At 41.7% G+C, this 72,089-nt stretch overlaps 2 protein-coding genes across 4 annotated transcripts; both read left to right on the forward strand.

Annotated features, from left to right (window-relative positions):
• Positions 1–835: 835 nt before the first annotated feature.
• On the forward strand, positions 836–54,623 carry LOC109874483 (phosphatidylinositol 3-kinase regulatory subunit gamma). 2 transcript variants are annotated; one of them, XM_020466387.2, is made up of 16 exons: positions 836–1,069; positions 8,645–9,406; positions 33,981–34,073; positions 35,985–36,062; positions 36,441–36,572; positions 36,936–37,143; positions 37,890–37,975; positions 38,302–38,401; positions 40,904–41,002; positions 41,304–41,484; positions 41,865–41,990; positions 42,442–42,584; positions 42,782–42,958; positions 43,275–43,346; positions 46,198–46,371; positions 46,737–54,623. In XM_020466387.2, the coding sequence occupies exons 2-16, from the start codon at positions 9,100–9,102 to the stop codon at positions 46,936–46,938; spliced, it is 2,178 nt and encodes a 725-aa protein (XP_020321976.1). In that variant the 5' UTR covers positions 836–1,069; positions 8,645–9,099; the 3' UTR covers positions 46,939–54,623. The 2 variants fall into 2 exon arrangements, with proteins under 2 accessions (XP_020321976.1, XP_020321977.1); XM_020466388.2 differs by lacking the exon at positions 836–1,069 and adding an exon at positions 4,500–4,748.
• Positions 54,624–61,182: 6,559 nt separating this feature from the next.
• Positions 61,183–68,599, forward strand: mpv17l2 (MPV17 mitochondrial inner membrane protein like 2). 2 transcript variants are annotated; one of them, XM_020467369.2, is made up of 10 exons: positions 61,183–61,401; positions 61,805–61,993; positions 62,145–62,219; positions 62,527–62,616; positions 62,943–63,095; positions 63,231–63,299; positions 63,714–66,642; positions 66,808–66,884; positions 67,017–67,143; positions 67,247–68,013. In XM_020467369.2, the coding sequence occupies exons 1-7, from the start codon at positions 61,285–61,287 to the stop codon at positions 63,780–63,782; spliced, it is 762 nt and encodes a 253-aa protein (XP_020322958.1). In that variant the 5' UTR covers positions 61,183–61,284; the 3' UTR covers positions 63,783–66,642; positions 66,808–66,884; positions 67,017–67,143; positions 67,247–68,013. The 2 variants fall into 2 exon arrangements, with proteins under 2 accessions (XP_020322958.1, XP_020323266.1); XM_020467677.2 differs by lacking the exons at positions 61,183–61,401; positions 61,805–61,993; positions 62,145–62,219; ... (1 more) ...; positions 62,943–63,095; positions 63,231–63,299 and having other exon boundaries at positions 65,711–66,163; positions 66,481–66,642; positions 67,247–68,599.
• Positions 68,600–72,089: the final 3,490 nt, after the last annotated feature.

The following is a 72,089-nucleotide window of genomic DNA, read 5'->3' on the forward strand; positions in this document are numbered from 1 at the left end:
ACACTCATTAAAAACCCACTAACCTGTTACACTACTTTAATCCCATCTGCTCCTGCACCATGCCAATGCCCTGAGATTACAGGACACCATTGCTATGAACGCTAAGAAGCCAACCTTACTGAAGCATACATTATACAAGTATCACTCATTGACCTCAGTGTTCTCAGAATCCCTCACCCATCCTCCTCTACTTTCTTCACTGTCTCAGCTTCTGCATTACTACTCCTCATCCTCCTCAGCTTCTGCACTACTCTGGCCACCTCAACCTGCCTCTCTCGCACCGGACACTTCCGATCCCCAACAACATGGGACAATCCATGTACCAAGGCTTAAAAATAACCTGTCTCCTCCCCATCATCTAAACTGATTGAAGTGGATTTAACAGGTGACATCAATAACGGATCATAGCTTTCACCTGGTCAGTCTGTCATAGAAAGAGGTGTTCCTAATGTTTTGTACACAGTGTATTTTACAATTATTATAAAACACAGTTGTGAACAAGCATGATCAGGCTGTACTGTCAAGATGCATTTTTAGGATAACTGTAATTCCTCAATTCAGGAGAGGTGAACTATTTGGGACTCCCTAAAAAACGCCACCAAGATACAAGTGACTTTGTAACAGGTAAGGAGGGCATTTTTGCTAATACTAACCCTTTTCCTAACATTGACCTAATTCTCCTAACCTGCTACGAAAAAAATCGTGGTCTGTATCGGAGGGGCGTGATTTTAGGAATCTCGAAATATGTATAATGAGCATATACGTCTTGTCCTGCAGGGATTCGTGCTTTTCCGTCTGGGTTCGTTTATTTTCGAGCTGCTCATATTAGTTCCCACGCATTCTCCTGTTTCATGCGCGGTGCTGTGCTGGAAATGGCTGTGTAGGGAGCTGAGAGTTATGTGCGGCAAAAGAAAGAAAGAAAGCGGATCAGGAGTGAACCGGGCAAGTGGAAGACTTTAAAGCATTGAGGGAAAGAAACGGTGAAAGATAAGGAAATTAGCTGTCTACATTTCGACGTGTTGAACAGTTAAAGTGCCGCAACAGCGAGATTTGGAAGAAATATCTGCGGGTGAGTTTTTCCAAGTTCTTGCACATTTCCAGTGCTGGCCACTGAACAGGAAAATGGTGGAAGAGCGTGAAGTGCACTACGCACACAACGCAGTACGAACTTACACATGTTTATAAACTTGTCAAAGAACACCGCAACAAGTCGTTTTCTGTATTTTATAGCACGCTAAATGTTAAAATAATAGCCTCTATTGACATCTCTATTGGCATCTAGTGTGCCTCTATTGACATCTCAATCTAGCAAGTCGAGCTACTGTAACCATATTTTCCAGAGTTCCCATAGGGTGCATGAATGTTGCTTTATTTTGTTGGCTACATTCTTTTTTAATGCAGTTTCGAAACATGGCTACAGCTGCAAATTTCTCGAACACGACAGCTATCGCTGGAAGCTGAAGTGTTTCATGTGCTAGTTTTACTTGCTACGTTGTTGCGAGAAAAAATATCTACTCTAGCTGACAGCACCCTATATTTTGGACCGTTCTATTATTTGTTAATTCACATAGTTGTTGTTTTGTTATTTTAAAAGTGTAGTTTGTTTTACACATTTGTGTTGTTTTTAGGTCTCTATGCCAAATCATCACCAGATTTCTCTTGGATTCATTCCAGAATTTGCAGGATCAGCCATGTCTGTGGCAACGATGCCTATTCAGTTTTGGACAAATGTCTGTCAAACTTTACATTAAAGTGACCGTATTACTGTATAATTGATAGTTGCTAAAATACAGTGTAATGTAAGTTTTGTATTAACTCATTGCTACACTGTACTTGGGGCAAGGTAAAGGTTACTAATGTACAGTAACAATGGGTAACTATTACACTTACAAATAAAGAAATAACTAGCCTACATATAACGACATATTTTGAATAGTTCCAGTTAGGACATCCTCTAACGTCTCTCGTTTTTAAAGAAAATATAGGAACCCCTTGAGGTGTTATGGCATGTCCATGTTTATTCAGCTTAATGGAGCTACTTACACTCATTATCGAAAAGTCCCTGAAGCCCCAAGTCGCTTTTGAATTTTGACTGGAAAAACTGGTCAAAACAATCGTCAGCTTCCTCCATTACAGCAAGTTGATGGCATTCCAGTTATGCAAATATTTCCCCCCCCTTTTTTTGTTATACATTATATAATGTGCCCTGATAGGGACAAGCCCTTTCTCAACCAGGGTATTAAAAAAGCACCCAAAATGCTGCTGCTCATGCCAATTTTGTATTTTACCTACAAACAGTTACAGATCTGGGTTAGGTAAGCTGATCCCTGATGTGCACCTAAGGGCAACTGTCTCTTAGCAAGCACCGCTGCTCTATGTGCAGATCTTTTGTTGCTGCATTTAGCTATAGAGGCGGGTTTTCTGCAATCGTCTTATGCAACATATAGGCCTAGTGCTGTTCCTTATGTTGCTACAATATAACATGGATTAGATTTCAGATATGCTTATATGATATTACTAGGCTATATCATGTTGTAGACTGTTGGCATTCACAACTAGCATATGGTGTCCACCGGCGGACAGATGGCCACAAGGTTAATGTATGTCAATTCTAGTTTGGGCCTACATACTAGCTGCATTTTGGGGCTCAGATGTGCATTTACATATTAGTTGCAGCATTGGCTGACATTTTAAAATACTTACACTGAAATGGCTGTCTCCAGAAATGATCATTTTCACTCAAAGAATTGGGTGAATGTCCATTATGAAAATCAATAATAAATCAATGATGAACAAACAGAACTTCTCTCCTGCACTGATAGTTGGTTCAGGCTTTGACGTGTACATTTTAGGAAAGTATTACTGCAGTTTGTCTGTGTCGTCGTCATCCCCATGCAAAGATTAATGTGTCTGACTGTATTGCAGTATTAGTGCATTTCCATCTACACTGAGTGTACAGAACATTAGGACCACCAACTCTTTCCATGAAATAGACTGACCAGGTGGAAGCTATGATCCCCTATTGATGTCACCTGTTAAATTCTCTTCAATCAGTGTAGATAAAGGGGAGGAGACGGGTTAAAGAAGGATTTTTAAGTCTCGAGACAATTGAGACATGGATTGTGTATGTGTGCCATTCAGAGGATGAATGGGCAAGACAAAAAAATCTAAGTGCCTTTGAATGGGGTATGGTAGTAGGTGCCAGGAAGTTTACGTGTGTCAAGAACTGCAACGCTGCTGGGTTTATCACTCAACTGTTTCCCGTGTGTATCAGACATCCAGCCAACTTGACAAAAACTGTGGGAAGCATTGGCTTCATCATGAGCCAGCGTCCCTGTGGAATGCTTTCGACACCTTTTGGAGTCCATGCCCCGACAAATTTGAGGCTGTTCTCAGGGCAAAAAGGGGTGCAACTCAATATTAGGAAGTGTTCCTAATGTTTTGTACACTGTGTATGAAATTAATTGTCACACTCTATATCAGAAATTAAAACATCACACCACTGAGATGTGTATTTTTCTTTTATGAAATATGAAGCATGTTAATGTTAAGTAGGCCTATTTGTAATTTCCCCTTGTCTGTATTGTTTTACAGTAAAAACACATTAAGGGAATAAACATAGCTACAAAGAGATTTTGCTTTATGAAATGTAATTATAAAATATTATGCAAGATGTTGCACCCATTTGTTACTGATGTTTATGTCAATAACATTTTTAATACATCATAGCTTAATATTATGTCATGGCCCTGTGATAGATAAGGGTATTGTCTCAATTTTCACCCCCAGTAACGGTCCTGTACAGCAGCCTGAGTGGGGACTGGGAGGTAGCATTGAGGTTAAGCTGAGTACTAACGGGAAATGTAAACAGTCAGCTGGAGCCAAAGCAACCCGTATTTGATCAGTTCAGGACCACTTTACATATGGGATGGGCACGATTATTAGAATATCCGAACGGATGTTAGTATTCAATTATTGAGAGAGAAATTATAGGTCTAATTTTAACAGTGAAAGGGGGGCTTTTTCTAAATTGAATTAAAATATCCATGTGACATTGTTACATATAAGGATACACCATGACACTTCAAATAAATAATTCATTTAAAAAAATGTTACCTTTGAATATAAGTTTTTCTGACGTGCGCCTCATGAAGCCTGTTAGCCTTTACACGTGTAGCTTGTTGTTTTTGTTGGCCAACCAAAGCGGCACTACAGTCAAACCGGTTCCATGTGTAGCAGTAAAGTGAGAGTTCACTAATGCAAAATGGAATTAAAAGGTAAATAAATGAAAAAGACTAGGCTATTACACGCAACCAACTAAACTAACGTAGCAGGCATAAAAGAAACGCCTGAGCGGGATGCCCCACATTCTGGTCATGACAAGAGAAAATAATTGTCATGAGGTTCTCTTCTACACTGTTCAACCAATCAAGTAAATTTGGAGGAGGAGTTAAGATGAAGTGTCGACTTTGTTTATATTCCGGATGGAAACCATTTCAGAGCAAGCTAGCACGTGCTGTAGCTAGCTGCTAGACAGATATTAGATAGCGACAAAAGTTGTCACCAACAAAATTGGTATGTGGTGTCTGTCGACTTTGTCAAGCACTTCATCTGGAAGAAAGACTGGCACTAGGTATGTGCTTTGTGTTTCACCGGGGACTGTAAACAGCGAGGCGCACGACCAAAAGCAGAGGTCACGTCACAAGCTTCTCTTCCTTTTCCCCTAAAAGGGAAGAGCGCCACTGAAGGTAGGCTGTTTAATCTGAATGTTGCTGGGAGACGTCCCGACCTCATTTGAAGTTGACATTTTAAATTGTTAAGCTAAGGGTTAAAGCTACAATATGTAACTTTTTGGACAAGCTGACCAAATGCTCATGTAAATGTGAGTTATCGATTTGTCATTGTCATTCAAAGTCTAAGGGGTAGATCTGTTCTATTTCTTTGCTTCCCGTTCTTACATTTAGTTTTTGTCTTACTTTTGGTTTTGTACACCAGTTGAAAATCCTATATTTTTGGTTATGGAAAATATATTATACAGCAGTTTAGATGGTTCAATGATTATCTATGCAATGACTGCTTGCATTGTCACAAACTGAAATTAGGTGAATTATTCAAATTTTAGCAATCAGGAAATGGCAGAGCGATTTCAGCATATTGCAGTTTTAAGGTTTAGGTTAGGGATGACCCAAGGATCCCAGATAGCGTTGACCATCCTCGATTAGCCTAGCTAGATAGAGATAGCTAGCTTCTCTAGGCTACTCCAGTCAAGACAGGCACTGTTATATGAGATGATAAATTACACTGTGGCTGCTACTAGTTAACTAGTCTTTGCTGTAGCAAAGTTTAATATATATATATATTACAAATATACATTTACAAGCAAATAAATCAACAACAAAAAACTGATGTTCGAATAGTGAATTATTTCAAACGCCCATCCATACTTTACGGTGGTATTATGTTTGACTATTTTCTTATTTTGGGAAAAAAGCTGTTTCAAAATTGCTCAGAAGTAGCAATGAATATGTACCAAAATATATTGGCTTGCAGCTCCTCTGATGCTCCAGAGCTTTTGTTTCATTTAAGCCAGTAGTTTTGAAAGTAGTGCCAAAATGGGTCCCCGAAAATTGTGCACATCCATTTCGTATGCTATGTTACATCCTGCAAACATTTTGCAATTCTTATTGGTGTTGCACGGTATACCAAAACTTCTGTACTTTTTCGATACTAGAACATGAAAAACGGTTCAGTACTACAATTTTTTTTAAAGGGTCATGCCATCTACTGATTTGAGAGAGGATCAAGTCTGTCTGTCAGCGTAGCCGATGTCCCCTTATAGCGTGAGAGCACTGTGCCTGCTCCACTTACCCATTGCTAGCTTTAGCCCGCCTTGAGGAACCATTGAACTCACTGGGAGTGTGGGCTGCATCACCACTTATGCTGCACAGAAGTTAACACACTTGAACAATGCAACACGGCATGTAGCAATGTTGAGACGGCTAATTACTGCTCCCAAAAACATGTCCAGTGCAGACTAGAGCACTACAATGCAAGTCCGGTAGCTTTCAGCTTTGTAGGCTGACTTTCCTTGCTAGCTTACAGCTGAAGCCAGCATCAATTCACGACACTAGTACCTTGTTTGTGATAATATGCTAACATAATGCAAAATATTGCTGATTTATAAAGCTGATTGCATTCAAAAATGTCCAATGTAATGATATTGAACTCAAAATATCTGTCCGGCTCAAGTGCCATTCTGTGACTAATACGCCTTTTTTTGTGTGCCGTGGAATCATTTTGGCATCAACACTATTTCGAATTAAACACTAATTGTTATGAATCGTTACGAATTCCAAATTGTACAATATGTTACAAATTTGTAAGTGCGAATGGATACTTTGGGAATGAAGCCCTTTATCTACTTCCCCAGAATAACCTGTCTGTTAATTTTGGTGGTCCTTTACTGGTAATGGTAAAATATAGCTTACATTTATATTACAGCACCAGACAACAATTGTCTGTATAATACATTTTGTTCATTAATATATATTTGATCATATTGCATGTATTTTCATCAAATGACCGAGTGTCTTTGAGGATGCAAAAAAAAAGTGCAGTGTAAAAAAGGTGGAGTTGTTTGGGTCAGCAGCTTGATCACTGCCTAGATACATTTTCTAATATTAGAACATTTCCTTGATTTGCCTGAGCTTCTCTGATGACTCCGGAGCACATGGCCAAACAGCAGCCAATGAGAGGCCAGGCTTAGTTTCCCTCTCTCTAGCAACAGTGAGTTTATTGCCTTTTTTTATTCGTTCATTATTTTCTGTGGTCTCCCTCAGCCGTTTGGGCTCTCCTGATAGCAAAGTGTGTCATCTCTTGACTGAATAAAAGTGAGGGGGGGGGGGGGGGTGGATCCAGTGACGACCAGCCTGCCAGCTGCTGCCTTGAAATGTGGGCTGCACTCCATGTCTAGGATTGTAACAGAGATGATTCTCCATTCAACTGGTATTAGTTGCAGCACTTTTTTGTTGTTGCTGTGGAATAAAATGCTGACGTGGACCACCACTGAGTGCGGGATGATTGCAGTTGTCTTCTACAAGATTGTGAATATAAACAAACAAAATGGCAGAGGAATGGAATATTTTGGCAGGGGGGAGGCGCAAGGGGAGGGGGGGAGGCGCAAGGGGAGGAGGATTGCCGGCTGTGGTTGGGTATGCCAGTGCCACTTGTCTACCCTGGCGACTCTTCTTTTTTTTGACACCGGGGATATCAGAGAGCCTTGGTAAGTCTCTCCAGTTTCTCTCTGCCCAAAAGTGGGGTGAGTAGTGTTGCCCAACGGTACATCCTATAATCATGATAACTATTTCATGTTTTATAGCGGTGACATTAGGACTGACTATTACGAGAATGTTTGCTTGCATATCAAATGGGGAGTTTGTCTGAGGGTTGAAGTGCGCATACCCCCAGATATGAAGAGAGCGGTGTACAGTTAGAATTTTTCCTGTTATTTAGGTTTTAGCCGCAACCAATCATATCCACTCAAAACATACTTTACTGCTCTAAACCGGGCTTAAAAAATAGTAGTTTATTTGGACGTTTTCGAGAGATGCCCCAAAAACTCTGGGGGCTGCTGAGCTCTTATTTCCTGAGTCACAAGCCCAACCCCTCCATTACACCCCCTCCTGTCTTTGGATTTTCTTTTTGTCATCAATTCATCCAGGGGGGAAAAAGGAGATTTTAATCTCGCCTCAGACTGAAAGCCGAATGTCTCTCTGAGGCACAGTTGCCGTTTTTGACTTGGTCGCTTTAAAAAAATATCAAATGTAAGATTTTGACACTTAACTAGTCTTGAATAATTTATTAGGCCTAGGTGAGACCTGAAAAACCGTGATGTAATGGTGGGTCTACATAGCCGTTGAGGACCTTATTTACCATATTGACTGGAATGAAGCAAGTATGAATGAATGCATGGGAAAGATGTTTTTCTGCAATGGATTATATCAGATTATAAGAGCAAGGCGCGTCTTGCATCGAAAGGTCTTTCAATCTTGTTGCGTTGAAGGGTTTTGGCACGATTTAGGCAACTTTTCGAGAAGACTGGCAAAATATTTCTTAGGCAGCAGAACAGTCTTAAGTGGGTCATAATAGCCCACTTTCCCCTAACTAAAAACGGTTGCAAGTGAAACTGCTTTCTTTGATTTTGATGCTTTAAAACTGTAAGGCTCGTCATATTTCCTGACTCTAACGTTTGCTATTGCACACGTATTTATCCATATGATCCTCTTCAGAGCATCACCGATTTTATTGAGAGCGCTGCGGTATAGTGATGTGACTTATTTCAAAGTAGTTGTTTCAAATTGAGATTTGAAAATGTGATGCAATCTGATTTGGGGGGTCTGTGGAAAGTTATGACGCAGTAGCATCATCCGATCCTTCCATCCCAAACAGGATTGCACAAACGCGTTGCTTTGTGCTTTGCGGCAGTGACACAGGGATGCTTTGCTTATTGTAGGCTACTGCGTATCTGTAGAATACATACGGTAATGTCTTAAATTTAACGTATGTATTCTTTTTTACATTATCTATGTATTTTCCCCTAGAAGCCCACTTTTTGTATATCATTTTTTTTCTCTGTGCACTGCAGGTTGTCACTGTCCAGAATGTGAGGAGCCTGAGAAAATCAACTGTCCTACTTTGCCTCCACCCCCACAGATGAGGGGTTGACTGAAGAGACCAACACTGGGCCTCAGTTAGGTTTCGAGCTGTCTAGCTCGTTTTTGCTGCTTGAAGGAGCATGTTGCCAACGCTGTCCCTCTGCTCCATCATTTGGTTAAACCGGGGTATCAAGCTGAGGAAAGTGCTCCACTGCGCCAACACCGGCCAGCTCTAAGACAGGAGCACCCTACCTACCTTGCTGTATAGACTCGGCCATTTCAGCAATGCTTCTAAGCTTCAGTTGATTGTTCTTTGGCCCTAAACGACCACTACTCCAAGCAAAATCATCATCATCATCATCATCATCGTTTCCTGGTTGCCGTAGCATTGGGCCGATTTTCGCATCCTCTCGGCGTCTTCGGCAGCTTTTATCGGTTTCTTAAAATGGCGGTCGATGGTTTCCAGTATCGTGCCCTCTACATCTACACCAAGGACTTGGAGGAGGACATTGACCTGCAGCCTGGGGACATTCTGACCGTCAGCAAGGCCTCCCTGGGCTTCAAGGAGTGGGATGAGGAGCGTCCCGAGCTCCTGGGCTGGCTGCTGGGCTTCAACGAACGCACTAAGCAGAGGGGGGACTTCCCGGGGACATATGTCCAGTTTGTGGGCCCTGTGAGGATGGCACCGCCGCCCAGTCAGCCTTGCTCCCAAAGACCCCTCCCAGCAGCACCGGGGCCTGAGCCACAACAAGGTAAAGCCTGAAGCCAACATATTTCACTGGATTTTTCATATTCTGTTTTATTGATTCATTGTTTCTTCAGAGATATGTGACCAGCATTTTAGTTTGTAATATTTTCTGTCCTAAAAAATATTTTTGAGATGTTGATTGATACTCCAATGAGGTTGCCCTTCAACGTCATGGAGAGTTGTGCATTCCTCTCGAAGTCGTTTCAAAAAACAATGCTGGAGATTGTAAGGGAACATAAATCATTGAATGCAAAGCCCATATTTGTTAGAAAATGTTAATATTTGCTACTAATGATATTTGTCTAGAAGGAAGTGTTGGTTTGCCCTGATATTAGCTTATTGTTTTGGGAGTTGTCGAAAGCTTTCACATTTTACTCTGACCGCACACTGACCCTTCTAATCTACCCTAAAGAGCTGTCATAGGCCTTTCCCTCATTCCAAACGCAACTAACAAATTCTCATTTGAACCTAATCCAGTTACTGACCTGACTCTCTTGGTCAAGTTTTCTTCAGACTGTCTTGTATATTTTGCCTTGACCCTCCATTCAACTCTCCTGCGAAGGACAGGATTGAGTTGCAGTCAACCGTGTTGTGACCCAGAGCCCATTACTGACTTTATTTGGATAGTATGATGTCAATGGTCAACATTTTTTAACTAACTATATCCACCAACCCTAGCTCTATGGTGCTACGCAAACTTTTTATATACCCATTACACTGATTTGACTAAACTCCCTATACACATATGAGAGGTTATTAAGTAATTTAGGAACTGTTTGCATTTCTAACGGGCTGCTCCTGAGTAGAGGAATGTTCCAGTTAAATTTATTATGAATAAGCCAAATTGTCAGGGAACATAATATCACATTGTTTCACCAAGCGAAAAACTCTCCGGCCATTTAATCTCTGAACTACTATATTACTGCGTAAATATATGGATGATTTAATATAAATTCATGAAGTATTTTTACTGAGGTGCTGGCCAACTCAAATATACCCTTGGCTTTGGCCCTTCCTCGGCAAGGCCAACTTATGCATTTACTAGTTCTTCTCCACTCCTAGTTTTCTCTCTCACTCCCTCGCATTCATTCTTTATTAGGAATGCCAGCGGTTCATTGGGCCAAAATGAATTAAAAAAAAAAGATATCTGGCCAATTATGTGATTTGTGTCTGGATGAAAATACACATTCCTTCTCTGTCAAAAGTAATATTCCCCAAAGCTCCCTTCTGCCCTTTAGTGAAAGATGCGCTTAGCACCATCTCCCAACACATAATGAACTTTGAATTGCCTGTAGTTTTGGCGATTAGGTTTTCATCACTTAGAATGTACAGTGACTCATTGTAATTCATGTTCACTCATTTGGTAAGCATGCCAGTGCAGGCCTATTTAGCCCGAGTACAGGCCTGTTGCAAACTCATCTGTCTTGCATGACATTTGTTTGTTTTACTCCATGTGTAACTCTGTGTCGTTGTATCTGTCGAACTGCTTTGCTTTATCTTGGCCAGGTCGCAATTGTAAATGAGAACTTGTTCTCGACTTGCCTACCTGGTTAAATAAAGGTAAAATAAAATAAAAACATTTTAACGAATTCTGCAGGCGTTTATTATGCTACCTGGAAAGGAGCATGATGAATGTTTTACCTGGAAAGAAGCAATGGTAGAGCTTGAGGATAAGCTGGAGTGAACTTTAGTGAGGGGTCGGGGGGGGGGGTATAATTTTGGACAATATTATATTGATACTTTGACTCCAAGTATCGATTTGTTATATGTATACAGTACCAGTCAAATGTTTGGACACCTACTCATTCAAGGTTTTTTCTTTATTTTGTCTATGTTCTACATTGTAGAAAAATTGTGAAGGCATCACAACTATGAAATAACACACAAGGAATCATTTAGTTACCCAAAAAAGTGTTAAACAAATCATATATATATATTTGAGATTGTTCAAAGTAGCTACCCTTTGCCTTGACAGCTTTGCACACTTGGCATTCTCTCATCCAGCTTCATCTGGAATGCTTTTCCAACTGTCTTGAAGGATTTCCCACATATGCTGAGCACTTGTTGGCTGCTTTTCCTTCAGTCTGCAGTCCGACTCATCCCAAACCATCTCAATTGGGTTGAGGTCACGTGTTTGTGGAGGCCAGGTCATCTGATGCAGCACTCCATCACTCTCCTTCTTGGTCAAATAGCCCTTACACAGCCTGGAGGTGTGTTGGGTCATTGTCCTGTTGAAAATCAAATTATAGTCCCACTAAGCTCAAACCAGATGGGTTGGCGTACCACAGCATTCTGCTTGTTAAGTGTGCCTTGAATTGTAAATAAATCTGACAGTGTCACCAGCAAAGCACCAACACACCTCCTCCATGCTTCATGGTGGGCACCACACATGCGGAGATCATCCATTCACCTACTCTGTCACAAAGACATGGCGTTGTAGCCAAAAATCTCAAATATGGACTCATCAGACCAAAGGACAGATTTCTACCAGTCTAATGTCCATTGCTCGTGTTTCTTGGCCCAAGCAAGTCTCTTTTTCTTATTGGTGTCCTTTAGTAGTGGTATCTTTGCAGCAATTTGACCACAAAGGCCGGATTCACGCAGTCTCCTCTGAACAGTTGATGTTGAGATGTGTCTGTTACTTGAACTCTGTGAAGCATTTATTTGGGCTGCAATTTCTGAGGCTGGTAAATCTAATGAATATCCTCGGCAGCAGAGGTAACTCTGGGTCTTTCCTGTGGCGGTCCTCATGAGAGCCAGTTTCATCAGAGTGCTTGATGGTTTTTGCGACTGCACTTGAAATCTTCAAAGATCTTGAAATTGGCCTATGCCCACCCATGGCTGTGCCAGTCTTGTGAAATCCATAGATTAGGGCCTAATTTCTTTATTTCAATTGACTGATTTCCTTATATGAACTGTAACTCAGTAAAATTGTTGCGTTTTTTATATTTTTGTTCAGTACATACATTCATACATAATAATAGTAATACTTGTTTTCCTCAAAGTTAGGGGTCAAAATTGTCACTTTTTCTCAAACGCTTTATGAGATTGGAGAACACATATTTAAGAAGGATCAATTCAAACCACAGGTTTTAAATGAGTTTCAAGTCCGGAGACTGCGATTGCTGTATCAAAATGTTAGATTTGTGGTCAATTGAACCATTTCTTTGTGGTTTTTGATGTGTGCATTGTCTTGCTGAAAGATCAGCCAGGTTTCAGCCTCCTGGCAGAGGCAACCAGGTTTTCTGGCCAAAATGTCCTGGTACTTGGTAAAGTACGCTTAACGGCATTGTCACCTGGATTGAAACTGGTGCTATGGTCAGATGACATGAAATTAGAGCTCTAATGCCACGCACCCCATTGGTGTCTTTGGTGTTGGGAAAAAACGGAGGCTTTATGCAGAAAAAGTACCTCATACTTACTGGTGGTGAATCTTTTGTTATGGGGCTATTTTGATTCCACTGGGTCCCCCGGGGCCTTGTTAAAGCCAGCGGCATCATGAACTTCACCAAGTACCTGGACATTTTAGCCAGAAACCTGGTTGCTTCAGCCAGGAGTATGAAACTTGGCTGCACATATTGGAAACAGGGGTGGGAATAATGCACAAATATTTTTTTATTTTGTATTACTCGTTAAACTAAATATAAACTCAGCAAAAAAAGAAACGTCTTCTCACTGTCAACGGCGTTTCTTTTCATCAAACTTAACATGTGTAAATATTTGTATGAACATAAGAATCAACAAATGAGACATAAACTGAACAAGTTCTGCAGACATGTGACTAACAGAAATTGAATAATGTGTCCCTGAACAAAGGGGGAGGGGGGGGTCAAAAACAAAAGTAACAGTCAGTATCTGGTGTGGCCACCAGCTGCATTAAGTACTGCAGTACATCGCCTCCTCATGGACTGCACCAGATTTGCCAGTTCTTGCTGTAAGATGTTACCCCACTCTTCCACCGAGGCACCTGCAAGTTCCCAGATATTTCTGGGGGGAATGGCCCTAGCTCTCACCCTCCAATCCAACAGGTCCCAGATGTGCTCAATGGGATTGAGATCCGGGCTCTTCGCTGGCCATGGCAGAACACTGACATTCCTGTCTTCCAGGAAATCACGCACAGAACGAGCAGTATGGCTGGTGGCATTGTCATGCTGGAGAGTCATGTCAGGATGAGCCTGCAGGAAGGGTACCACATGAGGGAGGAGGATGTCTTTCCTGTAACGCACAGCGTTGAGATTGCCTGCAATGACAACAAGCTCAGTCCAATGATGCTGTGACACACCGCCCCAGACCATGACGGACCCTCCACCTCCAAGTCGATCCCGCTCTAGAGTACAGGCCTTAGTGTAACACTCATTCCTTCGACGATAAATGCAAATCTGACCTTCACCCCAGGTGAGACAACCGCGACTCGTCAGTGAAGAGCACTTTTTGCCAGTCCTGTCTGGTCCAGCGACGGTGGGTTTGTGCCCATAGTCTACGTTGTTGCCGGTGATGTCTGGAGAGGACCTGCCTTACAACAGGCCTACAAGTCCTCGGTGGTGGAGGGATTGTGCGTTCCTGGTGTTACTCAGGCAGTTGTTGTTGCCATCCTGTACCTGTCCCGCAGGTGTGATGTTCGGATGTACCAATCCTGTGCAGGTGTTATACGTGGTCTGCCACTGCGAGGATGATCAGCTGTCCATTCTGTCTCCCTGTAGCGCTGTCTTAGGCGTCTCACCGTATGGACATTGCAATCGATTGCCCTGGCCACATCTGCAGTCCTCATGCCTCCTTGCAGCATGCCTAAGGCATGTTCACGCAGGTGAGCAGGGACCCTGGGCATCTTTCTTTTGGTGTTTGTCAGAGTCAGTAGAAAGGCCTCTTTAGTGTCCTACGTTTTCAGGACTGTGACCTTAATTGCCTACCGTCTGTAAGCAGTTAGTGTCTTAACGACCGTTCCACAGGTGCCTGTTCATTAATCGTTTATGGTTCATTGAACAAGCATGGGAAACAGTGTTTAAACCCTTTATAATGAAGATCTGTGCAGTAATTTGTTAAAAAAAATACAAATAAATCTTTGAAAGACGGTCCTGAAAAAGGGACGTTTCTTTTTTTTGCTGAGTTTATAATTCTCTGAGCAATTGTATTAGTATAATATAATTTGCCTGTTTTTTTTCATAGACTATAGCTTAGTGTGGTTTTTTTTGCTCATCTTTATCAAGGGAGTCAATCATTTTGGATACTTTTTTGTTGTTGCTAGGTGGCGTTAGCTAGGGCTAGTCAGCCATTCTTGTGCCATAAATCCGGTATTTTTTTTCATCCTTAAGCTTATTCTTTATCTTTTTCTAAATGCTGAGCTAATATGTTTTCAGCACTTTTATTTCCATGACTGATCAAAACTAATTTTCTCATGCTCTCTCGTCTCTCTACAGCAGACCGGTCCTGCCCTACCAAGCAAAAAGGCAGTAACTTTTCTCATTTGGTTGAAAAAAAGAGTTAGTCATTTTTGTTACATTTAAATACATGCTTAATCATGTGGACAAGTATCCTGCCTCTATTGTGTTTTGAAGAAAATGGGGGTCATGTTAGCAGTAACTGCATAAAGTTACTGTGAAACCAAGGTAAATAAAACCCATTTTTCTCAGTTCCACTCTATGAGCAGTTACTCCCTTTTTGCTTGGCAGGGCAGCATAGTGTGCCATATGTTTGGAACATCAAATTGCAATAGTCGCAGTATCAAATCACATCGAATATAGAATCGTGGGAATCACAATACATAAGTATCTCGATAATATCGCACTGTGAGATCCCTGGCACTTCCCAATCCTTGTAAACATATAGGCCTAGGCCAGACTGGGTTGTCGGGAGAGGTCCTCCTCAGAGTTGATGATCGGTGAGAGAAACCAGTTGGGCAGCAGAGATTTCTCTGATTTGGGTAGAGCTGGGGAAACATGCCAAAGACAGTGGAGCCAGAAGAGGGGGAGTAGGGCTTGGCACAGCACCAACAATGCAGATTAGGAATGGGTAGGTTCACATTTTTACAGATATAATCTTTTATCTTCCTCAAGAAATGGAGGCCCTAGTTGTTGTGTGAATAGATTGACCGAGTGTAGCCTACTCGTTGTGTACACTTTTTCTTTCTTCTTTCTCATGCGTACAGGGCCTTCAGAATGTATTCATACCCCTTGACTTCACACATGTTTACGAATTTAATTAAAAGTGAAAAGCTGAAATGTCTTGTCAATAAGTGTTAAACACTTTTCTTATGGCAAGCCTAAATTAAATGTGCTTTAAAAAAGTCATAGGTTACATCGACTCACTGTGTTTAAAATAATTTTAAAATGACTACCCCCGTGTGTGTACACACTACTGATCAAATGTTTGGGGTCACCTAGAAATGTCCTTCTTTTTGAAAGACATTTTTTTTCTCCATTCAAATAACATCAAATTGATCAGAAATACAGTGTAGACATTATTATGTCTACACTTATTATTGTTATAATTGACTATTGTGGCTGGGCACGGCAGTTTAAAAAATTTTTTTCATGGAATATCTACATAGGCGTACAGAGGCCCATTTTCAGCAACCATCACTCCTGTGTTCCAATGGCACGGTGTGTTAGCTAATCCAAGTTTATCATTTAAAAGGCTAATTGATCATTAGAAAACCCTTTTGTTAGCACAGCTGAAAACTGTTGTACTAATTAAAGAAGCAATACAACTGGCTTTTAGACTAGTGGAGTATCTGGAACATCAGCATTTGTGGGTTTGATTTAACAGTCTCAAAATGGCCAGAAACAAAACTTTCTTATACAACTCGTCTGCCTATTCTTGTTCTGAGAAATTAAGGCTATTCCATGCGGGAAATTGCCAAGAAACTAAAGATCTCGTACTACTCCTTTCACAGAACAGCACAAGCTGGCTCTAACCAGAATGGAAAGAGTGGGAGGCCCCGGTGCACAACTGAGCAAGAGGACAAGTACATTAGTGTCTAGTTTGAGAAACAGAGACCTCAAGTCCTCAACTGGCAGCTTCATTAAATAGTACCCACAAAACACCAGTCTCAACATAAATGGTGAAGAGGTGACTCTGGGATGCTGGCCTTCTAGGCAGTTCCTCTGTCCAGTGTCTGTGTTCTTTTGCCCATCTTAATCTTTTCTTTTTATTGGCCAGTCTGAGATATGGCTTTTTCTTTGTAACACTGCCTAGAAGGCCAGCATCCCGGAGTCGCCTCTTCACTGTTGACATTGAGACTGGTGTTTTGTGGGAACTATTTAATGAAGCTGATTTCATCATATATGTCGAGCAGTGAGGTTTCAACTATGTCGGTCCGTGGCCTCTATCGTGAGTCATCTTCCTCGGTGCGCACTGTCTGTTTCCGTCTTGTCCAGTTTTCACGTAAACCCTGTTTCTTGTCTGCGTCAAAGTAGCGGCCCTTGTACCTAGCATCGAGCATGGTGGCGACACAGTAAAGAGCCTCAGAGAGAATGTCACCCAGCCTCTAGAGTACTTTTGCAAGTTTTAACCCCACGGTCTGTGTCAGCAGTTTTGTTGAGCAGGCGTTTCAATGCCATGACAGAGTGTATTACGTCTGCTGCAAACGCAGTTGATGAGCTTATTTCTCGAGTCAGTTGTTCGAATGGAGCTAGGAGTGTGTTCATGTTCTCAAATGCCATTGAAATGGCAGCAGCGGTATGAGAACCAGCACATTCTTGAGCATGCAGTACTGCTTTCCTCAGTACAAAATCCTCGTCGACCCACTGTGCAGTCGTGACGCTAACAGCAGTGACGCCCATAGCAAGTAGCTTATGGATGTGCGTTTCAACAATACTGTGTAACTCTGGTAGGGCAACAACTGACAAATAGTGCCTACTTGGTAGTGTGTACAGGGGTTCCAGGTGCTCGACCAGTCGGCGAAAGCCAACATCATCCACGACAGAGAAATGTTTATTGTCAAGGGCAATGCAATTATCTTGGTGTCAATGGATTTCGCCTTTTGAGTTGTCTCGCTGAAATGTTCTTACTCTTTCAAAGGACTACTTGACTTTTTCTGCTTTTTGTTCTAAGTAGTTGCTGAACGTCCGGGGGTGATGCACTTTCAAATGAGTAATTAGGTTTGTGGTATTGAAAAGTTTCACTTTCTCCCCCTCGGGAAATAATGGCAGCACAAACGTTGCATATGGCCTTTCTGTTATCTTCCTTTGAAACTTCAAAATAGATTCACACAGCAGACATTGTGGGCGAGGTTAGGAATACCCTGTTGCATGTGTAGTGCTGTATTTTAACATTTTGTGGTGTCATTACTTCATCTACCTACGTTTATACAGGTATGCACATCAGTTTTTCACATCGGTCGTTAAACTATACATAGAGCCAATGCCGATGTTAGCATTTTTAGCTAATATCGTCTGATTCCGATATTGTGCATCCCTAATTCAGACCCTTTACTCAGTACTTTGTGGAAGCAACTTTGGCAGTGATTACAGCCACTAGTCTTCCTGGGTACAACGCTTCAAGCGTGGCACACCTGCATTTGGGTAGTTTCTTCCATTCTTTTCTGCAGATCCTCTCAAGCTCTGTCAGGTTGGATGGGGAGCATCGCTGCACAGCTATTTTCAAGTCTCTCCAGAGATGTTCAAGTCCAGGCTCTGGCTTGGCCACTCAAGGAGATTCAGAGACTTGTCCCAAAGTCACTCCTGCATTGTCTTGGCTATGTGCTTAGGGTTGTTGTCCTGTTGGAAGGTGAACCTTTGCCCGAGTCTGAGGTCCTGCGCGCTCTGGAGCATGTTTGAATTAAGGATCTCTCAGTACTTTGCTCCATTCATATTTCCCTCGATCCTTACTAGTCTCCCGGTCCCTGCCTCTGAAAAACATCCCCACAGCATGATGCTGCCACCATGCTTCTTCGTAGGGATGGTGCCAGGTTTCCTCCAGACATGACGCTTGGCATTCAGGCCAAATAGTTAAATCTTGGTTTCATCAGACCAGAGAATCTTGTTTAGAGAGTCCTTTAGGTGCCCTTTGGCAAACTCCAAAAGGACTGTCATGTGCTTTTTACTGAGGGGCTTCCATCTGGCCACTACCATAAAGGCCTGATTTGGTGGAGTGCTGCAGAGACAGTTGTCTTTCTGGAAGGTTCGCCCATCTCCACAGAGGTACTCTGGAGCTCTCTGAGTGACCGTCGGGTTCTTGGTCACTTCCCTGACCAAGGCCCTTTTCCCCTGATTTCTCAGTTTGGCCGGGCATTTCTAGGAAGAGTCTTGGTGGTCCCAAACTTCTTCCATCTAAGAATGGAGGCTACGGTGTTCTTGGGGACCTTGAATGCTGTCGAATTATTTTGGTACCCTTCCCCAGATCTGTACCTCGACACAATTCTGTCTCGGAGCACTACTGACAATTCCTTTGACCTCATGGCTTGGTTTTTGCTCTGACATGCACTGTCAACTGTGGGACCTTCTATAGACAGGTGTGTTATTTTCCAAATCATGTCCAATCAATTGAATTTACCAGGTGGACTCCCAAGTTGTAGAAACATCTCAAGGATGTTCAGTGGAAACAGGATGCACCTGAGCTCATTTTCAGTTCTCATAGCAAATGGTCTGAATACTTATGTTTAAGGTATTTCTAAAAACCTGTTTTTGCGTTGTCATTATAGGGTATTGTGTGTAGATTGATGTGGATAATGTTTTATTTAATCCATTTTAGAATAAGGCTGTAATGTAACACAATTTGGAAAAAGAGAAGTGGTCTGAATACTTTCCGAATGCACTGTAAACTCTGAGACAAATTCACCTTTTAGCAGGACTATAACCTAAAACACATGCCTATACATGGAGTTGCTTATCAAGATGACGTTGAATGTTCTTGAATGCCTAGTTACAGTTTTGACTTAAATAATCTTGAAAATCTATAGCAAGACTTAAATGGCTGTCTAGAAATGATCATCAACCAATTTGACAGATTTTAAAGAATTGTAAAAATAATAATGTGCAAATGTTGTACAATCCAGGTGTGGAAAGCTCTTATTGATTTACCCAGAAAGACTCACAGCCAAAGGTGATTCTAACATGTATTGCCTCAGTAGTGTCAATTCTTATATAAATAGATATTTCTGTATTTAATTTTCAATACATTTGCAAACATTTCCAAAAAACGTATTTTCACTTTCTGATTATGGGGTATTTTGTGGAGATGGGTGAGAATCAATTTTGAATTCAGGCTCTAACACAAAAACATGTGGATTAAGTCAAGGGGTACATATACGTTTTTGAAGGCACTGTACCATTTTTTTTAATTTTTTATAGAGATTCAGCATTTAGCCTTGATTGAATGTTTAGTTGCATTGTTTAAAAAAAAAAAAACTTATCTGATGGGCTTATTTTGTCTGGGCTGAATTCTTCATGCATTTCAAGATGACTTGGTTTTGTATTCTAGAATGCACAGTCTAGGCATATGTTACGAAAACACTCTAGTTTCTTCCTCACCTTTCACAGGGAAACGTAACTTTGAATAAAATAGCCAATTGAAAGAATCCCTTGACTCAATGCTTTTCAAATTCGCTCAACTTTGGTCCTGACTGTTTTAAGAAACAAGTATGCCTAGGCCTTTTCTTTGCAGATAGTTTTTACAGATATGTCCATTCACATAAATGTGTGTTATTTGCCAGAGAAACACAGGCATTTTGGGAATTACATCAGATTTGAAATCAAAATCGGACTGAAGGCCCCACTGTTGTCCTTTTTTTTGACATTTTTTTAAATGAATCGTTTCTCGTGTTGCAAAAATAATTCTGCGAACGAGGAGGGTTTTCTCCTCCTTCCTCTCCCTGGCCTCACTTTTTTTTTACTGCCTGCTGAAGTGAACCATGGCTTGGCATTTTTGCAAACTCCTCCTCCTCATCTCCCTGGTTCACATACACGTCTGATACTGTCTCCAGGCAGCTATAAACTATCCACCCGCCCCAGTTCTCAGAAAGGAGAGGCCTTTCTCTACTCTGCTCCATTCTCCTTACCAGGAACCCGCTTTCAAATAACCCAACGAAGGGAAGGGAAGGTGATGCTATGCCAATCCAGTCCTAGGCAGCAGATGTAGGGACCAGCTGGAACTGTGCTCACTTTTATTTGCAAGCTTTATATTGCTTTGTGAATATACACTGAACAAAATATAAACGCAACGTAAAGTGTTGGTCACATGTTTCATGAGCTGAAAGAAAAGATCCCCGAAATGTTCCTTTACACACAAAGCTTATTTCTCTCAAATGTTTTGCACAAATTTGTTTACATTCCTGTTAGTCAGCGTTTTCTCTTTTGCCAAGATAATACATCCACCTGATGTGGCATATCAAGAAGTTGATCATTACACAGGTGCACCTTGTCCTGGAGACTAAAAGGCCACTCAAAATGGTTATTTATTTATTTTACAATACAATGGCCACAGATGTCTCAAGTTGACGGAGCGTGCAACTGGCATGCTGATTGCAGGAATGTCCACCAGAGCTGTTGCCAGGGAATTGACTGTTCATTTCTCTACCATAAGCCTCCTCCAACGTCGTTTTAGAGAAGTTGTCAGTACGTCCAACTGGCCTCACAACCACCTGGATTGTGCAACATTTGCCCAGTATTATTTTCAAAATTATTCAAGCTCTGTCAATTTGGTTGTTGCTAGACAACCATTTTCAGGTCTTGACATATATATAGTTTTTACTTAAATCCGCTTGAAAGTTCTGTCACTCAGGAACATTCACTGTCTTCTTGGTAAGCAACTCCAGTGTATATTTGGCCTTGTTTTAGGTTATTGTCCTGGTGAATTTGTTTCCTAGTGTCTGTTTGAAAGCAAACCTGAACCAAGTTTTCCTCTAGGATTTCTTTTGTTCTATGCTTAGCTCTATACCATTTATTTTTATCAAAAAAACTTCCAATCCTTGCAGATGACAAGCATACCCATAACATGATGCAGATACCACTATGCTTGAAAATATCAAGGATGGTACTCTAACATTTGCCCCAAACATAACGCTTTGTATTCAGGACAAAGTTTATTTCTTTGCCACATTTTTTGCGGTATTACTTTAATGCCTTATTGGAAAACAGGATGCATGTTTTGGAATATTTTTATTCTGTACAATTGGTCTTTTCACTTTTTGGTTAGTATTGTGGAGTAACTACAATGTTGTTGATCCATCCTCAGTTTTCTTCTGTCACAGCCATTAAACTCTGTTTTAAAGTCACCATTATGACATCATTGAGCGGCTTCATTACACACCAGCAACTGAATTATGAAGGTTGCCTGTAGTATCTTAGCAGACCAAACCAAAGTCAACTTAACCTCACCACACTCAAAGGGATATTCAATGTTTGACTCTTTAAATTTGACCCATATAGGCTTGCCATAACAAAGGGGTTGAGTACTTATTTACTGAAGACATTTAATATTTTTCATTTCTAATTCATTTGTAAACATTTCTAAAAAAACAATTCCACTTTGACATTGTGTGTCACACCAATATCCCATAATTTAATTCATTTTAAATTCAGGCTGTAACACAACGAATTGTGTCAAGGGGAAAGAAACTTGTCTTCTGCATTTAACCCAACCCCTCTGAATCAGAGAGGGGTTAACTGCCTTGTTCAGGGGCAGAATGAGAGATTTTTACCTTGTCAGTTCGGGGATTCGATCCAGCAACCGTTTGGTTACTAGTCCAACGCTCTAACCACTAGGCTACCTGCTGCTGGCGTTCTAGCTAGGTAATAAAAGTCAAATATTTTATTTATTTAACTAGGCAAGTCTGTTAAGAACAAATTCTTATTTACAATGACGGCCTACCCCGGACGACACTGGGCCAATTGTGCGCCGCCCTATGGAACTCCCTATCACAGCCGGATGTGATTCAGCCTTGATTTGAACCAGGGACTGTAGTGATGCCTCTTGCACCAAGATGCAGTGCCTTAGACCCCTGCGCCACTCGGGAGCCCAATAGGTTGCCGTCATTCCTAGTATACAGACTAGGACCTGTCCCGACGACAGTGGCCCAGACATAAAGATAATTTGTATAGTAAACTGAAAGACTCAATACTGCTCTGGCCAAGGTAATACATTGCTGTCACAATGACAGAGGTTCATACCAGGCATATTTCATGGCTCCACCTATATAGTGTTCTATCTAGAGCAGGGATGGGGGGCCACAAAAAACATAGAACTCATCATGAGGGGCCATGGTGATCAATGGGCCCCACCCTGGTCTGCTAGACTAATTTAGCAATCTAAACATTTTTAGCTGACATGGGCTTATTGAGTGACTACTGATGCACAACCAAATTTCGAAATTGCACTTTGTGTATTCATTAATCTAACTCTCAACAGTAAGTGGGCCCCGACTTGAGTCCCTAAAAAAAAAAAAAAGTTGTAAATAAAAAATATATTATATTATAAAAAATATATTTTTGTCAAAGGTTTAACCTGACTAATGCAATCTTAAAGCTGGAATCCTTAGCGACGAAACGGCCAAATCCGTTTGGCATATTACAACAACAAAGAAGTTACTGCAAACAAGCACGCGCGATTAGAGCACAATATGTACTGAAATTGTTTGATCATGCTGCACGACAGCCGTCAGATAAACCCCCCAAAAAATGAACGGTGTTGGGGGGCGGCCAGTGGTATCGTTTTCCCCTACTTCGTATTCCATCTTTTTAAGAATTTAATCTCCATTTCTCTGCATGAAATATCCTCGGCTGAATGGCTCTAAAGCCCTCATGAGTAAAGAGAGGGAAACAGAAAGGGAGGGAGGGAATGAATGTGGGAGAACTAGCCATGTCTTACATAACCAGACTGATGGAGGGGATAGCGCAAATATTTTTTGCTTCAAATAGCAAGGCCTTATCCAATCTGCGTCGGCCGTGCCACTGCCTGCTTTCCACAAACCACTGTGAGAAGATGGTAAGCAAATGCAACATTTTTACACTTGATAATCTCGTAGTTAAGTGAACATGGCTGAATGTCAATATGATTTTTATTTGTTGTAGAAGTCTATAAATAGGCGCTAGCCGGAGAGGCTCGGCTGGTGAGCCTGTGAACAGACCTTTTAAACTTCTACACAGCCTACCGATTCCAGCGTGAATAAAGCTGTTGGCAGTCTGCGTGCTGATGATGAGTTCGTGCTCTCACTAAAATCTCAAAGATAAACAGCTGTGGCCCTGGAGTTTATCAAAAAGAAGATAAACATTTTTTTTTTACATATTTTTTTTATTTTTATAAATTTGCACGAAAACCCAAGCGTGAGGGAGAGTTGGAAGAGAGGTATCATTCTGGAGGAGTATATGGTGATTCCTCACAAAACTAAACCAAAAACATTCAATGTAATCCATAGAAAGTCATTTGGAAGAAACTGTATACAGTGCCTTCAGATGCTATTCACACCCCTTGACTTTATCCACATTTTGTTGTTACAAAGTGGGATTCAAATGAATTTCATTTTCTGTCAACGGGCTAAACAAAATACCATTTTAATCTCAGTGGAAAAAATTATAACAAAAAAAAACACATTAAACCAAAATATAAACACAACATGAACAGTGGTCCTATGTTTCATGAGCTGAAATGGGGAAAAAAATCCCAGAAATGTTTCACATTCACAAATTTTGTGCACAAACATATTTACATCCCTGTTAGTGAGCATTTCTCCTTTGCCAAGATAATCCATCCACCTGACAGGTGTGGCATATCAAGAAGTTGATTAAACAGAATGATCATTACACAGGTGCACCTTGTTCTGGGAACAATAAAAGGCCAGATGTGCAGTTTTGTCAGACAACACAATGCCACAGATGTCTCAAGTTTTTTTGAGGGTGCATGCAATTGCCAAGCTAATTAATTGCAGGAATGTCCACCAGAACTGTTTCCAGAGAATTGAATGTTCACTTCTCTACCATAAACTGCCTCCAATGTCGTTTTAGAGAATTTGGTAGTACATCCAACCGCAATTTCAATTGACTGATTTTACGTATATGAACTGTAACTCAGTAAAATCTTTGAAGTTGTTGCATGTTGCGTTTTATATTTTTGGCGTGTGTGTCTTAAATGAGTGAATACATACAACACCTTGGCTGTGTTCGAATACCCATACTAACATACTGTGTACTACATAATGAGTGTACAGTATATACGGCATATTATTAGTTCATTTTAGTATACTGTAAACTAACAGTATCCTTTCAGTTGTGCAGACTAACGCTATGCCTGTCTACCGGAAGTTGATGCTGTTGCAACCTTTCGCTATCTTGTTAACATAACAAATTAACGTAAACTCACTCACTTTTGTACATCGCCTTGGTCCGTACGATTGACCTTTATTTTAGAGCCCCAAAAACGTAATACTTCCAGATCAACTGTAATGTTAATACCATTTGTAAAGCACAATTTCTCCCCTTTCCAACAAAATCAATGACTCCACGCTGCCTGTTTCTGCATGATTCAACAAGGCAATGAGCTCCGTCGGGTCTTTTTAAAAATGACGGGTGGGGAAGCGAAACTAATGCGAAACTAATGCGTGATAGTGAGAAGGACCGATATCCTATCACCTTATCGCCTCTAAAATGTAAATAAAACATAAGAGTTTAATGTGTCATTACAGACCTATTTGAAGGTTTGTGTCGAATTTGAATTGGGTTTTTAGTGCGGTGCTAAAGTGATCTTCAGAAGTAAACAGCGGCTTTGAGAGTCATGATGCTTGCAGTGATGACTCAAAAAAATGACTAGGTATCCCCCCCCTTACCCCCGTCACTGTCCATTTCTTGTTTTTAAATGATGAGAGAAGTGCTACACCTGGTGGAGAGATTGTAAGATGGAAATAGTTGCTTTATGCGTGCTGTACATTAAGGCATGACACGTCATGATGTAACGGAGGGCCCGTTTTTTTCAACTTTTCTCCAATACTATAGTCGTTACCATGACGATCAACGCTTGAATAGAAACGTAGTTCACACCCCCGATTTTGAAGTCAACACAGTCGCTACAGTCCCATTCGTTTTCTTTGCAGCCTCGTTTGAATGTCACGGTTGCGCATATTTGTATGGAGTGAGTTTACGTTACTAGCTAGACATTTTACCACTCTAGCTCTCCAGATTGAATTTACAAACATACCCAGAGTCTGCGCGCTGGACGTTTTGGTAAATTCAGAATGTTGTCCGATTGTCCATTCGGAAATTCTGAGCGTTTCCCTCTTGGAGCGTTAAGAGCACACACTGGATACTCTGGCCGAGGAGTAGGGTTGATCCGAGTGTTCTGACCATCACAACGGCAGTCAAGCACACAAGCTAACTGGATAGCTACTTCCAGACACAAATGAGAGAACGCCTCACTCGGACCATTTTACTCGTCCTAGCAGAGTTGGTTAGGCTGTTCTAATGTTATCCAGTGCATTGGTGAAATTTTTTGTCTCCCCAATTTTGTGGTATTCAGTTGGTAGTTATACAGTCCGGTCCCATCACTGCAACTCCCGTTCGGACTTTGGAGACGCCAAGGTCGAGAGCTGTGCGTCTTCCGAAACACAACCCAGCCAAGCCGCACTGCTTTTTGACACAATGCCCGCTTAACCCAGGAAGCCAGCCGCACCAATGTGTCGGAGGAGACACCGTGCACCTGGCAACCGTGTCAGCGTTGCATTGCACCCGGCCCGCCACAGGAGTTGCTAGTGCGCGATGGGACAAGAACTTCCCTGCCGGCCAAACCCTCCCCTAACCCGGATGACGCTGAACCAATTGTGCGCTTCCCCATGGGTCTCCCGGTCGCAGCCGGCTGCGACAGAGCCTGGACTGGAACAAGGATCTCTAGTGGCACAGCTAGCACTGTGATGCAGTGCCTTAGACCACTGCGCCACTCGGGAGGCCTGGTCAAATTAATTATGCTTTTTGGCCGAGGTTTACTGACACCGGCCATATTCAACAGGTGATGAGTGTTCGTAAATTCATCAGTTATTTTGCGCTCTGGCACACTCAGACGAGAGTGCTCTGAAATCGGAGTAGATAGCTAAGAGTGAATTTATGTCCATTGAGAACGCACAACAAGTATAGCACTTAGCTAAGAATGGCGTGAATAATCAAGTCAAAGGTTGGGTAGTCAGGTATCATATAGTTAATATACTTGGTAAGTTCGATGTATTAGTAGACAACTAACGTTAGGTAGCTAGCTAACATACCGGTACCTACTGCTCTAATGATATGTGGTTTGTAAGGATAGCATAGCCAACAAATTGTCAGCCAACATAATGTGTAGCGTAACTTATTTGAAAAGTCATTACTTTATTACATTGCTGAACACTTTCTTAACATTTGTCATTAATTAGATAAAGCAATGAATTTGTATCCGCTCTCGTCGGACTTCTGCTGCATATTTTCCACCATTTCCCTCTAATTTTATTATGGGCCCTAACTTTAATTTAGGCGAATGTAGTAAGACATCTGTGAACTTTTGGCATATGAACTCTATCCATACTATGACCAATAAGCATACTACATACCAAGTTTACATCACAAATAGTATGGTTAGTGCGGTTAGGATGAGTATTTGAACACAGCTCTGGATTGTACAATATTTGCCCATTTCATCGTTTCAAAATCCTTCAACTGCTGTCAAGTTGGTTGATGACCATTGCTAGGCAGCCATTTTCAAGTTTTGCCATAGATCTAAGCCAATTTTAAGTCAAAACTGTAACTAGGTCACTCAGGAACATTCAATGTCGTCTTGGTAAGCAACTCTAGTGTATATTTGTCTCCCAGTGTCTGTTGGAAAGCAGACTGAACCAGGTTTCCCTCTAGGATTTTGCTTAGCTCTGCCATTTATTTTTTATCTGAAGGGCCTTGATACACTGGCAAAAAATAAATAGGTGAGGGGGCAATATTACTGGCAGCGGGATGTTGCCAGCAACGGGATGAGACACTGGTGCAGTCATCAGTGTTGTCAACTGAAATGGAATCTTGGATGATCTACATTTTAATTTCTGCCAATTGGAGCATAGTCAACCGTAAATTCAGTTGGCAGAGACAGTGAAGATGGATGCTGAAACCCTTTGTGCTTGTTTCAGCTTTCATTTTGCTAAGGTAAATATTATTACTAGTATTACTTCTACTTGCAATTATCTCTACCAATTCATTATCCATGTGACTGATACAATGTTAAAATCATTTTATACATGTTTCCTAGCAAAGACGAGAAAGGGAATGTTGCTGGAAAAATAGAGGACATGGACCAGGTGGTTGTTGCTACAGTGACAGGGGAGGTGCTACAGCCAGCTGCCGAGAGAACTGGATGAAGAGGACTCTCACGCCTATAGAAGCTGGTTGAGGATGGACAAGGATGCCTTCAATTTCCTGTTGAGGATGGTGGAGCCATAGACCAGAGGTAGACGCACAAGTCTGCGAGACTATTCCTGCAGGGGAGTGCCTAACAGTAACCCTGAGATACCTGGCCACTGGGTTTACTTTCTCCGCTTTAGAATAGACCTTCCGTGTGAGTCAACACAGTATTTTAAGTTGTTACTTAGACCTGCAACGCCCTGTGTGAGATCTTCAGGCAGGAATACATGAAAGTGCTGACGACAGTGGAGGAGTGGGAGGCCATTCCAAGGAAGTTTGGGGAAAGCTGGAACTACCCACTGTCTTGGTGCTCTAAACGGCAAACACATCACCACCTAATGCTGGTTCCCATTTATTATAATTACAAAGGGACCCAACTCCAAGCAGATGCCGATCTGCGGTTCATTTATATAGATGTTGGTACCGATGGCAGGGTCGGCGATGTCGGTGTCTGGGCCAGGTGCGGCCTGATCGGCACACTGGAGGAAAATACAGTGCACATGCCACCTCGAAGCAGTCTGTCAGTAAGCGAGGTCCCCGTGTCCTGTGTTGTGGTGGCAGGTGAGGCGTTTGTCCTGAAGCCCTACATCATGCAGCCTTTATCATTGGACACTGCTGGATGAAAAAGGAGATCGATAACTACCGCCTCTCCAGAGTGAGGAGGTGTGTGGAGAATGTCTTTGGAGTTCTGACAAACCGGTTTAGGGTCTTCAGGTAGCCTATTCCGCTTAAACCGGTCAAAGTGGTGACCATCACCAATGCACCATGTGCGCTGCACAACTTCCCCAGGTCTCTAACCCTTACCCGTCATGTGTGCACATTCCATGGCCTCTGCTGCACGCTCTTCCGGTTTGGCTCGCTTCCTGCTGGGTTAACTTGGAGGGTTGAAGGGGATGCCAGGGAAAGTTTGGCACCAGGGTTGTCAGTACTCACACTGGTTTCTATAGAGTTCCGTCGAAACATGAGCTGACTGTAATATTTCCATTTGGAATTATTCACATCTGCTCCTGATCCAGATCACTTGGCACAGACCATCTTGTGCTTGCAGTTCTTTCAGCTCTTCCACTGCAAACGCAAATAATCTATTACCATGCGAGCTGTATATCTGTGTTGGTAATAATACAACCAAAACACTATACATGGGGATTGAAATTCATTTTGTTGTATGAATTGAATTAACTAGATACTTTGCATCAGTATACATAACCCACTTCCTAGATCAGAAAAGTGGGAGCCCACAATTGATATCCCATGACTAATTAGGAACTATCATCGCATTCAGTTTACATACCTGAGAAGGGCACCACTGTGCTCAGCCTGTGCAGGCATTTGAGCCACTTGTCCCTGTTTTTGTAGTCCTCATCTCAACTTGTAGTCATCTCGAGGATTCCAGAGATGAGGGTTCCCTGTTGGAAAAAAGTGCAGGGTGTGAGCAATGAAAGAATGGATAACAAACAGGCAAAACTTTGTTCACCTATTTACGTTTTTTAGCTAGCTAGTATAACAAATTGCTGCTGGCGCTGCAAGCCATCAGAGCTGCAGAATTATCTACAGTGTGTAGCTAACTGCACTGGCTAGCTTGATACATAGTCAGCTAGGTAGCCAACTGTGGTTACTGTATAGCAAATAGTACAGCTAATTATTAGCTTGCTATGGGCTAATAACATAGGGAAAGGCACCAATTATACGGCGCACTGAAGATTGTTTCAGAACCATGGACAGCGACCATATCCAACGTGGGAGAGTGCATTTGTTATAAAGTAGTATTTGATTTATTAGTGTTGCACCACTATTTGTACATCATATAACAATATACAATTTCAGTATCGCATGTTTTAGCGTGATGGACTGTGCAATCCCAGTGACAGGTGTCTTGTGCACCATTAATTATTATAATTTATTTTGTTTTGAGACTAATCAACTACAGAAACTTTTGTTGACCAAACAGCCTATCAACCAAACAATTGACCAGTCAAGGGTGGTCAGACCTAATAAAAACATATATATTGTATATACAATACCAGTCAAAAGTTTGGTCACACCTAGGGTTTTTATTTTATTTGTACTATTTTCTACATTGTAGAATAACTATGAAATAACACACATGGAATCATGTCGTAACCAAAAAAAAGTCTTAAACAAATCCAAATATATTTTAGATTCTTCAAAGTAGCCACCTTTCCTTTGATGAGCAGGTGTCATGTAGTGTACCTTTTTTTTTATATAAAAAGGGTAGGGGCATGGATCAGAAAACTGGTCAGTATCTCCTTCGCATAGAGTTGATCAGGTTGTTGAATGTGGCCTGCAGAATGTTGTCCCACTCCTCTTCAATGGCTTCGCGAAAGTGCTGGATATTGGCGGGAACTGGAACATGCTGTCATACGCGTTGATCCAGAGCATCCTAAACATGCTCAATGGGTGACATGTCTGAGTATGCAGGCCATAGAAGACCTGGGATACATTGTGTACAGGTCCTTGCGACGTGGGGTCATGTAATATCGTGATGGCAACGGATGAATGGTACGACAATGGGCCTCAGAATCTCATCACGGTATATCTGTGCATTTAAATTACCATTGATAAAATGCAATTGTGTTCATTGTATGTAGCTTATGCCTTCCCATATCATAACCCCACCGCCCCCATGGGGCACTCTGTTACGTCAGCAAACCACTCGCCCACATGACACCATACACGCTATCTGCCTGGTACAGTTGAAATCGGGATTCATCCATGAAGACCACACTTCTCCACTGAAGTCGGTGACGACGCCGAACTGCAGTCAGGTCAAGGCCCTGGTGAGGATGACGAGCACACCGATGAGGCCGCTTATGGTAGAGAAGTGAACGTTACATTCTCTGGCAACAGCTCTGGTGGACATTCCTGCAGTCCGCATGCCAATTGCGTGCTCCCTCAACTTGAGACATCTGCGATGTTGTGACAAAACTGTACATTTTAGAGCGAGTGGCCATTTTATTTTCCCTAGCACAGTGCACCTGTGCAATGTTAATGCTGTTTAATCAGCTTCTTGATATGCTGCACCTGTCAAGGGATGGATTATCTTGGCAAAGGAGAAATGCTCACAAATGTATGCACGGAATTTGAGAAATAAGCTTTGTGTGCGCATGGAACATTTCTGGGATCTTTATTTCAGCTAGTTAAACATGGGACCAACACTACATGTTGTGTTTTATATTTATTATTCTGTGTGTGTATGTATGTATGTATATGTGGATATACAGTGGGGAGAACAAGTATTTGATACACTGCCGATTTTGCAGGTGTTCCTACTTACAAAGCATGTAGAGGTCTCATAGGTACACTTCAACTGTGAGAGACTGAATCTAAAACAAAATCCAGGAAATCATTGTGTGATTTTTAAGTAATTCATTTGCATTTTATTGCATGACATAAGTATTTGTTACATCAGAAAAGCAGAACTTAATATTTGGTACAGAAACCTTTGTTTGCAATTAGAGATCATATGTTTCCTGTAGTTCTTGACCAGGTTTCCACACACTGCAGCAGGGATTTTGGCCCACTCCTCCATACAGACCTTCTCCAGATCCTTCAGGTTTCGGGGCTGTCGCTGGGCAATACGGACTTTCAGCTCCCTCCAAAGATTTTCTATTGAGTTCAGGTCTGGAGAATGGCTAGGCCACGCCAGGACCTTGAGATGCTTCTTACGGAGCCACTCCTTAGTTTCCCTGGCTGTGTGTTTCGGGTCGTTGTCATGCTGGAAGACCCAGCCACGGCACATCTTCAATGCTCTTACTGAGGGAAGGAGGTTGTTGGCCAAGATCTCACGATACATGGCCCTATCCATCCTCCCCTCAATACGGTGCAGTGTCCTGTCCTCTTTGCAGAAAAGCATCCCCAAAGAATGATGTTTCCACCTCCATGCTTCACGGTTGGGATGGTGTTCTTGGGGTTGTACTCATCCTTCTTCTTCCTCCAAACACAGCGAGTGGAGTTTAGACCAAAAAGCTCTATTTTTGTCTCATCAGACCACATGACCTACTCCCATTCCTCCTCTGGATCATCCAGATGGTCATTGGCAAACTTCAGACGGGCCTGGACATGCGCTGGCTTGATCAGGGGGACCTTGCATGTGCTGCAGGATTTTAATCCATGACAGTGTAGTGTGTTACTAATGTTTTTTTTTGAGACTGTGGTCCCAGTTCTCTTCAAGTCATTGACCAGGTCCTGCCGTGTAGTTCTGGGCTGATCACTCACCTTCCTCATGATCATTGATGCCCCACGAGGTAAGATCTTGCATGGAGCCCCAGACCGAGGGTGATTGACCGTGACCTTGAACTTCCATTTTCTAATAATTGTGCCAACAGTTGTTGCCTTCTCACCAAGCTGCTTGCCTATTGTCCTGTAGCCCATCCCAGCCTTGTGCAGGTCCACAATTTTTTTCCCTGATGTCCTTACACAGCTCTCTGGTCTTGGCCATTGTGGAGAGGTTGGAGTCTGTTTGATTGAGTGTGTGGACGGGTGTCTTTTTATACAGGTAACGAGTTCAAACCGGTGCAGTTAATACAGGTAATGAGTGGAGAACAGGAGGGATTCTTAAATAAAAACGAACAGGTCTGTGAGAGCTGGAATTCTTACTGGTTGGTAGGTGATCAAATACTTAATTACTTAGAAATCATACAGTGTGATTTTCTGGATTTCTGTTTTAGATTCCGTCTCTCACAGTTGAAGTGTACCTATGATAAAAATTACAGACCTCTACATGCTTTGTAAGTAGAAAACACTGCCGATTTTTTTGCAGGTTATCAAATACTTGTTCTCCTCAGTGTGTGTGTGTGCGTTTTTATATATTTTAAATTGTGGGATATTTTCAATCAGTCAGCAGGTAATGTCAGTGGGAAAATGTCCCTTTCTGAGGGTGGGGGGGGGGGGCTCCCCTCAACGTATATTGAAACGTGCCGGATTGCCCTTTTTTAAAAAAATTTTTTTGGGGTGTGTTGATTTCTGAATGTCAGTTCTCCCTCCCTCATATCCTTATCGGGCACATGCATGAAGTATGTACATGCCCCCTTTCTCTTTCCCTCTCTCGCTTTCACATATGCGCACACAAACATAATCTCTAAGTCTGCTCCTGCAACCATGACTTGTGGATGCGTGCATGTGTGTCTCAAATTCTTTGAGGGTGTTTTTAAATTTGCATATGTTAGAGCGAGTAGAGGAAGAGCTTTCGTGTACTTACTGCATGCGCTTGCCCATTATCAAGAGGTGAGGGAGGGAGAACTGACATTTGAAAATCAACCCACCGAAAATGCGCGCTGCTGCGTTCTAGCGCAGGCTAACGCTCACCACTCACCCTCCGAAAAGCAGGCAAAGTTTCCATGTTTAATGTGCAACAGAGCGAGCGAGAGGGGCGGAATGTGCTGACGCAGTGTTTTTTTGTCTTAACACCCCAAATTAATAATCAGTGCGGTTTAGCCGTGCACTGCCAGGAGCAGAAGCCTGCCAAGCTCTGGCCTCGCGAGCAGTGGGCCCGAAAAGGAGGCCCTGGCAGCCGGCCACAGAGCTTTTGCTTGTTCAGGATTTTTGATTCAATCCTTTATTGTGCTCCACTCAGGCAAAGGGCCAAGGCGAAACAAACGCAGAGAAATGACTGGAGGGATGGAAAAAGGAGAGGGAAAATAAAAAGGGAAATGGGATCCTTTTTCCTCTCTCTCTTGTGCCTCGCTCTGTTGCCCTTCCCTCTCTTTCTCTCTTCCCTACCTCTCTCCTTTACCTTTTATTTTGTATATATTTGTAAAAATAATAATATTTAACCTTAAACTAGGCAAGTCAAGGACTAACCCCCTCTATCCCTCCCTCTCTCCTTTCCCTGTATCCCTCCCTCTCTCCTTTCCCTCTCGCTCTCTATCTCCCCCTCTCCTTCTCCCGCTGTGACTGAAAACATATTTGGTTTACTGTGTGGTGAGGGTGAAAAGTCGACAACTCTGGTTTTGTTGTCTTTCTTCCCCTTTGTATCAATGGCAAATTGCTTCTCTGAGTATTTGTATTTTGAACACTGTAAAAGTAATGTATAAGACAATAGTCTTGTTGGCTGCCTCCAACTGCTGTTTATGGGCTATGTGGTCTTTTTTGTGCAAATATGAAATGAAAAGCACATGCATTGTAAAGGACAAGAAATAGTCTGGTCGTGCTCCTATGTCAATGGAGGCCTCCTGGAGTCCCGTTTTAAGGTCTTGTCTGAAAATGTAACCATCATTTGTGTCGTTTCAGATGTTTCTCTTCTGGATTTGACCGAGCAGTTCACACCGCCAGAAACTGCTCCCCACACCCTGGTGAACCTAGTGGAGGCCATTGAGAAGAAAGGTACACACCAACCAACACACAGCACCATAAACATGCATACACAGTAAACATAAATAGTAGTGGCCATTCAGAGGAGAGATACTATGGGAATGCAATAAATTACTCTTAGGTTTTGGAGTAATGGAACACTGTCTAATACCTCCAGACTGCACTGCACCGTTTCACTGTTGTGTTTACTTGTCGCTGACAGATTTATTCTCACCTGTGCGCTGATAGTGCCATGCAGTGTTGCAGGACAGGGGCTACATTCACACTGCATTATGGAGGTCTTCATTCACAGTTTCTCTCTTTCACACATTCAACGCACACACACACACACACTTCCTCCCACTCTAACCAATTTCACAACATTGTGTGAAATATTATTATTTTAGACGTGTCATTTCACGGTTCGGGCCATAGTGTAAATGACACATTTTCATTTACATCGTACATTCAACAATTCCACTTTTTCGAGGACACATTCAGCCCTACATTGGCCTCTGGTCAAAAGTAGTGCACTATATAAGGAAAAGGGTGCCTTGTGGTATGCAGACTGAAATACTTCCTCTAACATTTTCTTCCACACAGGTTGCACAGATTTGGTCTCTTCCTCTATCCTGCATCATAGCTTCCCCGGAGTTTATTCATAATCACATCCCTAGTAGGGATGGGCATGAGTAATCAAGTCCTCGAACTGATGTCAAAACTCAATCTTTACCAGAGATTTAAATAAAAAAATCTAATATTGTAAAACTATTTGGTCGAAATGTTGTCTTTAAGACAAAGTTAATTTGCTTTGACTCTGGTGTTCCATTTGTACATGTGCATTTGCGGCTCCTTAAATTCTCTTTCGTGTCTCACTCAATTGCGTTCTGACCGCTCCTTCTACACACTCGTGCTGAGTGCGACTACAGAAATAAATGCCTATAAAAACGTATCTTACTGATAGGATACACATGCTGTATTCCTTACCAAATAACGACAGTGTTTAAACAAATTCTAAATGGACTGGTTGACTAAAGTAGGGAAATATGTGTTCCAACAATGACTTGCAGTTTTGGAATAATTGTAATTTTCCTACTTTGCTGTTGACACGAGTTACCCCAGCCACAAAGTCAAAATTGGCTATATCGTAAAAATTCATGAAAACCAACATTTGCATTTTGGTCTAAATTGAAGGTAGGGGCTAGGCATAAGGTCACCGGTGTGGTTAAGGTTAGGGTTAACGGTTAGGTTTAAAACCAGATTTTAAGGAATTGTAGAAACAGTCCAGTGTTTATGGTTTTGTAGCTGTGGTAACTAACGTTAGTGACGACCGTACTTTGCGAGCTGCTAGTGACATTTTGAATTGGTACGACTCGGCTATTACCCCGGTAAACACAGACTGGTTCCACACTGAAAATAGGCAACAACATTAGTTTGATGAAGACAGAGCGTGTTTTCATCAGAATCCTGGCCATAGTTCATCTCCATGCAGTGTTAAATGTAGAAAAATTCCAAGGAACAGGCATAATAAACTCAATCGAACGTCTGTATCTCGAAAAGAACACCATTTGTGTTTTGTGACCCTGAAAAATGTATTTCAACTGCCAAATTCAGACACGAGATGCAAATCCCACTTTACCGTTTTTATTTTATTTGACATGTTTGTTTATTTTACTATAAAATAGGTGTCTTGATTGTAATAAGGCTCTGTAAATAGCAGCTACATTATCATAATTAGGTACTGTTTGCATATAGATAAATGCACACACTCCAACTGTCAAAAAAGTAAAAATGCCAGGCCCTAATCCCTAGGATCTTTACATTTTAATGTAACCATCTGTCTGCGTCTGTCATCCCAAGTCAGGCAGTCATGCATACTATAGAGGGGGCTTTTTTTTTTTTTTTTTAGAAGGCTGATGAGCTATTGTCTCGATTCGTCTGCAGGTCTGGACTGCAAGACACTGTACAGGACACCTGTGGCATCCTCCAACTCGGAGAGCCCAACACAGAGCTGGAGTGGTGGTGAGTTACTCCAGTCACGCTCCAGCTGTATTTGTTCTGTTAGAATTAGTATAGTAATGCTCGAAGTGACGTGTTTTGAATGAGTGATAACTCACCCCCCACGTATTTATCTTATTAGACTTCCACTGTAGTAGAAGGCCATTTTATATCCACTTTGGGCTAACAACACTTACTTTGTACAACCTCTAAATAATACATGTATACCTTTTCTCAAACCCATAGTGCATGATAAGACTTGCTACACTATTAGCATATAAATGTAGGTATATCATGCACGTAATGCATTCAAAATGCTCCCAATGCTTTTTCCGTGTGGCAAATCTGGCTGAATGAAATGCAGCTGGCCGGACCCACTGACTGTCTCTCTCCCCCCCCCAGAGGTGGAGTCGGGTAGTGACGTGGGCACCTTGTCGGAGTGTGTGGTCCGCTACCTGAGGGAGCTGCCGTCCCCCGTCATCCCCCCCGGTGTTTACCCAGACCTGCAGGCTGCGCTGCAGCACGGCGCCGCGGGTACATGCCACATTTCACTGACCCCTGCTTGTGCTCAACTGTCCGCCCCCCACCAACCCATCCCTATCCCAGACGATACAGACCTAGGCTATAGAAAGTCACAGAATCACATGAAGCTGATTGTGTGGCGTGTCAATCGCGTGCCCCCCCTCCTGCCTGTGAGAATAAGCCAGTAGTGGAGTGCTGGGGATGAGCTAGTCACAGGCATCCCAAAAATATTGTAACTTATAAAGCTACCCTGGTCCCTGGGGATGCCAGGGACTTTGTGTGTATGTGTGCTGAGAGCGAGTTCCTTGTTGTGTGTTCACACTTGCTTGTGTGAGTAAGGGGCTGTGGTAACATGTGGTCTGCCTCCTCTCACAGACTTGGCGGCAAGCAGCAGCGGAGGCAGGGAGCTGAGCCTGGTCCTGGAGAGGGCCACTAGTGTGCCCCTGCACCATCGCCTCACTCTGCAGTACCTACTCACACACCTGGGCAAGGTGGGCCAGGGCTCCCAGCTCAACGGCCTGGACCCTCACACCCTGGGCCTGGTCTTTGGGCCGCTGCTGATCCGGCCCAGCTCTGCTACTGGGTGAGTAGGAGAATACATGATCTAACATTCACACCCCTGAGTCAATATTTGTAGAATTACCTTTGGGCAGCAATTACAGCAATTTGGAATTTCCAACACATTACTGTTTCTTATAAAAAAAGCAAGAAGGCAGTCTTTGTTGTTTTTACAATGTTCTAACGCCACATTCACACCACCCAGACATATGCCAACAAACAACAGAGTTGGGTCAGTGTATGCCGCTCGTCTGTGTTGGTTGCCATTTTGTTTGGTAATATTTTGTCTAATTCGGCATGTTCAATCAGCATTTGGTGTCAGGAATGGGAGTATTGTGTGAGCAGTGCGCAAGCATCATAATGGATTAAATTCATACTGTATAAACCGTTGCTTTTCACTAGTTCTCAAATTGCTTTACATTGGAGTAACTAAACTCAAACCCCACCCTTGTGATGCACAGCAGCCATTTTGTGTCGGATTGCGTAGTTACCACACAGCTAGTGAATATCCTACCACATAGCTAGTGATATCCTCTTGAGATGGACAAGTGAGGGCTCCAATGGCACTGGTTTAGTGGAAGAACATGTGATTGTTAGTGCTCTCTCCCTCGTGTGACTCAAGAGGAAATCCCTAATGCTAAAAGCTGTTATTACAGACTGCAGCTGAGTACTTTTCCCCTGCCTCCTTAGCACCATGTGTTTTGAATGACCTGCCGCTGACTGAACATCTTATGACTGTGTGTCTTACTCCCTGCTGTTGTTGATTGACAGGTGGGAGGTGGGGGAGGAGTTCCCTGCACTCGCGCTGGAGAGGCTGCTGATGGAGAGGGCCATGGGACAGGAAGTCCCGCCCCCTGGTATGGATGGGTAGATACAGTGCTCTAAATTTGGAGGGCTCAATAGAAATTAATATAGAACCTGGACTGGATGAAAATAGTTTTAGTTTTTTGAATGGTTTGCACAGAATAATGGATTGTACTATTTACTGTGCATAACTTAGTGCTGATTTGTACAGACCAATAAGCACACACGAAACATCCCCAACTAAAGATGATTTGGCTTGTGTGTCAGGATCTGTATGTGTAAATGAGACTTTTTCTATTGAAAATCTCTTGTGATGTTTGCTTGTCCAAAACATTCTAATCTAATGGGGTTTTCGGTTGTATCCGTGTGTTTTGTATAGCTCTACCAGTCAAGCCAATGAAGGCCAAAACCACGACTCCAGCCATGACTGAGACTCGCATACTGAGTGATTCCGAGTGGTACTGGGGGGAAATCTCCAGGTAAAGAGCCACTCGTGTATCAATAACATTTCTAAATCCTCAATTAAATAATTTACTACATCAACAAAATAGTTTGGCCCCCAAGTTTTCACACTTTATTTTTTATTGTTAAACTGCGTTAAAACACCAGCAAATCAGCTCCAAGTGATTTTAATTACAGATTGCCTTTGAAAATTATTCAGACCCCTTGACTTTTTCCACGTTTTGTTAGGTTACAGCCTTCTAAAATATTTTTTCCCCTCATCAATCTACACACAATACCCCATAATGACAAAGCAAAAACAGGTTTTTAGAAATGCTTGCAAATGTATTAAAAATAAAAACAGAAATACCTTAGTTACAGAAGTATTCAGACCATATGCTATGAGACCTGAAAATGAGCTCGGGTGCATCCGGTTTCCAACTGAAATATTATATTTACATAAGTATTCAGACCCTTTACTCAGTACTTTGTTGAAGCATCTTTGGCAGAGATTACTGCCTCGAGTCTTCTTGGGTATGACGCTACAAGCTTGACACACCTGTATTTGGGGAGTTTCACCCATTTCTTCTCTGCAGATCCTCTCAAGCTCTGTCAGTGGGGTGGGGAGCGTTGCTGCACAGCTATTTTCAGGTCTCTCCAGAGATGTTCGATCAGGTTTAAGTCCGGGCTCTAGCTGGGCCACTCAAGGACATTCAGAGACTTATCCCGAAGCCACTCCTGCCTTGTCTTGGGTTTGTGCTTAGTGTCGTTGTCCTGTTGGAAGGTGAACCTTCGCCCCAGTCTGAGGTCCTGAGTGCTCTGGAGCAGGTTTTCATCAAGGATCTCTGTACTTTGCGCCGTTCATCTTTGCCTTGATCCTGACTAGTCACCCAGTCCCTGCCACTGAAAAACATCCTCACAGCATGATTCTGCCACCACCATGCTTCACAGTAGGGATGGTGCCAGGTTTCTTCCAGATGTGACCCTTGTCATTCAGGCCAAAGAGTTCAATCTTGGTTTCATCAGACCAGAGAATCTTGTTTCTCATTGAGAGTTTTTAGGTGCCTTTTGGTAAACTGCAAGCCGGCTGTCATTTGTCTTTTACTGAGGAGTGGCTTCGGTCTGGCCACTCTACCATAAATGCCTGATTTGTGGAGTGTTGCATAGATGGAAGAAACTTCCAGAAGGACAACCATCTCAACAGAGGAACTCTAGAGCTTTGTCAGTGACCATCGGGTTCTTGGTCACCTCCCTGATCAAGGCCCTTCTCCTCCGATTGCTCAGTTTGGCCGGCCAGCTCTAGGAAGATTCTTGGTGGTTCTAAACTTCTTCCATTTAAGAATGATGGAGGCCACTGTGTTCTTGGGGACCTTCAATGCTGCAGAAATGTTTTGTTACACTTTCCCCAGATCTGTGCCACGACACAATCCTATCTCGGAGCTCTACGGACAATTCCTTCGACCTCATGGCTTGGTTTTTGCTCTGGCATGCACTGTCAACTGTGGGACCTTATATAGACAGGTGTGTGCCTTTCCTAATTATGTCCAATCAATTGAATTTACCACAGGTGGACTCCAATCAAGTTGTAGAAACATCTCAAGGATGATCAAAAGAAACAGGATGTACCTGAGCTCAATTTTGAGTCTCATAGCAAAGAGTCTGAATGCTTATGTATTAATGTTTCAATTTTTTAAATTAAATTTGTAACAATTTCTATTAACCTGTTTTTGCTTTGTCATTATGGGTATTGTGTGTATATTGCTGAGGGTTTCTATTTAATATATTTAAAAATTAGGCTGTAACGTAACAAAATGTGGAAAAAGTCAAAGGGTCTGAATACTTTCCGAAGGCCCTGTATGTGATCATATACAAATGTAAGCAAGGTTTGAAGTGGTTATGTTTTAATCAAATATTATATCTATTTGGGTTTCTTGCGGTCAATTTTGCAATCTATTATTTAAAATGATGTTCCGGACACCTGACTATCCGCTCAAGACAAAATCATCCCGTGGCTGAATGTAGGTGATGATCCCTGGCCTATAGTATTTATTTATCCAGTAACCACATTTTTGTGTGGATTAAAACTGGATTATAGTAAAAAACTATTTGTAGATTATGGTATACCATAATCAGCTCTCATGAAACAGCCTATTGTCGTCATGTGCTAGTCATTAAATTGTATTGTGTGTTAAAGTAAAAAATCTTGTATAATTTGGTCAGCTGCGTGATTAACTGCTTTGTTCATTCGTGTTAGAAATTGAGAGTTCCGGCAAAAGTTTCCACCCTCTCAAAAGGAAACTCTCAGCCAGAGTCGAAGCAGTTTTAAGCACCTCCTTCGCCAGATCCTAATATGTCCAAATAACCAGTGAAGAAAACCCCAAAATCGGAGCTTCTGCTGCTAGTTATCTCACACATTCCATTTAGTCCCGGAAGATTCTTTGGTCTACGAGTAGAATCTGCCCACGGGAGATTATATTGTGAAGGATGTGGTGCTTTCATGAATTCACAATCCCCTTCATCTGTGCCATTGTTGTTTCCAGGGAGGAGGTGAACGAGAAGATGAGAGACACCCCTGACGGGACGTTCATGGTCCGCGACGCCTCCAGCAAACTGGAAGGAGAGTACACACTGACCCTCAGGTGAGAGGCTACTCCTAGTATCAAGTAATATATAGTATAGGTCTTATGTAAAGAGCGGAGGACGGTCAACATAACACATTTACTAAACGTCTGTAAATGAGTGATTTTTGATCTCCTTTTAGAATGTGGAATGTAAGTTTGCTATTGCGATACTTGGGTCTTGGGTTCACGTTTGGAAAAAGAGCAAATGGTTAAAAAGGATCTACAGAATTAATCTTAATGAAAGCAACATCACATTCACCGAGATTTCAAATGTATTTCTCGCCATTGACATTGATGTCTCACCGTTTCTCAACCACAGGAAAGGAGGCAACAACAAGCTGATAAAGATCTGCCACCGTGGCGGTCGCTATGGCTTCTCCGAGCCGCTCACCTTCACCACGGTGGTGGAGCTCATCAACCACTACCGCCACGATTCCCTGGCCCAGTACAACGCTAAGCTAGACACCCGGCTCCTCTACCCCGTCTCCAAATACCAACAGGTACCTACTTTACACTACATGTACATTGACAACGACAGACAACTTTACTGTGCATCGAAATTGAACTTTGTCCTATTGCTGGCCTGCCTTTCTAACCTTAGGATTACCACTACCGCCACAATCTTCTGTAGTCTATGCCAGGACCACAGATGCATATTTCAGCCAACTCTTGAGATGTATACATTCAGTTTTTCCTTTACTTTTTTTCTCTCCACTCCTTGAATTCCAAAACATTGCCAGTTAGAGTGCAAGTTAGAATGACATTTTCACGGAACGGTTTGATTCCTGCTCAGTTTGTATTGCAGCATCATTGTCCTCCCGCTTGATTGGCTGCTTTGTGAATATTGTCACTGACAGTTGTATAACGTTGCTTTCCTCAGGAGGAGCTGGTGAAAGAGGACAGCATTGAGGCGGTGGGCGAGCAGCTGAAAGTGTACCACGAGCAGTACCAGGAGAAGAGCCGGGAGTACGACGTGCTCTACGAGGAGTACACACGCACCTCACAGGTACTATACTGCTTCCTGTACTGTAAAGGGCGTACTGGGTCCATACTTCTGGAACACACCTCTGTCTCAGGCTCTGTCACAATACTCTGAAATGAGATTTTTCTTGTATCCTTCTTTTATCCTTGCTCTCTAACCAATGATCTGAGAGGACAGGTGAAAAGAAAATGGTGGAAATTCACATCCCTCCTAACTGCCATTGCCATGAGTGGAAAAGCGAAGAAGATAAGACTCCATTTCAAAGTATTTCAAAGTCCTGTGTGGTTTAGTTGGTAGAGCATGGCGCTTGCAATGCCAAGGGATGTGGGTTCGATTCCCACTGGGACCACCCATACGTAAAATGTACGCACGCATGACTGTAAGTGGTCGCAAAAGGAGAGGAAACAAATAGGAGGATTGCATTGGTCCCATCATGCGCCATGCTGACTTGTGTTCCCCTGTGTGTCTCTGTCAGGAGCTCCAGATGAAGCGCACGGCTATCGAGGCCTTTGGCGAGACCATCAAGATCTTTGAGGAGCAGTGTGAGACCCAGGAGCGCTACAGCAAAGAGTCCATCGAGAAGTTCCTACGCGAAGGCAACGACAAGGAGATCCAGAAGTAAGCGTTTTGCCTGTCCATAGTGACATGGGTATTTCAACCACAACTTGTGTTAAACTAGTACCTCTGTATGTACGTAGGCTGTATTTTAAGACAATTTAAAACATCAGTCAATGTATTGTAAAGAACAGTCAAACCAGACCACTACCAATGAACCCCAGAGGTGATTTGTTATGCCCCCCCCTCTCTCACTTCAGGATCCAGAGCAACTCAGAGCGCCTGAAGTCTAGGGTGACGGAGATCCACGACAGCAAGAGAAAGCTGGAGCAGGATCTGAAGCAGCAGGCCACTGACAACCGAGAGATTGACAAGAGGATGAACAGCCTGAAGCCGGACCTCATTCAGCTAAGGAAGATCAGGGACCAGTACCTGGTGTAAGAAAACGCAATACTATAGAGACATTTTTTTTGTTTACCATGAAACATTATGTTCGAGTGACGTGCACTCATCCCGACATCATCACAAAGCTCTGTAGCAGGATAGCTAACGCTGATGACCATTAAAACACGCAAGACTCATGGCTATAGCTATGTTCAACAAGTTATATTATTTAAATATGCAATTTATTTATTTATATATATATATATATATATATATATATATATATATATATATATATATATATATATTACTATTTGTTGACTGAATTGAAGTGGACTTGTGTGCAATTCTGTTTCTTTGGTCTTGCAGATGGTTGACACAGAAGGGGACGAGGCAGAAGAGTATAAATGAGTGGCTGGGCATAAAGAACGAGGCAGAAGAGTAAGTGACAAAGTTGCAACATTTGGCAAGTGTTTAGATTGCGTGTTATAAAACTATACCTGTTGGGTGCGTCTGTAAAATGTGAATTTGAAACTGTTGCCTTGTATTCTGTATTGACGTTATATTGTTCTTGTATTTTGTATGGACGTCATATTGATGTATTTTCGGGGGAGGTATTTTATTAGGATCGCCATTAGCTGTTGCAAAAGCTGCAGCTACTCTTCCTGGGGTCCACACGAAACATGACATAATACAGAACATTAATAGACAAGGACAGAACTACATACATTTTTAAAAAGGCACACGTAGCCTAAAAAATACATACATACATACATACACAAACTATCTAGGCCAAATAGGGGAGAAGGCGTTGTCCCGTGAGGTAGTGCTTTAGCTGTTTTTTTTAAACCAGGTTTGCTGTTCATTTGATACATTTGAGAGAACTCGGGGGTTTTCTTTAATGGAAGCTTCTCTTATGTCAAACGTGTACTGGGGGGGGGGGGTGTGGGAGGGGTCACAAATGGTTGAGAGACAGCTATTGGGGAACTGTGGGGGGATCTTTTCAGGGTTCAGTTCACATTTTTTGGCCTGGTGGTAGATCGGTCAACATGCCCTTGAGCAGGTCATTGACCCTGGTTGCTACTGTGTGTCGCTCTGAATGGGAATCTGTTGGATGACTGGTATCATGTAGTTATTGAGCGGGTTCACTGCAATCAAATCAAATTAATTTATATAGCCCTTCTTACATCAGCTGATATCTCAAAGTGCTGTACAGTAACCCAGCCTAAAACCCCAAACAGAAAGCAATGCAGGTGTAGAAGCACGGTGGCTAGGAAAAACTCCCTAGAAAGGCCAAAACCTAGGAAGAAACCTAGAGAGGAACCAGGCTATGAGGGGTGGCCAGTCCTCTTCTGGCTGTGCCGGGTGGAGATTATAACAGAACATGGCCAAGATGTTCAAATGTTCATAAATTGCCAGCATGGTCAAATAATAATAATCGCAGTAGTTATCGAGGGTGCAGCAAGTCAGCACCTCAGGAGTAAATGTCAGTTGGCTTTTCATAGCTGATCATTAAGAGTATCTCTACCTCTCCTGCAGTCTCTAAAGAGTTGAAAACAGCAGGTCTGGGACAGGTAGCACGTCCGGTCAACGGGTCAGGGTTCCATAGCCGCAGGCAGAACAGTTGAAACTGGAGCAGTAGCACGGCCAGGTGGACTGTGGACAGCAAGGAGTCATCATGCCAGGTAGTCCTGAGGCATGGTCCTAGGGCTCAGGTGCTCCGGGAGAGAGAAAGAGAGAAATAGAGAATTAGAGAGAGCATACTTAAATTCACACAGTACACCCGATAAGACAGGAGACATACTCCAGATATAACAAACTGACCCTAGCCCCCCGACACATAAATACTGGAGGCTGAGACAGGAGGGGTCAGGAGACACTGTGGCCCCATCCGATGATACCCCCGGACCGGGCCAAACAGGAAGGATATAACACCACCCACTTTGCCAAAGCAACACCACTAGAGGGGTATCTTCAACTACCAACTTACCATCCTGAGACAAGGCTGAGTATAGCCCACAAAGATCTCTGCCACGGCCCAACCCAAGGGGGGGCGCCAACCCAGACAGGAAGATCACGTCAGTGACTCAACCCACTCAAGTGACGCACCCCTCCTAGGGACGGCATGAAAGAGCACCAGTAAGCCAGTGACTCAGCCCCTGTAATAGGGTTAGAGGCAGAGAATCCCAGTGGAGAGAGGGGAACCGGCCAGGCAGAGACAGGAAGGGTCCAGAGTCTTTCCGTTCACCTTCCCACTCCTGGGCCAGACTACACTCAATCATATGATCCACTGAAGAGATGAGTCTTCAGTAAAGACTTAAAGGTTGAGACCGAGTCTGCATCTCTCACATGGGTAGGCAGACCATTTCATAAAAATGTAGCTCTATACGAGAAAGCCCTGCCTCCAGCTGTTTGCTTAGAAATTCTAGGAAAAATTAGGAGGCCTGTGTCTTGTGACCGTAGCGTACGTGTAGGTATGTACGGCAGGACCAAATCAGAAAGATAAGTAGGAACAAGCCCATGTAATGCTTTGCAGGTTAGCAGTAAAACCTTGAAATCAGCCCTTGCCTTAACAGGAAGCCAGTGTAGGGAGGCTAGCACTGGAGTAATATGATCAAATTGTTTGGTTCTAGTCAGGATTCTAGCACTAACTGAAGTTTATTTCGTGCTTTATCCGGGTAGCCGGAAAGTAAAGCATTGCGAGGAATGGAAGATTCAATATAGGCCGATAGTTTTTTATATTTTCTGGGTCAAGGTTTGGCTTTTTCAAGAGAGGCTTTATTACTGCCACTTTTAGTGAGTTTGGTACACATCCGGTGGATAGAGAGCCTTTTTATTATGTTCAAAATAGGAGGGCCAAGCACAGGAAGCAGCTCTTTCAGTAGTTTAGTTGGAATAGGGTCCAGTATGCAACTTGTAGGTTATTGTAAACAAGTATATTGTATGTTTCGAATATTCAAAGAATAAAACATTAATTAAAACAGTGTGGTGTACTGCAGGGAAGCTCTCTAGACCCTCTACTCTTTTCTATTTTTACCAATGACCTGCCACTGTCATTAAACAAAGCATGTGTGTCCATATTCTTGTTGTAAAAAGACATTTACACAATGACAATTATGTCCTTGCAAACAATTCTGCCCACTGAGTATAACCAGGTTGCCTTTCCGTAAAAGCTGCAATGCCTTTAAACTCTGCACCAGCTACCCAAAAGTAATCCTAACACCTTTATAAAGAATTTTGTAAAACATCCAGTGAGGCGATGAGTCATTAACACCCTGTCTCCCTCCTACAGCTCATACTCGCTGGTGGAGGAGGATGAGGGCTCGCCCCACCACGACGAGTGCACATGGTACGTGGGCGACATCAAGCGCACCCAGGCAGAGGAGCTGCTTAGGGACAAGTGTGACGGCACCTTCCTCATCCGAGAGAGCCAGACGCAGAAGGGCTCCTACGCCTGCTCCGTGGTGTGAGTGTTTATTTCAGTGTGTTACATGTCAGTCAAAAGGGCTAAGATTATTCTATGATGGGCTGAACTATTTTAAAACGGGCAAAGAAAATGTATGCGGTTTTACTTCCCACCTGTTGTTGGCCTTCCCCCAAATGACCATTGTACACTGTGCCATTTAATAAAGAGGATTCCAAAGGGGGGAGACCAATATAGCTTCTGGGGAGGTCAAAGCTGTGTGCTGGAAAACCTTGGCAGTGTTGGGGCTTCAGACCAGCCCTAACATCTCACTTAAAATTGAGTTTTTAGTGTTTAATTACAAATGAAATTTTTACATTTAGTTTGTTTATGTAAAACATTAAATGAGGTTGCGCTGTCTCCTCCAGTGTGGACGGCGACGCCAAACACTGCGTCATCTACAAGACGGATAAAGGCTACGGCTTCGCCGAACCTTACAACCTGTACGGCTCCCTGAAGGACCTGGTGCTCCACTACAAGCAAGAGTCCCTGGTCCAACACAACGACCAGCTGAATGTAACCCTGGCCTACCCAGTCCTCACCCAGACCCTGCAGCAGCACCCTAGATGAAGGGCAGTGTGACACAACGACCCCCAACGGTGACCAGCACTTCCAAAGCATGGGGGGGAGGGAAGCACACTCATTACGTACCACAGTACCAGCCGCAGTAAACATGAGACGAAAACCCTGTTTGTAGACTGAAAACAACATAAGCACACCGTTATGATGGAAGCTTTCAGACCATAGTTAGAAGAGCAAGAAGGAGCGAGAGTAGAGAGGAGAGAGTCGGGGAACTGGAGGTTAAAGATACTGGATGGAGCTCAGTTTTTTTTTTTTTTTTTTTTTGCCTTGGCACCCACTTACCCTTCTAGGCAAAGGCCTGAGCTGTCATCCCCAGTAAGGACTTGGCTAACCTGGCTGCTCACCACACTGCACTTCACAACAACGAGATCTAAGAGACGGAGGGGGGCAATCCAGCATTCAGATACATGGTCCTGGAAAGGCGCGGTGAAGTGGCTGGACAAACCAGTTACTTTCTATTAAAAGCTTGCTTAAGTACCATAGAAAGAGCCTCGATTGACCACAAGCCTGTGTTGGGAAAGAGGGGAACTATGTAGGGTGGGATGCAAGATCAACATTGTAAGACATTGTAAGATCAACATTCTTTATAAAAATAGACATGGTATATTTGTTGTATTGTGAATAGATAGATATTCACAATAGATCAAATATATATATATATATGAATGCAGTTTCTAAAGGGATTCAGGTTTCCCTTTCCGTTTCCATTTAATCATGGGTAGTGGAGAAATCCCTGCAAGCTTGTTTCTTATTTCAAATGTTCTCTTCAAGTGCTTTCTTTTATACTGTAGCCTATAGCCATGATGGACTAAGGTATTACTGTTAGTATTCTTGAGATGTTCTCATTTCTATGCTAATACACTCGCAGATCATCGACCTATCAGATCTTAACTCTCAGTAGTGAATGGCTTAGTCTCTAGGAAGCCTATGCAGTGTTCTTTTCACAAGCGCTTGCTTTTATGTCGCAGCGTCACTACTACTCACGGTACTTCCTCTTTTGAGCTTGACTGTTGTTTTTATTTGACACAAGCTTGATTCACAGAGCTGTAGAACGTTGTTGTACAAAATGAAAAAAAATTATTGTCGTTTATATGATCCCTATATCTACCGACAGTAACAGGCAGTGTGACTGTCAAACAAAGTATTGAATGGTTTTCTTTTCAACTGTGTGTGTGTCGTCGCCCCCCCCCCCCCCCCCCCACACACACAAATGAAGGATGTCTTGTCATGTAGCAAAAAAAAGATTGGATCCTTTTTGACAGTAAGCATGACCACGGAGGTCCGGGGGATTTTCCATAAGTACCATATGCATGAGAATCCTTCTTTTGTGTAGTACCTAGACAACTTGCTCTAGTACTTGTGCTGTTTTAAGTGCATACGTCTTGTGTACTAGACCTGTATAATGCACAAACAATAGTAAGTGGATAAGAATAGATTTACAGACACACTGTCGAGGTGAATTCCCTCCGCGGGTACTGAGCAGTACATTTGTCGTGCGGCTTAAAGGACTTCCTCTTGCCGACTCTTTCTATCCCTTTTGCGTAGCACAGACTTTGTTCGCGTGAAGACACTTCAGACAAATTTCTACCGTTGATTCGTTACTAAAAGAAGCCTCATGTAATGAAACCGAGGATATTGAGGATTTTAAACGTGGTGGCGCTTTTTAGATTTCTTGAGAAAGCGGAAACTTCCCAGAGGAAAGGAGTTTTGTTATTTTTTTTTGCAGAATGTGCATAAAAACATGTCTCACGGTGGGTGCTCCTTTTGGGTCGTTTTAAACATGATCATTTGCTCATAGCAGATGTATTTTTCCCATATTGGTTTAAGTACGATACATGGATACTGCAACTGAATAGTCATGCTATTGGATTGGTTAACTAGTTGGGGGAAATTGGGAGTAATTTGGTTTGTGTAATTGTCACATTTTAATTGGAAGTTGCATATTGGTGAGAGCATTTTGTGTTCAAAATGTATTTTTGGTACAAATATTAGTAGAAGAAAAATGATTAACTAAAGGAAAAATAGCTTGGTACTGTATAGTAGTGTTTTGCACAGTTCTTGGCCAGAAGAATAGCCTAGAATTTAAACTCGGAAGTGACAGTAGTGAGAGGCCTATAAAAGAGTGATTCACAAAGTTAAGAAGTGCCTTAGCTCTTCTCTTGTCGTCGTCATTGTTGGAGGAGCTTCTCTCCTATAGACCGTGCTACCGCATACTGTATGCTTTGTTTTTAAAAAGCATTTGCCAATGATCTAATGTCAAACCCCTTGAAGAGAACTGGCAAATGTGCGTAGTTGTAGTCTCTCCTGTAATGTGCGAGGTCCGAGTTATGGAGATTGTGTTAGTTTAGTTATGCTTCTCTTTTTGTTACATCATTTTTAATAAGTATTTTTTTTGTGACGGGCTATAGCTTGGTGCTCTTCAGTGAGCGAGGCAGTTTCCTTTGGGGTTTTGTTGTATAGTTTATTGAATCACACCTAGAGTGGATAGAAATGTGAATACACAGTCGTAGACCAACACGTAGCGTTTGTCCTTTTTAATAAGCCGAATCTCATTCAATAAGCTCTTAAGTGAGTGCATGCAGTACTTCTCACGGTGTTTTCATGTCAATTCCCTGTGAATTCATATCCTGTTTACCCATCTACTGACTCATGTATTTACTCAGTCCATCGGACCAACATTTTGCAAATGCACTTTTTCCTTAAAGAAAATTCCACAAAAAATGTTCTTTTGCTATTTGCTTATGATGCAAAATGTAGCATCATCTGAGGCAAAATGCATCATACCCAGTTGTTTTTTTTGTGTTTTGAAAGTCCTCCATCTCGAAAACTGGATTGCTGACATGGAAAGAAATGTAGGACTATATCACAAGTTAGTCCTATATATTTTATATATATATGAAACTTCAACAAGGGACTAAAACAAATACCAAAAGAGTTTTTGGGTGGAGTTTTTCTTTAATTGAGTCTCCAAAATTAGTTAATTCTAAACTGCATTAGTGAAGCTCAGTAGGCCATGATAGTATTGTTTGTTTTATTAAGTGTTATGTCAGGGATGTTTTAATCTGACTTTTCTTTGTGAAACAGTGTGTGGGGGGCGAAAAAACATTCAGTGTTCCCCTTACTCGATACATTTGGTGGAGGCTTCACAAACTCTGAAATTGTAAGCCAGTATTGAGGCAAGTAGGACAAATGTCCATTTATTGCTGTTTTTCATGATTTTAATTGTTTAACTGTGTTATAAATCTGTGTTTGGTTTTGATTGTGCCAGGCCCACCCATTTCCCATTCGAAAATGGGTGACTCGTTTCAAACCAAATGAAAGGGAAGCTAGACCATATGCAATCGGCATATTTGGTCGGTCCTCAACGCTCCAACGGTATGGATGTCATCGCGTCACATTAACGTCACTTGCATTAACATTAATAACACATGTGCAGTGATAGTGTTTCGGCGGTTGTGCCCAATGAGATGACTTGGAGCAGGGTTAGCTTTGAGTTGTCCTTTAACCAGTTATCGTGAAACCACGTGTTATAGCACCCTCCCAAATGTTCAGGTGAATTATCCAGGCCATTACTAATTGCTTATCTTTGGTACAACACACCTGTAAATAGTGGTGTCATACTTCTACCATATCAGTTACCGAATACAAGTAATTAACATTTATTACGTTTGAATATTTAGGTTTGAAGCATATTTGAAAGAAATATATTGAAATATATCTTGACGTATTGTTTTGGGTTATATATTCTGATTTTAATTATGCTGGAAATGGATCCGAAACAGACGCTGACTAAATGAGCTTAGATGTGAAACACGTCTATTGACAAGTGCCACAGCAGCTTTGCATCAGTGGGCCAAATCATTTCTAGTTTTCATGTTAACGCCCTGATGTGTAAGTAATAAGCAAAGCTTTATCATTATCACCAGCAAGCGTTCCTTTCTTTTATTGGTTTTAATTGACCCGCAATGATTGAGGAAGAGGAGGCAGGCTCATCTACGATTTAAAATGCAGCGCTGAACCTAGTTGTCCATGATCACATACTGATTGGCCAACCTTGGCCCCATTCACCTACTCACACAGAAGTGTCTCTGTCAAATTTGAGTAGAGATGATCAATAGTCTTGACACAAGTGTCTTTCAGCAAAGCTCCATTGTTGCTACCCTACCAAGGATGGTGACGACAGATTGACCAATACTGGGACTGACTAGACTACAGCCTGTATATTTTAAGATTATATGTATTATCTGAGCAGAAAATAGATTCCTATACAGATATGCTTTATCCATAGGGATGGGGAAAGCACTTTTTTTCTCCTTCATTTATTTGAAATCATGTTGGCAAAATGACATAAATATATTCTCAGCTTGGAGATTCTGGTTCTGTTTTTTTATATTGCGAGAGGAGGCAGTTTGAAAGTAATACCAGGGGAGTGTTTGAGGTATGAAAATAATGTATGATTCGAAGAGAGGGGCATTTTAATAATCGGATAAAAGTTCCCCAAATGCACTAGACAACACATGATACTTCATACCGGCCAAACATGTTGCCAACAAGTTAAGGAACAAATTTCAACAGTTCAGAAACACTCCTTCAGTGAATAACCAACCTTTGTAGATGGAACAATGATGTCATTGGAAAGTGTTCCTTTATGGTGCCTAGGGTTTGTTTTTAATTAGAATTTTTTTTTTTTGCAAATTTATTTGTTTGTCCAAGTGTTTGTTTGTTTGTTTGTAAGGTTATCATTAACAAAGATAAACAGAATCTATAAAATAAGCTAGCTTGAATATTTTCCTTCATACAGAAAAGTACAAATGTTTACGATATCTAATTAACCAAATAGCAAGTATGCGTTTGAGAGTCAATCTGTCTGTCCCGATAAGGGACTCCGATAGATTGATTTGATTTCTTTTTTTCCTTTGTCATTTTAAACTTGAAAATGTTATGACTGCTTGTTCTTCTTGTTTTTGATTATTTTTGTACTTGTCAAACAGTGCTCCCTCTCTTCTGCTTAAAACAGAATCGACAAAATAATTTTTTGAATGGCCCCCGGGCAGATTGGTCTGCAATAGGCCCTCTTCCCTGAGTGGCTTAAAATCCTTGATCTCTGTTCCTTTACCTTCTGTACTGCCGACTACTTCATCTTAGACTGAGCCTTGTGTATCCACGGCTGAATCTTAACTTTAGATAAAAGCTTAACTTTGCGTTTTTTGATGTCAATGGGACATTTTGAGTTGCTTTTGCAGATCTCAGTTAGGATTTGGCCGTAGATTGCACCCTAGATGATTTGGGAGGCTTTAGTTTTCAGGCTTTTCAAGTTTGAAAGAGAGGGAGGTGCACACTACTTGGTGAAAAATGTATGTCTACAGTCTTGGGTTGAGTCAACTATTAAATTAATTTGGAAATGTGTGAAAGTGAAGAGGCATGTATTTCGATTTTGCACTAAGTCATTCTCGTCTCACTACACTCTAAGATAAAGACGTTCCGTGACTTGCTCTCTGTCATTCAAAACATTTTTTAATTTGTTCAGTCTTATTTGTAAAATGGGTTGACTCCATTTTTAAAAGTATGCTTTCATTTACTTCTAAAAGTTGATCTAATCCATGTAACCCTTCAATCAGGGTTGGGTAGTAATGGATTACATGTAACGGGCATTGCGCAATTAAATTACAAATATATGAAGTAGGCCTAACTGTAATCAGCCCGGATTACATTTTTTTTTTAATAACAATAATGTAATCAGATTAGTTACATTATTAAAAACATCTGATTTACATTTGGGATTACTTCATCTAATATCAAGAGAAAGAAAAGGATAAAGCTTTGTCAGCATTGCTATCATTTAGCACACTCTCAAGACTTCTCCCATGCTCTCAAATATGCTAATGTTCTGCTGATCGCCCATCAAGGGTGGGTGGCTTCTTTTGTATTCAAACGGGTTTAGTGACTAGGTAAGGCTTCCAAAAGATTTTCCACCTAGCCTTCTGGTCAATCAGACAGTCGTCTGGACTCAACAGTGTGCACTTTGGCTTTGTGTGCTCCTAGCAGGAGAGAGAAATGCTATCTGATAGCTGTCTGGGCAATAAACAAAAAACACAGTCTTGAAAGCAACCACTGTTGTTACTCTAGGCGAGAAGAGGGTCCCAGCTTTCTGTAGGTTTACTTTTATTGATCTACTCTTAATATTGAACAAAGGGCACTCAAGTTGGCAATTCAATTCCAAGGTGATTGCGTAGGCTTACTCATCATTATTATTATTATTCATTCATTTACAGGGTAGCCTAGTGGTTAGAGCGTTGGACTAGTAACCGGAAAGTTGCGAGTTCAAACCCCCGAGCTGACAAGGTACAAATCTGTCGTTCTGCCCCTGAACAGGCAGTTAACCCACTGTTCCTAGGCCGTCATTGAAAATAAGAATTTGTTCTTAACTGACTTGCCTAGTTAAATAAAGGTAAAAATAAAAAATGACACAGGTATAATTAGAAAGTAGATTTAGCAACTAGCTAACCACGTCATCGGGTGTTGAATGAGCCCCAAATGATTTAGCCTAAAGTGCCCAAAATGATGTATACAAATGTAATCTCTATTGGGAAAAAAATTATGAAGATTCGGGAACCCTATTGTGACAGTAAACTAATAACAATTGCCTAATTGTCAAACTCAAAATTCATCACAATAACTGGTTTAGATTGCACATCAAAATATCTGGAATCATGCATTCCTGCTTGGACATGTTAGATTAAACAAATGTATTTCTTGAATCATACTAATACACCTCCTTTTTAATTAAGCATTTTGAATGACTAAGTTAATTAGGCTACACATTCTCTCTATTGCGTGACCAAATCATGGGTGGGTGCCCCAACTAAAACCATTAGCATGGAGCCTATTGACTATGCTCTAATACATTAGAATATAGAACTTGTGAATTATGGTCCCCAATTTGGAAATAGTCATGTTGCTAAATTAATAATATATGCTATTTAGCAGACACTTTTATCCAAGCGCCATGCTCTACCAACTAGGTGCACTTTAAACATAAAAATTTAAAAAAACATCTGGGTGTTAAAATATAGTTTTTAAACTAAGTCATCTGATTACTCAAAATGAGTAATGTAATCTGATTACTGATCATTTTTCATGTAACTGTAATCCATAACTGATTAAATTTTAAGTTCTGGCCAACACTGCCTTCTATGTAGAGTTCATCCTAAGTGGCTGTGTATGTGATCATGTGACTGTCATTAGAATGCAGGTCCGGTACAGTACATTTTGACAAACCTTTCTTTGGAGAAAACAAAGTACAGTATGATATGATTCTTATTGTTCTGAGATGTGGTGTGAAGTTTTTCCCTTTTTCAAAACGCTGACTGGAAATTATTGGGACAGTCTGATAAAGCTACTCTACACCAAAGTGCAATTGAACTCAGAGGGAGCACTGTCTGTGAACCAGTGGGAGTCTACTGGTTGTGATGTGCACAATCCTTATGTACGTAAAATGATTATTCTCTCTTTCCCCAATCTGTCTTAATTCAGATGCAACATTTTATTTCTTTTGTTTTCTGTGTACAGCTTGCTTTGGAGTTGTTTGTCTCAAACAGGTACTCTTACTTCTGTACTGTTATTTCCTAAGGTTGATGAAATGATTTTAAAAAATCTATAAAAGATGTAAGAAAGAAAAGGTCTTGTGTATTTTTGTCAGTAACTTTCAGTCAAACCTGCGACAACAATAAATGGGAAGAATTCAGAGAGTGGGAGCCTTTCCTACTCTGAGGATAGTTTGGGTCAATTCCTTCTTGAATTCCTGTCAGTTGAAGGCTATGATAGACGTGTGACGCAGTTGGTATTGATTTTAAACCACAGGAGGGTGCCATTTTCTGGATGAATTTCAACATGTGTGGGCCTACACACACATTAAGGGTTGGAATCAATCAAACCTGTGACTGTATTTGAGCCAAATTTCAGAAGAATCACTTATCTCATGGTCAACGAAAAGCATACTTGTTATTACTATATGTTCAATTGCGGTGGGGGGGGACTCTGTTTGGGTTACATTGAAACATGCATTTCCTGGGGTTTTAAGTAGACCATTCCATAAGGAGTTTGCAAGAGAGCAGAGACAGACCGAGGCAACATTCGATCCTTAGAGGAGAACCGACTGTAACAAGAATAGTCCAGTCGTAAACAGTCAACTGTCACAGCATCCTCATAAAGTCATCCTCCTGTCCTGTTTGTCTCTGCACTGAAGATGATGAGACAGCCCTAAAAGGATCCCATGACACTAGGTTAATCTTTAACAGTAAATTAGTGTTTTTTCTTCTTTTTTTTGCGGTGGTGTGCATTGCCCATGAGGCCATGACTCTTGAGTAAGAACAGTCAGGTGGTACGAGGAACAGTAGCAGGGTTTCTAATCATAAAGGAGGAACTTCCAAGATCTTTGAGCAAAGACAACACTGACTCAACAGTGGCATGATTGGTTGGAAGTTACATTTGAATACTGCCACTGATAGACTGATTGTGCAACCCAACACTACTACGAACATGTTGACATAAACCTCATATTGCCTCATTCTGATTAGAAGTAGTTTTTAAGGCAATGTGAGAAACTTGCTTCGTAAAGGACACTTAGTTCATTGCAAGATGTCAGTGCTCCACACAGTCAATAATAGGCCCTTAAAGCCATAGAAGACTGCAGTAATGTAACAGGCTGATTTGGAAAGAGTGAGTTGTAACTGGTTTAGTCCATGGATCCGACAGGCTCAGAGGAGTAGTGCTCTTGCCTCTGCATCGCAGGATCGGTGGGTGGATCAAAACCCTGTTACAGCTCACTTTCCACATCAACCTGTTACAGTGATGTAGCCATGTAAAGCATGCCTTGATGTGAATATCTAGAACGATATACAGTTGAAGTCGGAAGTTTACATACACTTAGGTTGGAGTCATTAAAACTCATTTTTCAACCACTCCACAAATTTCTTGTTAACAAACTATAGTTTTGCCAAGTCGGTTAGGACATCTACTTTGTGCATGACACAAGTCATTTTTCCAACAATTGTTTACAGACAGATTATTTCACTTAATTCACTATATCACAATTCCAGTGGGTCAGAAGTTTACATACACTTAATTGACTGTGCCTTTTAAACAGCTTGGAAAATTCCAGAAAATTATGTCATGGCTTTAGAAGCTTCTAATAGGCTAATTGACATAATTTGAGTCAAGTGGAGGTGTACCTGTGGATGTATTTCAAGGCTTACCTTCAAACTCAGTGCTTCTTTGCTTGACATCATGGGAAAATCAAAAGAAATAAGCCAAAAACCTCAGATCTTTTTTTTTTTTTTTTAACTCCACAAGTCTGGTTCATCCTTGGGAGCAATTTCCAAACACCTGAAGGCACCACGTTCATCTGTACAAACAATAGTACGCAAGTATAAACATCATGGGACCACGCAGCCATCATACCGCTCAGGAAGGAGACGCATTCTGTCTCCTAGAGATGAACATACTTTGATGCAGTGCAAATCAATCCCAGAACAACGGCAAAAGACCTTGTGAAGATGCTGTAGGAAATGGGTACAAAAGTATCTATATCCACAGTAAAACGAGTCCTATATCGACACAACCTGAAAGGCCGCTCAGCAAGGAAGAAGCCACTGTTCCAAAACGGCAATAAACAAGCAGGACTACGGTTTGTAACTGCACATGGGGACAAAGATTGTACTTTTTGCCGAAATGTTGTCTGGTCTGATGAAACAAAAATAGAACTGTTTGACCATAATGACCATTGTTATGTTTGGAGGAAAAGGGGGAGGCTTGCAAGCTAAAGAACACCATCCCAACCGTGATGCATGGGGGTGGCAGCATCATATTGTGGGGGTGCTTTGCTACAAAATAGATGGCATCATGTGGATATATTGAAGCAACATCTCAAGACATCAGTCAGGAAGTTAACGCTTGGTCGCAAATGGGTCTTCCAGATGGACAATGACCCCAAGCATACTTCCAAAGTTGTGGCAAAATGGCTTAAGGACAACAACAAAGTCAAGGTATTGGAGTGGCCATCACAAAGCCCTGACCTCAAACCTATAGAACACTTGCGGGAAGAAATGAAAAGGCGTGTGCGAGCAAGGAGGCCTACAAACCTGACTCAGTTACACCAGGTCTGTCAGGAGGAATGGGCCAGAATTCACCAACTTATTGTGAAAAGCTTGTGGAAGGCTACCCGAAACGTTTGACCTAAGTTAAACAATTTAAAGGTAATGCTACCAAATACTAATTGAGTGTATGTAAACTTCTGACCCACTGGGAATGTGATGAAAGAAATAAAAGCTAAAAGAAATGATTCTCTCTACTAGTCTTTACTAATTCACAGACAACACAAAGATTCCTTGATGTCCTTCCAGATTCCCTCTGTCTACCCAAGGACGCCAGAGGACAAAAATCAGTTAACCACCTAACTGAGGATCTCAATTTAACCTTGCGCAATACCCTAGATGCAGTTGCACCCCTAAAAACAAAACATTTCTCATAAGAAACTAGCTCCCTGGTACACAGAAAATACTCGAGCTCTGAAGCAAGCTTCCAGAAAATTGGAACGGAAATGGCGCCACACCAAACTGGAAGTCTTCCGACTAGCTTGGAAAGACAGTACCGTGCAGTACCGAAGAGCCCTTACTGCTGCTCGATCATCCTATTTTTCTAACTTAATTGAGGAAAATAAGAACAATCCGAAATTCCTTTTTGATACTGTCGCAAAGCTAACTAAAAAGCAGCATTCCCCAAGAGAGGATGGCTTTCACTTTAGCAGTGATAAATTCATGAACTTCTTTGAGGAAAAGATCATGATTATTAGAAAACAAATTACGGACTCCTCTTTAAATCTGCTTATTCCTTCAAAGCTCAGTTGTCCTGAGTCTGCACAACTCTGCCAGAACCTAGGATCAAGAGAGACGCTCAAGTGTTTTAGTACTATATCTCTTGACACAATGATGGAAATAATCATGGCCTCTAAACCTTCAAGCTGCATACTGGACCCTATTCCAACTAAACTACTGAAAGAGCTGCTTCCTGTGCTTGGCCCTCCTATATTGAACATAATAAACGGCTCTCTATCCACCGGATGTGTACCAAACTCACTAAAAGTGGCAGTAATAAAGCCTCTCTTGAAAAAGCCAAACCTTGACCCAGAAAATATACAAAACTATCTGCCTATATCGAATCTTCCATTCCCCTCAAAAAATTTTGAAAAGGCTGTTGCGCAGCAACTCATTGCCTTCCTGAAGACAAACAATGTATACGAAATGCTTCAGTCTGGTTTTAGACCCCATCATAGCACTGAGACTGCACTTGTGAAGGTGGTAAATGACCTTTTAATGGCATCAGACCGAGGCTCTGCATCTGTCCTCGTGCTCCTAGACCTTAGTGCTGCTTTTGATACCATCGATCACCACATTCTTTTGGAGAGATTGGAAACCCAAATTGGTCTACACGAACAAGTTCTGGCCTGGTTTAGATCTTATCTGTCGGAAAGATATCAGTTTGTCTCTGTGAATGGTTTGTCCTGTAAATTTCGGTGTTCCTCAAGGTTCCGTTTTAGGACCACTATTGTTTTCACTATATAGTTTACCTCTTGGGGATGTCATTCGAAAACATAATGTTAACTTTCACTGCTATGCGGATGACACACAGCTGTACATTTCAATGAAACATGGTGAAGCCCCAAAATTGCCCTCGCTAGAAGCATGTGTTTCAGACATAAGGAAGTGGATGGCTACAAACTTTCTACTTTTAAACTCAAAACAGAGATACTTGTTCTAGGTCCCAAGAAACAAAGAGATGTTCTGTTGAATCTGACAATTAATCTTAATGGTTGTACAGTCGTCTCAAATAAAACTGTGAAGGACATTGGCGTTACTCTGGACCCTGATCTCTCTTTTGAAGAACATATCAAGACCATTTCAACTTTCTGTCCAAAAATGATGCAGAAAAATTAATCCATGCTTTTGTCACTTCTAGGTTAGACTACTGCAATGCTCTACTTTCCGGCTACCCGGATAAAGCACTAAATAAACTTCAGTTAGTGCTAAATACGGCTGCTAGAATCCTGACTAGAACCCAAAAATGTGATCATATTACTCCAGTGCTAGCCTCCCTACACTGGCTTCCTGTCAAAGCAAGGGCTGATTTCAAGGTTTTACTGCTAACCTACAAAGCATTACATGGGCTTGCTCCTACCTATCTCTCTGATTTGGTCCTGCCGTACATACCTACACGGACGCTACGGTCACAAGACGCAGGCCTCCTAATTGTCCCTAGAATTTCTAAGCAAACAGCTGGAGGCAGGGCTTTCTCCTATAGAGCTCCATTTTTATGGAATGGTCTGCCTACCCATGTCAGAGACGCAAACTCGGTCTCAACCTTTAAGTCTTTACTGAAGACTCATCTCTTCAGTGGGTCATATGATTGAGTGTAGTCAGGAGTGGGAAGGTGAACGGAAAGGCTCTGGAGCAACGAACCGCCCTTGCTGTCTCTGCCTGGCCGGTTCCCCTCTTTCCACTGGGATTCTCTGCCTCTAACCCTATTACAGGGGCTGAGTCACTGGCTTACTGGGGCTCTCTCATACCGTCCCTGGAAGGGGTGCGTCACCTGAGTGGGTTGATTCACTGATGTGGTCATCCTGTCTGGGTTGGCGCTCCCCCTTGGGTTGTGCCGTGGCGGAGATCTTTGTGGACTATACTCAGCCTTGTCTCTGGATGGTAAGTTGGTGGTTGAAGATATCCCTCTAGTGGTGTGGGGGCTGTGCTTTGGCAACGTGGGTGGGGTTATATCCTTACTGTTTGGCCCTGTCCGGGGGTGTCCTCGGATGGGGCCACAGTGTCTCCTGACCCCTCCTGTCTCAGCCTCCAGTATTTATGCTGCAGTAGTTTGTGTCGGGGGGCTAGGGTCAGTTTGTTATATCTGGAGTATTTCTCCTGTCCTATTCGGTGTACTGTGTGAATTTAAGTGTACTCTCTCTAATTCTCTCTTTCTCTCTTTCTTTCTCTCTCTCGGAGAACCTGAGCCCTAGGACCATGCCCCAGGACTACCTGACATGATGACTCCTTGCTGTCCCCAGTCCACCTGGCCGTGCTGCTGCTCCAGTTTCAACTGTTCTGCCTTATTATTATTCAATCATGCTGGTCATTTTATGAACATTTGAACATCTTGGCCATGTTCTGTTATAATCTCCACCCGGCACAGCCAGAAGAGGACTGGCCACCCCACATAGCCTGGTTCCTCTCTAGGTTTCTTCCTAGGTTTTGGCCTTTCTAGGGAGTTTTTCCTAGCCACCGTGCTTCTACACCTGCATTGCTTGCTGTTTGGGGTTTTAGGCTGGGTTTCTATACAGCACTTTGAGATATCAGCTGATGTACGAAGGGCTATATAAATAAATTTGATTTGATTTAGTCTGACATTTCACATTCTTAAAATAAAGTGGCCATCCTAAGACAGGGAAATGTCAGGAATTGTGATAAACAGAGTTTAAATGTATTTGGCTAAGGTGTATGCAAACTTCCGACTTGTATGTAAACCGAATATGTATCTGGGTAAAGCTTGCAGGTATGATGCTTAACTTGTAATAATTGTGTACATGTATGAGCCTTTAATGTTCAGTTCATTATATGTATTATAAGGCTTATAAAATGTTTTGTCTATGTATCAACTTTTCAACTGGCCCAGAATGTTAGGTATAAGTAGTAGGCTATAAAAGGTATGGTATCAATATTTAGTCAGGATAACGATGACATAATACATTATAAACGGTTAAGTTATGCTCGTTTTACAACACGGTAATGAATCTCTACGAACAGCAATAAGAGTTGCATGAAACAAAGCTCCGAAATTATCTCCAGGTGAATTTAAAAAAAAATGTTTCACCTTTATTTTACTAGGCAAGTCAGTTAAGAACAAATTCTTATGTTCAATGACCGCCTAGGAACAGTGGGTTAACTGCCTGTGCAGGGGCAGAACGACAACAACTCGTGACAACGTAAGCATTTTCAAGACAATTCCCAACTCGTGATGTGGCACAATGTTACTCGTCTCTAGAAATCTGTGTTTTCAAATGGACCTGATAGAGCCCGTTTTTTTTTCCGGGCTACACTATTACGCCACCGTTGTTTTTTTTATAGCGCTACTTTGCCGGTGCTTAGTGACGTTGTTGGTGGTCACGTGACTTAGAGAGCCAATCACATAATCGAACATCTTTTTTAACAAGGAAGAGGGCAAACGACGCAATTTAAATGACTCGTTTTTTGTGGGTGGCGGCAGAGTTTGTCATCTTGTGCTGAAGGAAAGATGAACGGTATTATTCTGCTCACACTTTTGACCATCTGGTCAAATGTAGATTGTACGCCGTGCTCATATTCTCCATCGCAGTGGTGTACCTCTGTGGACTCAGCCATCGAATGTGGGGTAAGATACATTCACGACTTTCTTCTCGGGATTAAATGGATAGAATGTTTTGGTAACACTGCATTAAAACTTTCATTTTGATTACATGGATCGTCAGTCCTTGCATCCATAGCTATGTCTATTCATTTGAGTGTGGTTTAATTTCTCCAGCCACATCCCTCAGCTTTTTCCTGAAACGGGTGCGTTTCAACTCCTGATTGCTGCTTTAATAGAGAATGGACTGAGAGAATGAGAAACTTGTGGTGAATCTTTTTGTACATGGAAAAATAATATTAAAATATAACATCAACACCTATCAACTTTTTCTCTTCCGTAGGTCCTGATTGACATATCACATTTAGGACTACTAAACATTCAACCTAACTCATTCTGTGTGTGTGTCGTTTTACTTTTCTTGTGGCAGGTTCTGAAGCAGTGCCTGGAAGCCAATGCCACCATGCCCAACACACAGGTGCAGCCCGTGCAGGTGGAGTTGTATTTTGAAAGTCTGTGCCCAGGATGCCGGTTATTCCTTACCTCACAGCTCTTTTCCACATGGACCATGTTGCAGGACATCATGAGTGTCACACTGGTGCCCTACGGAAATGCACACGTAGGTCTTATACAGTAGGCTAGAAATGATGACGCTCGTTTCATGTATTATGATACTTTATTGGATATTGCTTAGACAACGTAGTTAGCAGGGATTGGCGTTGAGGAATTCTGTGTTTAGTTTGAAATCATTTTTGTTTGTCTCACTACAGGAGTCTTTTGATGGGAAGCAGTATCAGTTCACCTGCCAGCACGGTGAGGAGGAGTGTCTCGGCAACATGATCGAGGTGAGATTTTGGTAACACTTTATTTTACAGCCCACTGTTTACCAGGTAGTTACTTGTAAATGACTTATTAAAACTGTACTTATCTAATAATTGCATAGTGATAACACTTTGGTTTCTCTGCGATTCATGGACACAAGCTTCACTTTGTAAGCTGAATTATTTGATGTAAGTACCAGAAAAGTATCCATTGTCACCACATAGCTTCCTAGTTAATAGCAGGTAAGTACCGGCTTAAACCGGGCTGTAACAAGAAGCGTTCCAGGGGGGGAAAAGCGGCATTGTTTTACACCTTTCCTTCTCTCTCCAGACCTGCATATTGAATGCTACAGGAAGCAAAGCATTCCAGATTGTCTACTGCATGGAGGCCTCCACTGATGTTATTAAAGCGGGGGAGAAGGTGAGTGACATATTACCTCTTACCTTCTTTCTCTCAACACAAGACCATGAAAAGACCACGCCTCAAACAATATACAGCAACCCCCTTATTTTTTTTATTCAAATGCTCCTGAGAAATACGAACAAAGAGGCTGAAATTAAATCCAAAAATGTATAATGCCGAATCACTTTTTCGTGCTTGGTGATTAATGAGTTCTGCTCTCATGTGGTAGTCTATAGGGTATGGCTGGAGGGCAAGACAAGATATGACCAGATGGCATTGTAAATATGAGGATACTTGGAAATATTGACAATAATAATGTTTCCGAACACCTGTCCCCTTGGCAGTGTGTGGCACTCTATGACCCGAACACCAAGTGGGACAGCATCATGACCTGTGTGAAGGGAGACCAGGGGAATCAGCTGATGCATCAGAACGCAGTGAAGACTGGTGCCTTAAAGCCAGCCCACGACTATGTGCCTTGGATTGTCATAAATGGGGTTAGTTCACTGAGGCGAAATATTTTTGTTGTATGTGTCAGCAATTTTACTGTATTGATGACGGCTTCTAGTAAAGTCTGTCACATTCGACAAAGTTTATTGCCTCGATTTGTAATATCCGTCATCTTCTTTCAGGAACACACCGATGACCTTCAGAAGAAAGCAATGTCTTCACTCTTCACTCTGATCTGTAGCATGTGGAAGGTAGGTTTTGGCGAACATAATTACCATTCCAGTTTTAAGTGTTATGTCCTATCCATCTTGTCCTTTCTTCCTTCCTTGTTTCTATACAGTGTATTCGGAAAGTATTCAGACCCCTTCCCTTTTCCACTTTTTTTTTACGTTACTGTGGGAAAAGTCAAGAGGTCTGAATACTTTCACGAATGCACTGTACGTAGTTTTCCTGTCTATAAAAACCACTGACTAAGATCACATGATTTAGAATGAGTATAGACTAGCCTTTGCAGATACTGTACTAAAGAAAATAGGTCATTCAGTCACCCTCTGAAGTTGGAATTTGTTGACGCCTTTCTCCACTAGAGTGTGCTGTGAGGAAAAAGAAAGATAAGCGTGCCATCCTTTGATTTCTGAAGTATACTATGTCATACTATCCTTTAGGGGCCCAAGCCTGAAGCCTGCGGTGCAGCTCCAATGAAACAACACAGAAGTTACTGCCATGACGAGTAAATAATCTACATCTTACCAATACCGCCGTATGCCTTTGTGTTCAACTTCAATTGCCAAATAGGGATGGTAAATCTGAACTTTTTTGACACACTATCAATAATGTTTTAAACTGGTTTGACTGTCGGTATCACATAGTTCTTCCGATATTCAAGAAAAGGGACGTCGTGTATTGTATCACATTGCTCCGTGAATGAGCCTTCTGTGGAATGAGCTGTGTGAAATAAACTCTCAGTCATCTATTTTTAATGAAGGGATGAAATTAAAGCTAACTATTTTAAAATGACTCTGTCTTCACTTAAGCTGCATTTTTATGTTGAATGTGACAGGTGTTTAGCCCTATGAGAGCAGATCTTTCGTTTTTTGACAAGCGCTGTGGTGTAATGGAGATGAATACCTCATTGAGTGAGGGCTCTTACAGTAGAAAGGCTTTGACGTGGTTGTCATGGTTCTCCATGGCCTCAGTCTTGCCTAGGAGAGACCGCAGTCAAACCATTCATAACAAGCCTCTTCCCTGGTGGTTTAATAGAACTGCCTGTGCTGCATTCAGTGGTGTTAAAGAGCCATGTTATTCTATATAATGCTGATTATGAGATAAAGGGTCGTGTCCTTCAAGATCATTTGGTTTGTCTATTGGAGCACAATTTTAAAAAATGTATACTGGTAAGAAAGAAAAATGCAAGATGAGATTGAAAGTATGATGGCTACAAGATTTCAGGCTTCTTGATTATTCTTCAGGTTGGTAGTAGGGGTTTACAGTGAAATGATTTGACCGTTAGGAAAGACACCTACATACAAAGTCTCTGGGTCAAACAGGGCAGCGGATAGGAGGGTTTTAGGAGGAGGATAGATTTTCCTCCATCTTGGACATCTTGGAAAACCTTTTGAAAAACTTCATGTTTGTTAGGCCCATGGTGCATCTCTTGGTTTATGCATCTTAGCTTTTCTCAAACTAAGGGATGACTGAGTTATTGATAAATCGGATTTTACATGTCCAATTAAATATTCTGTTAATACACTTCCTATCATCTTGAAACTCTGTAGGGACATCAGACATTACCGTGATGGACCATTTTAAGTTTGGCATTTATATCTTTAAGACAAAGGAAACTACAGTATTAACAATTCATATTTTGACTATGTAACGCTAATGCTTAAAATAATCCATTAAAAAATCTTGTTCCCATAGACTAAAAGTCAGATTCACTCCAAATGTGTTATTTGGACTAATCACAATAGTCTAAAGAGTTTGAGAAAATAATATTGATGCATTGAAAGACGGCCACACTTTACTAATAGATGCATAATAGGACATAGGCTAATATGCAAAAGAACTTCAAAAATCTTCTCATGAACCATCGGACCAAATGACACAAATTTGGAATATAGGCCGATTTTAATGGCTTAACTTTTGTTTGAGAAAAGCTCAGGCATTGGTCAAAAGTTGGCTGAGTTATTGGCAAGTCAAACATCAGATTTGACCTGTTCAAGAATGAGTAGCATACTCACAGGCCTTACACACTGATCTAAAGCTGGAGATGCTTGTGTTGCATAGGCCCTACCTAGTTTTGGATGGATGCACCATTTTATTGAGCCATTTGGTTGTTTAAAACAAACCACCTTTACACAATACGGATTAGGATCCCTAGTGAATCAGTGACAAAACGGTGAAGTCTGGATTTCTGCTTACTCGATGTCTTTCTAATCAAAGCAGACATATGACCTTTGTTCATTTTCTATGCATTGTTTCTGGTGTTTTATGAAAGACAAAATAGTAGGCTAGGCATAGAAAGTTATGTCAAAACAGTTAAATGTTGGTCTATTTATGGATTTAATTTGTCAAGTATTTTTTATCATACAAATGATTTGATGTGTTAATTTAACGTACTTTTTTTTTGAGAAATCCGAATTCGGGCTTCAGTTGTTTTTTGTTGTTGTTGCGCAGCTTTAGCGAGTATGATGTCTTCAAACTCCTCCCTGTTACGCATTTGACCACATAACCAAATTGCGCTTGGCAAGGGCAGGTAGGCCTAGTCAGGGGACCTGATGAAATAAACTGATATAGCAGCCTATATAAGTATGGATAGCAGCAGTCTTCGATAGTACTGCAAAATATATATATATGCGATATTGAACCTTTTATAGTGCCGTAGTGGACCAGTTGAATTGGATTTACGTCGTTGGAATAAGAATCATGATTCCTCAGTCGAGCAGAGCATTTCTCTTCAAGATTGCTGGTTACTGGAAGCCGCTTTTCAAAGGCAGGTTTCTAATTGTAACCAATACTGTGAGCTGTGGGTGTATGCTTGCCGCCGGCGACATCATTCAGCAAACCAGAGAGACACGGAGGGTCCCGGAGAAGGCACGTGACTGGACGCGAACAGGTAAGGTCCACGACCAAGGACAGCAGCCGATAAGGAGCCCGGTTTCCACCTTGTATGAAATAAGTTCTGAAGCGAAATGAACCATGTGCTAGGGGCAAGAGAGACAATCATAGTCATAAAGTAGCCTAGCCGAAATAAAAATGCAAAGCATACACAATGAACTTCAACTATAATATTCCAAACCATAGGTATAATGATATGTTTTAAGTTGACATGATTTTATCATATTATGTTTTCCAACATCCTATACAGTAGTTATGGGTTTCACTAACTGCAAAGAACGTTTCATTTAGCTGTGTTACTGCTGCCCTCTGCAGGTTGCATGTTTGCAGTGGGATGCTCAATGGGGCCCTTCATGCACTACTGGTACCAGTGGCTGGATAAGTTCTTTCTCGGCAACGCTTTACCTGCTGTCACCAAGAAAGTCCTCACTGATCAGCTGATTGCATCACCGACCATGGGAGCATGGTATTTCATTGGTGAGATATTGATGTGTTTTTTTTTCAAGAAGTCAGCATTTCAGTATAATGAAATCAATGTGTACTAGGACAGTTTGCAGAGAACGGGAATTGTCGGGGCAAAAAAATTATAAAAAAGTGTTTTTCTTTATGTATTTCGTCTTTATTGTCACTTTCTTTCTCCAGGTATGGGAAAGATGGAGGGCCAAAGTCTATCTGAGGGGTTAGAGGAATTCAAAGAAAAGTTCTGGGAGTTCTACAAGGTTAGTGGAACAGTTTGGCTAAGAGTATGAGAAACAGTTTGATTAAGAAACCCAAGCCTATTGTACTGAATATTGCTGTCCCGGTTGATGCTCCTAGTTCTCAGAGTTTGTTTGTGCTCCTTTTCATTCAAGGCGGACTGGTGTGTTTGGCCCGCGGCACAGATGATCAACTTCTACTTCTTGCCTCCTAAGTTCCGTGTCCTCTATGTCAATGTCATCACCCTGGGGTGGGACACCTACCTCTCCTACCTCAAACACCGTAAGAGCTGCTCTGACGCCATTTTGTTTTTGTCTATTCAACATTACACCGCCAATGATTCAGATGTTCTTTAACAGTAATAGTATCGTCTCTGTTGTTCCAGGAGACAATGTTGAAGGAAACACTGCATATGTCACTGAGTTGAATGAGCCAGAACTGGAAGTGTCAGGGTCAGCAACCAAACAGTTGAAAGAGAAGCTCTAACATTGGATTGGTGTCATTTGAGAGCATCGCCGGACTTGAATTCCATGTCAATGTCACTGACCATGACCATGGCAACATTCCTTATGTGTGCCTTAAAAGCACTACCTATTTCAACAGTTTTATACTAAACTATGGTGAAAAATGTTGCGCCCAGACAATGCATACCACATGTACTGTATAGTGCATGCATTTTCCACTATAGCCTAAAGCGTTGTCTGGTTGTTGTTGTATTTAGTGTCTAGTTGATTAGTATATGAAGGCAATGTCCCGGTCATCATCTCAGTTGCTAATCTACCAACCTATTAATGAGAGTGAGACTTGTTTCAGGTGTGCCACAGTTTACTTCTACTACTATAATGTAATATATGTTGTTTACCCAGTCAAACCTGTTTAAGTAATGACTGATGTGCAGAAAGTTACGCATATCATTCTTGTGTAATAGGCATAGGCTAATAATAATATATGTCTAGTAGGTGACATGAATTACTCCCATTTAATGATCCTATCATTTATTTATAGGAATAGCTTTTAAATTATCTCTTTTAATTTCAACGATTTCTTTACTGGTATGGTTTGAATGTATTAATATCGAATAGTATTTATAATATGCCTGTAGATTTCTTAGGTTTATATTGAGGTTGAATAAATGCCTTACAATACAGTATATCAAATGAGTCAATCCAATACTGTAGCTGCAACTGATCAAAGATAATGTTAATCTCCAAACAAAATGTATGTTTATACTTGCATTGTAACAACATAAACTCCAGGGCCCAGATTCACAAAACTTTCTTCAGAAGAAATTTCTTAACTGCCATTTATTTCCTTAAGCAAAGTTGCTATTTTCTCAAAGAGGTTATTTGAAATGTTATTGCATTATTTCTTATGTTTCTCCTTAAGCACAAAGTTAAGAAGAAATTTGATTATTGAAAATAAAGTTATTGGATTTGTTCTTGGAAATGTTCTCAATTTCAAGATGGCTAAACCTTTGTCTAAAACTCTGGGCAGTAACAGAATAAGCTAATGAAAGCAATTGAACACGTGTAGCCCTTTTCTGCAGTCATTGGACATTGCCCTCTAGTGGCCCCATAGGTGGAATGTTATTAATATTTGTTATAATTATTTCAAATGTATTTTAAAAACTGGTGTTTCTATGTCAAACGGATTTGTTCCATTTCAGTTATCTGTCATGTATATTAAGTTTAATATTGGGATGCAAACTCCAAATGAAATACATTTGAACTCTATCTGACATGGTACAGGTGTCGTCTTTTGTTTAAGCTCATAACCACGTGTGAGGTGTATACTTTTGTTTCAAAGTAGATTTGTTTAAGACTACCAAGAAACACTCTGTGTGACTCAGATTTAACCCAATGCTAAAGAATGTGCAAAGCTGTCATAAAGGCAAAGGGTTGCTACTTTGAAGTATCTCAAAAATAACATATATTTTGTTGTTTAACACTTCTTTGGTTACTACATGATTCCATATGTGTTATTTCATAGTTTTGATGTCTTCACTATTATTCAATAATGTAGAAAATTGTAAAAAATTAAGAAAAACCCTGGAAAGAGTAGGTGTCCAAACTTTTGACTGGTACTCTATATATACACTGCTCAAAAAAATAAAGGGAACACTTAAACAACACAATGTAACTCCAAGTCAATCACACTTCTGTGAAATCAAACTGTCCACTTAGGAAGCAACACTGATTGACAATAAATTTCACATGCTGTTGTGCAAATGGAATAGACAACAGGTGGAAATTATAGGCAATTACCAAGACACCCCCAATAAAGGAGTGGTTCTGCACCACAGACCACTTCTCAGTTCCTATGCTTTCTGGCTGATGTTTTGGTCACTTTTGAATGCTGGCGGTGCTTTCACTCTAGTGGTAGCATGAGACGGAGTCTACAACCCACACAAGTGGCTCAGGTAGTGCAGCTCATCCAGGATGGTACATCAATGCGAGCTGTGGCAAGAAGGTTTGCTGTGTCTGTCAGCGTAGTGTCCAGAGCATGGAGGCGCTATCAGGAGACAGGCCAGTACATCAGGAGACGTGGAGGAGGGCAACAACCCAGCAGCAGGACCGCTACCTCCGCCTTTGTGTAAGGAGGAGCAGGAAAAGCACTGCCAGAGTCCTGCAAAATGACCTCCAGCAGGCCACAAATGTGCATGTGTCTGCTCAAACGGTCAGAAACAGACTCCATGAGGGTGGTATGAGGGCCCGACGTCCACAGGTGGGGGTTGTGCTTACAGCCCAACAAGGCATTTGCCAGAGAACACCAAGATTGGCAAATTCGCAACTGGCGCCCTGTGCTCTTTACAGATGAAAGCAGGTTCACACTGAGCAGACGTGACAGAGTCTGGAGACGCCATGGAGAACGTTCTGCTGCCTGCAACATCCTCCAGCATGACCGGTTTGGCGGTGGGTCCGTCATGGTGTGGGGTGGCATTTCTTTGGGGGGCCAAACAGCCCTCCATGTGCTTGCCAGAGGTAGCCTGACTGCCATTCGGTACCGAGATGAGATCCTCAGACCCCTTGTGAGACCATATGCTGGTGCGGTTGGCCCTGGGTTCCTCCTAATGCAAGACAATGCTAGACCTCATGTGGCTGGAGTGTGTCAGCAGTTCCTGCAAGAGGAAGGCATTGATGCTATGGACTGGCCCGCCCGTTCCCCAGACCTGAATCCAATTGAGTACATCTGGGACATCATGTCTCGCTCCATCCACCAACCATCCGCCACGTTGCACCACAGACTGTCCAGGAGTTGGCGGATGCTTTAGTCCAGGTCTGGGAGGAGATCCCTCAGGAGACCATCCGCCACCTCATCAGGAGCATGCCCAGGCGTTGTAGGGAGGTCATACAGGCATGTGGAGGCCACACACACTACTGAGCCTCATTTAGACTTTTTTTAAGGACATTACATCAAAGTTGGATCAGCCTGTAGTGTGGTTTTTGAGTGTGACCCCAAATCCAGATCTCCATGGGTTGATAAATTTGATTTCCATTGATTGATCATTTTTGTGTGATTTTGTTGTCAGCACATTCAACTATGTAAAGAAAAAAGTATTTTATAAGAATATTTCATTCATTCAGATCTAGGATGTGTTATTTTAGTGTTCCCTTCATTCTTTTGAGCAGTGTATATATTTAGGCAAAATGATTCCACAAACATTTTGTATTTCTATAGCACATGCTTTGCACAGAAACTTTTCAAGAAGTAATCAATTTGTAGGGTGGCTTGGGTTTAAATGCCCCCAGCCTCCCTAGGTTAAACACAACTCCTGCCTGTAATTCGCACAGAAACCACTCTGTCACCACATTTTTTTCAACACTTTCCCTGGCTGCCACTTCTCTTGCTCAACTAAAAATGTAATCTGTCTCATCTCAATTTTTTAAGTCAGTCTAAAAAAACAATTTAGAGGCGGATTGAGTATGTTCTTTTGAGTAAATTTGGGGCAAAAAGCTAAATGCCCCAGGGCAAGTCAATGGTACATATATAAACATTTTCCAAATCATGTCCGAATAATCTACAAGTAACTTCCTTGAGTTACATTATCAATGTTGAGATACTTTAGGATGGTTTGAACAGGAAGCGTGAAAATGAAGAGGGACCGAGTGAGATGTGCTCAGCCGTAATTGAAAGACAATTTTTCTTTTATTTTAATTGTGCATGTGATTTTGTTTTGTTATTTGATTTATTTAATTAAAATAAGGTACCCGGACTTTAGCTTTTATGTCAATTACTCCAAAAAATGTCACCAAAAAATGTATATCACTAATAATTAATTTTGCCCCATAGAGGGGGGTGTTTTGTCCCAATAGCGTTTTCAGTTTTTATTGAACAACAAAAAACGATTCATTCTGCCCTCTTAGTCACTGAACTTTTTTCTGCCTAAGGATAGCCAGTATGCACATATCTAAATCTTACCAAACTTAGCTTTTTTTGTTCTCAGAAAAAAATATGTTTTCCTTAAGGGTGGAGTTGCACCCTAATTACCATTTTTTGGAAGGAAAACTATTCCACTCATTGCAATTAAGTATATTTCACAGAAAACTGGAAAGGCTGGACAGTTACTGTACACACCGAGTATTGCAAATGTTTAACCTGCATGAAGAAAATGTTCTATTCTCAAGATGCCATTATTTTCCAGCCTTTTTAGAAGGCCTCAAAGTGTAGCACATGATGACCTATATGTAACCTGAGCTACCTACTGGCATAAGCATAAGGATTGCCTATCCTGCAGGCAGACCTGGTGAATTTTAACATTGGCGAGGGTCATTTTTGAGCTTTTTTGGAACAAACTGCTTCTTATTACAGTATTGGAAGCCTTTCAACGTCAAATTCAGGTGCGGTCAACATTTCATCAACATTTCATCAGTTCATCTGCTCAGTGGATAATCAGTGGATAATATCATGTGACGTATGAATTCTAACCCTCCCAGGCCTGCCAAACTAGTAGGTCTAGCTGGGGATTGTGGAGATAGACAAGCATCTATTTCAAACCAGCATCTCTATTCTGATCTCTTGCTCTGCAGTTGAACTGGAATGCTCCCTGAACTCTTCCCTTTGTGCACTTCAAATACGGTTATTGGCCACATCACAGGTTGACATGCATATTTCGAGCTCTGAATCATTATTTTTGTGAAGGAGAGTGAACGAACACAGACCGGTTGCAATGGCGTGCAAAAGGCCAGTTCAGGCCAATGTCTTTATGGATATTATAAAAGATCTATGAC

Source organism: Oncorhynchus kisutch, linkage group LG30 (genome assembly GCF_002021735.2).
Source record: "Oncorhynchus kisutch isolate 150728-3 linkage group LG30, Okis_V2, whole genome shotgun sequence".
NCBI classification, from domain to species: domain Eukaryota; kingdom Metazoa; phylum Chordata; class Actinopteri; order Salmoniformes; family Salmonidae; genus Oncorhynchus; species Oncorhynchus kisutch.

Bases quoted from the DNA above. Each gene is read 5' to 3' on its own strand.
- LOC109874483 (XM_020466387.2), top strand. From the start codon at position 9,100: ATGGCGGTCGATGGTTTCCAGTATCGTGCCCTCTACATCTACACCAAG. The intron at 37,976-38,301 runs GTATGGATGGGT...TGTTTTGTATAG, and splicing joins ACAGGAAGTCCCGCCCCCTG to CTCTACCAGTCAAGCCAATG. The intron at 46,372-46,736 runs GTGAGTGTTTAT...TGTCTCCTCCAG, and splicing joins TCCTACGCCTGCTCCGTGGT to TGTGGACGGCGACGCCAAAC.
- mpv17l2 (XM_020467369.2), top strand. From the start codon at position 61,285: ATGAACGGTATTATTCTGCTCACACTTTTGACCATCTGGTCAAATGTA. The intron at 61,994-62,144 runs GTAGGTCTTATA...GTCTCACTACAG, and splicing joins TGCCCTACGGAAATGCACAC to GAGTCTTTTGATGGGAAGCA. The intron at 63,096-63,230 runs GTTAGTTCACTG...ATCTTCTTTCAG, and splicing joins CTTGGATTGTCATAAATGGG to GAACACACCGATGACCTTCA.